Source organism: Hylobates moloch, unplaced genomic scaffold (assembly GCF_009828535.3).
Source record: "Hylobates moloch isolate HMO894 unplaced genomic scaffold, HMol_V3 SCAFFOLD_15, whole genome shotgun sequence".
NCBI lineage: Eukaryota > Metazoa > Chordata > Mammalia > Primates > Hylobatidae > Hylobates > Hylobates moloch.
Window position 1 is genome coordinate 11796508 of NW_026652290.1, and position 64077 is coordinate 11860584.

The 64077-nt window shown below is 43.7% G+C and overlaps 1 protein-coding gene across 1 annotated transcript; it reads right to left on the reverse strand.

Annotated features, from left to right (window-relative positions):
* Window positions 1–27320: 27320 nt before the first annotated feature.
* PSMD12 (proteasome 26S subunit, non-ATPase 12) lies at window positions 27321–58054 on the reverse strand. Its single transcript, XM_032177063.2, has 11 exons — window positions 57878–58054; window positions 48797–48856; window positions 48579–48707; window positions 40865–40972; window positions 38555–38659; window positions 37354–37503; window positions 37134–37268; window positions 35768–35880; window positions 34307–34481; window positions 31896–31973; window positions 27321–30470 (listed from the first exon to the last, which is right to left on the reverse strand). The coding sequence occupies exons 1-11, from the start codon at window positions 57983–57985 to the stop codon at window positions 30261–30263; spliced, it is 1371 nt and encodes a 456-aa protein (XP_032032954.1). The 5' UTR covers window positions 57986–58054; the 3' UTR covers window positions 27321–30260.
* Window positions 58055–64077: the final 6023 nt, after the last annotated feature.

Genomic DNA, 64077 nt, shown 5'->3' on the forward strand with positions numbered 1-64077 from the left:
AAAACAAAAAAAACAGGCTGGGCATGGTGGCTCATGCCTGTAATCCCAGCACTTTGAGAGGCCGTGGTGGGAGGATCATTTGAGTTCAGGAGTTCAAGACCAGCCTGGCCAACATGGTGAAACCTCGTTTCTACTAAAAATACAAAAATTAGCTGGGCGTGCTGGCATGTGCCTGTAATCCCAGCTATGCAAGAGGCTGAGGTTGGAGAATTGCTTGAACCTGGGAGGCGGAGGTTGCAGTGAGACAAGATCGTACCACTGCACTCAAGCTGGGCGACAAGAGCGTCTCAAATAAGTAAATAAATAAATAGTAAAATGACACTAAATCCAGTGTCTCACAGATGAACAGCTATGACTTCATGATATTCTAGCCCCAAGTCCTACTTTCTCTTCTTTGTTGCTGCCAAGTTGATAGTTTCCTAGATGAACAGTGTGGGGAGTTGGGCTGAACAGCTCATCAGAATTCACTCGATGTGAAGAGCCAATCTGAATTAATCAGATCTAAACTCATCACTCCCTGTGTTTGATTCCTCTCCAAGAGCAAAGTGAAGGAGAAAAAGTGAGAACTAAGTTATTCAGCTAATTCATTTTAAGAAGTGTGGGCAAACATATACATGATATATGTTGTCAGGAAACAAACGAGGCATATGACTGTCCTTTCCCTCAACAAGCAAACAGTCCAATGAGAGGAACTAGACTTAATGCTGGCCGGGCGCGGTGGCTCATGCCTGTAATCGCAACACTTTGGGAGGCCGAGGCAGGTGGATCACCTGAAGTCAGGAGTTCGAGACCAGCCTGGCCAACATAGTGAAATTCTGTCTCTACTAAAATACAAAAATTAGCCAGGCATGGTGGCACATGGCTGTAATGTCAGCTACTCGGGAGGCTGAGGCAAGAGACTTACTTGAGCCTGGGAGGCAGAGATTGCAGTGAGCTGAGATCACACCACTGCACTCCAGCCTTCCAGCCTGAGCAACAGAACTAGACTTAATGCCAACAGGCCAGGCACTGGTAGATGCTGACATGGGAGAAAAGGGAGGGAAGCAAGGAGGTGCTGTGGTTCACACCTGTAATCTTAGCACTTTGGGAGACCAAAGCAGGAAGATCGCTTGAGGCCAGGAGTTCAAGACCAGACTGGACCCCATAGGGAGACCTCATCTCTACAAAAAATTAAAAATAAAAAAATTAGCCAGGTGTGATGGCATGCACCTGTAGTCCCAGCTACTTACAAAGCTGTGGCAGAAGGGTTGCTTGAGCCAAGGAGTTTGAAGTTGCAGTGAGCCACGATGGCACCACTGCACTCCAGCCTGGGCAAGAGTGAGACCCTATCTCTAAAAAAGAAGAGGTGAGGACGGACAGAGCCTCCAAAGAGGCACAGGTAGGAAGGCCATGAGAAGACAGGCAGAGACTAGAGCAATGCAGCCACAAGCCAAGGAGTGTTGGGGCCACCAGAAACTGGAAGAGACAAGGAAGGATCCTCCCCTGGAGGCTTCAGAGAGAGCATGGCACTGCCGACACCTTGATTTTGGACTTTGACCTACAGAACTGTAAGAGGATAAATTTCTGTTGTTTTTATTTTTTAAAAAATTTTTTTTGAGAAGGAGGCTAGCTCTGCCACCCAGGCTGGAGAGCAGTGGCACGGTCTCAGCTCACTGCAACTCCTGCCTCCCAGGTTCAAACTATTCTCCTGCCTCGCCCTCCTGAGCAGCTGGGATTACAGGCACCTGCCACCACACCTGGCTAGTTTTTTTTGTTTTGTTTTTTTTTTTTTTTTTTGAGACGGAGTCTCGCTCTTTCACCCAGGCTGGAGTGCAGTGGCGGGATCTCGGCTCACTGCAGGCTTTGCCCCCTGGGGTTCATGCCATTCTCCTGCCTCAGCCTCCCGCATAGCTGGGACTACAGGCACCCGCCACTTCGCTCGGCTAATTTTTTGTATTTTTAGTAGAGACGGGGTTTCACCGTGTTAGCCAGGATGGTCTCGATCTCCTGACCTCGTGATACACCCGCCTCGGCCTCCCAAAGTGCTGGGATTACAGGCGTGAGCCACCGCGCCTGGCCAGTTTTTTTATTTTTAGTGGAGACGGGGTTTCACCATGTTGGCCAGGATGGTCTTGAACTCCTGACCTCAAATGATCCACCCGCCACAGCCTCCCAAAGTGCTAGGATTACAGGTGTGAGCCACCATGCCCAGCCTAATTTTTGTTGTTTTTAAGTCACCAAGTTTGTGGTAATTTTTTATGGCAGCCCTGGGAAATTAATTCAGTCTGCCTGTGCTGAAACCAGGATGCAGCCGTCTTTTCAGTTGAGCTCTCTGACCACAAGAACACAGTTTACTGGGGTTCGAAGGCCTGGTCAAAAGAGTCTAAATGTGAATTAAGGGGTCATATAGCAGGTTTTTAAGTTTGAAAAAAGCACTGCCCTGATGACCCAAAAACTCCAGTTTAAAAAAAAAAAATCAAAGCCAGGCGCGATGGCTCACTCCTGTAATCCCAGCACTTTGGGAGGCTGAGGCAGGCAGATCACCTGAGGTCAGGAGTTTGAGACCAGCCTGACCAACATGCAGAAACCCCGTCTCTACAAAATTAGCCAGGTGTGGTGCACGTGCCTGTAATCCCAGCTACTCGGGAGGCTGAGGCAGGAGAATCGCTTGAAACCAGGAGTCAGAGGTTGTGGTGAGCTGAAATCTTGCCATTGCACTCCAGCCTGGGCAACAAGAGTGAAACTCCATCTCAAAAAAGAAAAAAAAAAAAAAAATCAAGGGTCCCCAGTAATTTGGTAAGCTATTCAGAGAATTCTGAGTCTCAGAGCTAGGAAGGCAGAGATGACCTAGCACAGCCCTTGCTTAATACAGTAGATATAAATTCATTCTCCCATGCTTAGGTCAGAAATCACCCTACAATTTGATTTTTGTTCTAAATCAAATGACATCCCATTAGGCCTCCACTACTTTACAAAGTAAATGAGAAATTCCAAAACTGATTACTCCTGGAGATGCTTTCCCTCTTGTCTGGTTACTGTAAGAATTTAAGCTTGCTCAATTCAAAAACCAGGAAGGGTCATGCCTGTAATTCCAGCACTTTGGGAAGCCGAGGCAGGTGGATCACCTGAAGTCTGGAGCTTGAGACCAGCCTGACCCATGTGGCAAAACTCCCGTCGCTGCTAAAAATGCAAAAATTAGCCTGGCATGGTGGCACGTGCCTGTAATCCCAGTTACTTGGGAGGCTGAGGCAGGCGAATCGCCTGAACTCTGGCAGACAGAGGCTACAGTGAGCCGAGATCACACCACTGCACTCCAGCCTGGGCAACAGAGCAAGACTCAAAAAAACAAAAACCAGGAAGGGGCCTGGCTTCAGGCTGCATGGGCACAGGCCAGCCCTTGGGGGTCTGTTAGAAGTGGGTGGCCCCAGCCCCTCGATGCCAAACCTGGTCTGCTGCTTTGGAGGAACACGTTCATCCCACTGTATCTGAAGCTCTCTCACCCCCTTTCTGAACCTAGGGGCTGTGTGGGAGGGCAGCACACATCCCTGATGATACAGAGTGTACCGGCACTAACTCCTTCCCCAGGCTTGAGAGTAAGCAATTCCCTCCTTTGCAATGGAGCTCAGCCTCTTCCCTTTCCAGCCTCCCACAACATCTGCCTCCTTTAAAAAACTGCTCATTTCACACAAATTCAGGGGTAGAAGACAGAACATCCCCATAACTTCACCTCTCTGCCCATATCACGTACATAACTTCACCTGTCTGCCCATATCATGTACATAACTTCACCTGTCTGCCCATATCACGTACATAACTTCATCTCTCTGCCTATATCACGTAGCTCTTTAAGAAACGGCGATGGGGCACAGAAACATAAAGACTTATTGGAATGAAAGAGGGAAAAATATGTTTATTTTATTTATTTATTTATTTTGAGACGGAGTCTCGTTCTGTTGCCCAGGCTAGACTGCAGTGGTGCAATCTTGGCTCACTGCAAGCTCCGCCTCCCGGGTTCAAGTGATTCTCCTGCCTCAGACTTTTGAGTAGCTGGGATTACAGGTGCGCACACCCAGCTAATTTTTGTATGTTTAGTAGAGGCGGGGTTTCACTATGTTGGCCAGGCTGGTCTCAAACTCCTGATCTCGGGTGATCCGCCTGCCTCGGCCTCCCAAAGTGCTGGGATTACAGGCATGAGCCACCGCGCCTGGCCTAAAAAAGTACCTGTTTTGTTCCTTTGTTTTTGAGCCATGCATAATAGTAGGAACACCAAACAAACAGCTCAATAAATCATGTTCCATGTTATTCAGTGGAAGAGTCCTGAGGTCCTGGTTCTTTCTTGGATGCATTGATACACAATGGCCTCATCTCGGTTCCGTTTGCCTGCGAGGGCTTTAGATATTTTCCTTCTCAAAGTAACTGGAAATACTCTAGGACTTAACTTTTGAAAACGACAGAATGGCTGAGTGTTTTCAGGTGCATCTGGAAAAGGACGTGAAGACGGCTCCCAGCAGTTGTCTTCATTTAAATTCACTTTGAGTAGCAGAGCTGAATGATTCTGCTACAAACCCCAGGATTCCAAGGAAACAGCTTTGACAGTCAGTTCATCCGTTTACAGGCAAAACAGGTAGTTCATAAACGTACACATTTCAGCATGATACCATCTCAGAATATGCAGCGTCTAATGCACCTCCACCAAATGCTGGTGTAACTACTGCAACCGACAGAGGTTTTTGTGTTTTTATTTTGACACAGCGTCTCACTCTGTCGCCCAGGTTGGAGTGCAGTGGCGCAATCTCGGCTCACTGAAACCTCTCTGCTTCCTGAGTTCAAGCAATTCTCGTGCCTCAGCCTCCCGAGTAACTGGGATTATAGGTGCATGCCACCACATCCAGCTAATTTTTGTATTTTTAGTAGAGACGGGGTTTCACCATTTTGGCCAGGCTGGTCTGCAACTCCTGAGCTCAGGTGATCCGTCCACCTCAGCCTCCCAAGGTGCTGAGATTACAGGAGTGAGCCACCACGCCCGGCCCCGTTACAGCGTTTTAATCCAGATTGGAAATGCTTTCACAGAAGGACCATTTGACTGTAATACTGGCCAGTGTTTTCCTCCATATGAAACACTTGCCATAAACATTCACAAATAGCTGGGGAATTTAAAAACCAGGAAGGAAATGAGTGATAATTATCTCATGGGAAGGAACAGAACTTCCCTACAAAGACATAAATGTTCAATATTCATTTGTATCCCATCCACCCTCTGCCTGGCAACTGAGTTTGCTTAGAATGGTGGCAAGTAGTGAACAATTTGCATCAAAGTTTCAATAGTAACTGGAGTTTAGCAAACTTCTTTCAACAATACAGTGTATCTCAAAAACCAGAGACGTACATACACAATTAAACATTTCAGGTTCAAATTCTGAAAAAAAAAAAAGGTCCAGGCCAAAAATGAAGTTAAATTTAAAATAAGAAAAGGGGCCGGGTATGGTGGCTCACGCCTGTAATTCCAAGGTTTGGGAGGCCAAGGTGGGCAGATTACTTGAGACCAGGAGTTCAAAAACCAGCCTGGTAACATGGTGAAACCCTGTCTCTACAAAAAGTACAAAAATTAGCCGAGTGTGGTGGCATGCACCTGTGGTCCAGCTACCTGAGAAGTTGAGGTAGGAGGATCACCTGAGCCCAGGAGGTCAAGGGTGCAGTGAGCCATGATCATGCCACTGCAATCCATCCTGGGTAACAGAGAGAGACGCTGTCTCAAAAAATGGCTGGGCACGACGGCTCATGCGTGTAATCCCAGAACTTGGGGAGATCCCTGTTATGTCTTAAGGCTATCTGTTTTGCCACACAGGAATTATTTGCATCTCTAGTGGACAAATATCTACAAATGAATCTCTGATTCTACAGAATTTAAAAACAGCCCAGAGGCGGACAGATCACTTAAGGTCAGGAGTTCAAGACCAGCCTGGCCGACATGGCTGAAACCCCATCTCTACTAAAAATACAAAAATTAGCCGGGCGCAGTGGCATGTGCCTGTAGTCCCAGCTACTTGGAAGACTGAGGCAGGAGAATTGCTTGAACCCGGGAGGCAGAGGTTGCAGTGAGCCAAGATCGCACCACTGCACTCCAGCCTGGGTGACAAAGCGAGACTCTGTCTCAAAAAAAAAAAAGAAAAGAAAAAAGAAAAGGGCTCAAGGGCTCTCTTCTCTCATGAAAACATTTATAATGCAGAGGTTACAATGCAGAGGGAAAGTCTTTGATTCAGGGGAGGCAAAATAGCTGTCCATCAGGAAAGATTTTACCAGATCACGCTTGTTACCTTGCTGAATTTTCTAGAGAACAAGTCCGACCTCTGGCCTTATAGGCACAGAAACCCAGTGTTTCCAACTCATTAAGAGCAGACCATCTTTCACAAATGGATATACGTTATCCATCCATTGCAAAACTGATGTATAAAACTGTAATGATGGCTGGGCGCGGTGGCTCGCCCCAGTAATCCCAGCACTTGGGGAGGCTGAAGCAGGTGAATCACCTGAGGTCAGGAGTTCGAGACCAGCCTGGCCAACACGTTGAAACCCCGTCTCTACTGAAAATGCAAAAAAAGTTAGCTGGGCGTGGTGGCACGCCCATGTAATCCCAGCTACTCGGGAGGCTGAGGTGGATGAATTGCTTGAACCCAGGAGGCAGAGGTTACAGTAAGCCAAGCCACTGCACTCCAGCATGGGCAACAGAGTGAGACCCCATCTCAAAAAAAAAAAAAAAAAAAAACCACCTGTAATCCCAACATTTAGTGAGGCTGAGGCAGACAGATCACCTGAGGTCAGGAGTTCAAGACCAGCCTGGCCAACATGGAGAAACCCCGTCTCTACTAAAAATACAAAAATTAGCCAGGCGTGGTGGTGGGCATTTGTAATCCCAGCTACTCCAGAGGCTGAGGCTAGAGAATTGCTTGAACCCAGGAGGCTCAGGTTGTGGTGAGCCGAGATTGTGCCACTGCAGTCCAGCCTTGGTGACAGAGCGAGACTCCATCTCAATAAATAAGTAAGTAGATAAATAAAACCAGAATGACCATTTAGTGATCACTAATGAGAAATTTAACGGTCATCCAGGAAAACATATGACCAACCTATCCTCTCCTGACAGACGTATAAGATGGCGAAAAAGTATCCAAAACTTGAAAATAGATAAAAGAGATTACTGGGCAGGGGACGGTGGCTCATGCCGGTAATCCCAGCACTTTGGGAGGCCGAGGTGGGCGGATCACCAGAGGTCAGGAGTTCAAGACCAGCCTGACCAACATGGAGAAGCCCCATCTCTACTAAAAATACAAAATTAGCCAGGCGTGGTGGCGTGCGCCTGTACTCCCAGCTACATGGGAGGCTGAGGCAGGAGAATCACTTGAACCCAGGAGGCGGAGGTTGCCGTGAGCTGAGATGGCGCCATTGCACTCCAGCCTGGGCAACAAGAGTGAAACTCGGACTCAAAAAAAAAAAAAAAAAAAAAGGAGGTTACTGGAGTTATTTTCAGTGTAGTGCTGAGCTTGACTTTCTACTGTCTGGGCTATTTTAAAATTCTGTAGGATCGGCCAGGCGCCGTGGCTCATGCCTGTAATCCCAGCACTTTGGGAGGCCGAGGCAGGCAGATCACGAGGTCAGGAGATAGAGACCATCCCGGCTAACACGGTGAAACCCCGTCTCTACTAAAAATACAAAAAAATTAGCTGGGTGTGGTGGCGGGCACCTGTAGTCCCAGCTACTCAGGAGGCTGAGGAAGGAGACTGGCATGCACCCAGGAGGCAGAGCTTGCAGTGAGCTGAGATCACGCCACTACACTCCAGCCTGGGCGACAGAGCAAGAAAATTCTAGGATCAAATTTTTATGTTTTTGTATCTAGAATTCAATAATTTTAGTGGCAAAACAGATAATTTAAAGGGACTTTGATATTTTTGTCTAACTAGCAATCTATCCTCATATAAATATCCTAGCTTCTCAAATATTCTCTTTTTTTTTTTTTTTTTTTGAGACGGAGTCTCGCTCTGTCGCCCAGGCTGGAGTGCAGTGGCGCAATCTCGGCCCACTGCAAGCTCCGCCTCCCGGGTTCACGCCATTCTCCTGCCTCAGCCTCTCCGAGTAGCTAGGACTACAGGCGCCGGCCACCACGCCCGGCTAATTTTTTTTTTTTTTTGTATTTTTAGTAGAGACGGGGTTTCACCATGGTCTCGATCTCCTGACCTCGTGATCCGCCCGCCTCGGCCTCCCAAAGTGCTGGGATTACAAGCGTGAGCCACCGCGCCCGGCCTCAAATATTCTTTGAACTAATTTTAACATCTTACTGGTTAATTCATTAATTAATAAGTTGAATAAAATGTTTGATATGTATGTATTTTATATTTGCATCAGTCATGACATTATCTTTTTAAAAAATGAAGGTGAAGTTCATGTTACAGAAAATTAACCATTTTAAAGTGAACAACTCAGCAGAATTTAGCACATCTACAGCATTGTGCAACCACCATTTCTATCTAGTTCCAAAACACTTTCATTACCTCAAAAAAAAATCCTTTATCCATTAAGCAGAAGGAATTTCATTCCCTCCTCCCCCTAGCCCCTGGCAACTCCCAATCTGCTTTTTGACTCAGTGAATTTATCTATTCTGGATATTTTATACAAATGGAATCATACTATATGAGACCTCTTGTGTCTAACTTCTTTCACTTGCCATAATGTAGAAACTTACTTTCCCCTTCCCCTTCCCCTTCCCCTTTCCCTTCCCTTCCTTTCCTTTCTTTTCCTTTCCTTTCCTTTTGTTTCCTTTTTCTTACAGGGTCTTGTCAGTTGTCCAGGCTGGAGTTCAGTGGCATGATCTTGGCTCATTGCAGCTTCCACCTCCCAGGCTTCAGTGGTGATCCTCTGGCCTCAGCCTCCTGAGCAACTGGGATTACACAGATGCATGCCACCATGCTCAGCTAATTATTTCATATTTTTTGTAGAGACGGGGTTTCGTCATGTTGCCCAGGCTAGTTTTGAGCTCCTGGGCTCAAGCGATCCACCCACCTCAGCCTCCCAAAGTGTTGAGATTATGAGCATGAGCTACAGCGCCTGGCCCGGCATAATGTTTCAAGTTTCACCCTCCTTATAACATATATCAGTATTGCTGAGTAATATTCTATGACATGGATACACCAAATCTTTTTTTTTTTTTTTTTTTTGAGACAGAGTCTCCTCTGTCGCCGAGGTTGGAGTGCAGTGGCTCAATCTTGGCTCACTGCAACCTCCGCCTCCTGGGTTCAAGCGATTCTCCTGCCTCAGCCTCCCGAGTAGCTGGGACTACAGCCACGAGCCACCATGCCCAGCTAATTTTTGTATTTTTAGTAGAGGTGGGGTTTCACCACGCTGGCCAGGCTGGTCTCAAACTCCTGACCTCAAGTGATCTGCTCACCTCCATCCCGCAAAGTGCTGGGATTGCAGGCGTGAGCCACCGCACCTAGCCCCATAATCTAAATTTTAGAGGAAGAATTTATTTCCATACTCTTACTGTAATCCCTAGGTACTGACAGCAGAAGAAAATCACATTATTCTTGTCTTTCAAGATTTGCATTCCAAAAAGGGAGGGAGATGTGGTCTTCTGTAGCAGGTCCATTAAACAGGAATATTGAATGAAGCAGCTGCACTGCACTCTATATACAATGAAAAGCAATGGGGCAGCACCAGGAAACCAGCTGTTTAGTATTCTGTAGTGAGGAGCTGTATTGTGCGTTCGGTAGTAGCCGACATGATGTGCATTTTAAGAAGAATTTTATTCCTTGCCCGCCTCGGCCTCCCAAAGCGCTGGGATTACAGGCGTGAGCCACCGCGCCTGGCCAAGATAATAGATTTCTTAAAGACAAAGATGATTTTTACTATAGAGTTGGTACTTGCCACACATTAAATAAGGCTGTATATACGGCAATACAAAAAAATTAAGAAAAGGTGCTTCTGTGACAACTTTCTTCTTCCTAGTAGATAAAGCTGTCCTTATTGAGAACATTGTTTCTTTTTTGAAATGCAGTCTCACTCCATCACCCAGGCTGGAGTGCAGTGGCACAATCTCGGCTCACCTCAACCTCTGCCTTCCGGGTTCAAGTGATTCTCCAGCCTCAGCCTCCTGAGTAGCTGGGATTACAGGTGCATGCCACCACGCCTGCTAATTCTTTGTATTTTTTAGCAGAGATGGGGTTTCACCATGTTGGTCAGGCTGGTCTCAAACTCCTGATCTCAGGTGATCCACCTGTGTCGGTCTCCCAAAGTGCTGGGATTACAGCGTGAGCCACCGTGCTGGGCCGAGAACATTATTTCTACACCCTAGTTGCCGAAGAAAACTTGGCCCAGATGTGCTTTTCTGGATACATAAATAATATATGTTTATTTAGCTATTTTTATTATTCATACCGAATAATCCCTTTTTATTTGTACCCAGTGATGCCAAATGAGCTTTCAATTTTTTGGTTTTAAAATCCTAAAACGTCCTTAATGGGTTTTGGACCGAAGACCATCTATTGAGAAAATAGGTGGCCGGGCGCGGTGGCTCACGCTTGTAATCCCAGCACTTTGGGAGGCCGAGGTGGGCGGATCACGAGGTCAGGAGATCGAGACCACGGTGAAACCCCATCTCTACTAAAAATACAAAAAAATTAGCCGGGCGTGGTGGCGGGCGCCTGTAGTCCCAGCTACTCGGAGAGGCTGAGGCAGGAGAATGGCGTGAACCCGGGAGGCGGAGCTTGCAGTGAGCCGAGATTGCGCCACTGCACTCCAGCCTGGGCGACAGAGCTAGACTCCGTCTCAAAAAAAAAAAAAAAAGAAAATAGGAGCGCCAACTTTAATCATAATTGCTCAACTGGGACTCATGCACACGATACATACCCAATGAGGCTGAAATGACCCAATAGCGTTGGTCACCAGTAATGCCTCCTCTTGGCTCTTGCTCTCCTTGGCAATCAGTACAAAAAGATAGGAGTTTTTGAGGAATTGTCTTTACGTTTAGTGGGGTAAGATTTAAAACAGTAAGGCTGGGCACAGTGGCTCATGCCTGTAACCCCAGCTCTTTGGGAAGCCAAAACGGGAAAATTGCTTAAACCCAGGAGTTCGAGATCAGCCTGGGCAACATGACGAGACCCTGTCTCTACAAAAAGTTAAACAAACAAACAAAAAACACAGCCAGGCATGATGGCACATGGCTGTAGTCATAGCTACTCAGGAGGCTGAGGCAGGAGCATCACGTGAGCCCAGGAGTTCGAGGCTTCAGTGAGCAATGAGCTCTCCAGCCTGAGTGACAGAGCAAGAACCTGTCTCTAAAATAATAATAATCGGCTGGGCACGTTGGCTCATGCCTGTAATCCCAGCACTTTAGGAGGCCCAGAAGGGCAGGTTACTTGAGGTCAAGAGTTCGAGACCAGCCTGGCCAACATGGTGAAACCCAGTCCCTACTAAAAATACAAAAATTAGCCGGGCATGGTGGCGTGTGCCTGTAGTCCCAGCTACTCGGGAAGCTAAGGCAGGAGAATCGCTTGAACCCAGGAGGCGGAGGTTGCAGTGAGCCGAGATTGTGCCGCTGCACTCCAGCCTAGGCGACAAAGCAAGACTCCATCTCAAATAAAATAAAATAAAATAATAATTGTTATCATCATAATAAAATAGTGACAGATTTACCAGGAATTGTCCCTGTCTGGTCTACCACATCACTTCTTTGCACATATATATCCTTTTGGTTTTAAAATATGCAAGCTGAATAAAAGGTACATGAAAGATCTCTGCACTATCTGTGCAATTTCCTCTAACTATAATTATTTCCAAAAAAAGAAGCCAAAATGCAGATATACCCAAAATAATTGAAAACAGGACCTTAAGCAGATACCTATATGCCCATATTCATAGCGTCACTAGTCACAATAGCCCAAAGAAAATGGCTGGGCATGGTGGCTCATGCCTGTAATCCCAGCACTTTGGGAGGCTGAGGTGGGCGGATCACCTGAGGTCAGGAGTTCGAGACTGGACTGGTCAACATGGTGAGACCCTGTCTCTACTAAAAATACAAAAATTACCCAGGTGTGGTGGCATGCATCTTAGTCCCAGCTACTCAGGAGGTTGAGGCAAGAGAATTGCTTGAACCCAGGAGGTGAAGGTTGCAGTGAGTCAACATTGCACCATTGCACTCCAGCCTGGGCAACAAGAGTGAAACTGCATCTCAAAAAAAAAGAAAAAAGAAAAGAAAAAAAAAGAGTTAAATTGGCAAATTTTATATTTATTTCACCGCAAGTTTGTATTTTGAGACAGAGTCTTGCTCTGTCCCCCAGGCTGGAGTGCAGTGGCGTGATCACAGCTCACCACAGCCTCAACTTCCTGACGATATAGGAGTTAAGAAGCAATTACTGGCCTGGTGCGGTGGCTCATGCCTGCAATCCTAGCACTTTGGGAGGCAGGCAGATCACTTGAGGTCAGGAGTTTGAGACCAGTCTGGCCAATGTGGTGAAACCCTGTCTCTACTACAAATTCAAAAATTAGCCGGGCATGGTGGTGCACATCTATAATTCCAGCTACTTGGAAGGCTGAGGCAGGATAATCTCTTGAACCCGGGAGACGGAGGTTGCAGTGAGCCCAGATCGTGTCACTGCACTCCAGCCTGGCAGACAGAGCGAGACTCTGTCTCAAAAAAAGAAAAGAAAAGAAAAGAGAAGAAATTACTTAGGCAGATAGTTAGGGTACAGGGGTCCTCAGAAGGTTTTCCTTTTAATAAAAAGCACCCCCCAAATCATTTTCTTTTCTAACAAAGAGCAGCCTGTAAAATCAAGCTGCAGACATAGACAAGCAAGCTGGAAGCTTGCACGGGTGAATGCTGGCAGTTGTGCCAATAGGAAAAGGCTACCTGGGACCAAGCAGGTTCAAAATGGTGGCTTCATCTTCCCTTCTCTTTGCCAAACCCTGTGTACAGTAAGGAAAGGACAAAAGGGCTCCGGCCAGGCAAAGATCCTATTTGCATAATAAGATTAGGGTGGGGAAACCAGCCTTCCCGGCACACTATGTAAATGTCACACCTGATGGAACCAATCTGTGGGTCCTATGTAAATCAGACACCACTTCCTCAAGCCTGCCTATAAAATCTACTGCAGTCCCTGGAGGGCATGGTTTTCTTTTTGGAAGCCTCTTTCTCTGGCAAGGGAGAGAGCTGTTCTCTTTTCTCTTTTTTTTTTTTTTTTTTAAAGCTTCCCTCCTAAACTCATTTCTTATGTGTGTCCATGTCCTTAATCTTCTTGGTGTGAGATGACAACCCTGGGTATTTACCCCAGACAATGACTCTGCTTCACTGGGCTCAGGTGATCCTCCCCTCCCTAGTAGCTGAGATTACAGGTACATACCACCATGTCTGGCTAATTTTAAATTTTTCTGTAGAGATGTAGTCTCACCATGTTGTCCAGGCTAGTCTCAAACTCCTGGGCTCAAGCCATCTGCCAGCCTCAGCCTCCCAAGATCCTAAGGTTATAGGCACGTGCCACTGCAACCCAGCCCGTGTTTAATTTTCAAAAGGTGAGCAGCTCATAGGTGAATTTAAAACCTTAACTTAGTTGTTAACACAGGATGATGCTATCATCAAAGAAATGATGATGTGTCTTAAAAACATTTTATTGTAAAGTTTATTCATACATAATTAAAACAAAATTATCCACATAGCTATCTTAACCCTTCTTTTACTATATTAATGCTGGACTGACCAAAATTATTTTTTCCATATAATGAAGACAACTTCTATTTCCAATTTAATGGGTGGGTGTATGAGGAAAAGAAGCAATTTGCTATAGCTCAGATTACAGTGCTTTTTAGTTCTTTATTATTATTATTGTTATTTGAAACAGAGTCTTGCTCTGTCACCCAGGCGGGAGTACAGTGGTGCAGTCTCAGCTCACTGCAACCTCAATCTCCTGGGCTCAAGCGACTCTCATGCCTCAGCCTCCGGAGTTGCTGGGATTATAGGCATGTGTCACCATACCCAGCTAATTTTTTCTATTTTTAGTAGAGATGGGGTTTTGCCATGCTGCCCAGGTTGGTCTCAAACTCCTGGCCTCAAGTGATCTGCCTACCTCGGCCTCCCAAAGTGCTGGGATTACAGGTGTTGGCCACCGCGCCCAGCCTAAATTCTTTAATTCCAACTTCTTAGTATCTCTGGTGTGTATCCTTGTTTCTCCAAACAGCCACTGCCTTTGTCCAGCCTAATACAGCTAATTTTGTAAAATCAAGTTTATTGACATATAATTCACTTAGAATAACATTATTTTTAAGTGTACAGTTTCATGAGTTTTGACAAATGTAAAGAGTTGTAAAATCAAGGTTTAAAAAATCTGTATTTGGTATCAGGGTGACGTCACAGAGTCCTTTACTGGGGCAGCCTTCCATGGCTCTTGGTACATAGGTCAACACAGCATTCCCAGGTGTGAGATGTACTATCACCAGAACTGAAGGGGCGTTGTGTTTCCTTTCTCGTGGGGAAGTTGTGAGAAATAATATTTTGGGCCGGGCGCAGTGGCTCACACCTGTAACCCCAGCACTTTGGGAGACTGAGGAGGTCAGGAGTTCAAGACTAGCCTGGCCAATGTGGTGAAAGCCCGTCTCTACTAAAAGTACAAAAATTAGCTGGGCGTGGTCGTGGGCACCTGTAGTCCCAGCTACTCAGGAGGCTGAGGCAGGAGAATTGCTTGAACCTGGGAGGTGGAGGTTGCAGTCAGCTGAGATCGCACCATTACACTCCAGCTTGGACCACAGAGTGAGACTCCGTCTCGAAAAAAAAAAAAAAGAAAGAAAGAAAAAGAAAATAAACAGTATTTTGATCTTTACTTTGTAAGGAATGTCCCAGCATGCTTCAGGCCAGGCCCTCTAAAACCTTCACTGATCTGCCAGGCCCTAGATCTTCACAGAGTTTCTCTCTGGCTCTTTGGAGCATGAGTCTTACCAAGTCCTTCTATATACTTGTCACTTCTGGTTCATTTTGTCTGATTCACATCCTGTCATCAATATTGTGGCCTAGTGGGATGCTCTGCAGGATGTCCAGATGGTCCAGCTGCTTTTGGGATGTCTCCTGACAGAAGAGGAAGAGTTAACAGAGCCTTGAGAAAAGCTGTAATACTATTGTCCATCCCAAGTGGGTGTCAACTGATTCTGATAAGGAGAGTAAAGAATCCATTTGTTAGGCCAGTAGCACCTATCACAGGCATGGGACCATGTCAGTCTCTTTTAGCAGAGACACCTTAAGTGGCATCAGAGCTGCAATTGAGGCTGCCACTTGGTGTGTGTTCAGCAGTTCACTGTCACTCTCTAGACCTTGTCTGGTTTTGGCAGGGGTTAGACTGGAAAACTGAAAGGACACAGAATGGGGATTGCCACCTGTGCATTCATTCTGCCTTTAAGGGTGCCACTTATCTCTGCCTTTCCTCGCAGGATGTGATATTGTTTTCAATTTCCTGTTTGGCTAGTAAAGAGTAAGAAGAGGGTTAAAGTCTTCTCAATAGGCTTTCCCACTATGATATGTCACAGGTTAAGAGACTAATGTGGGGGTTCGCCAACTCCAAGTAAGTCCATCGAATGATATATTTGGGGGTTGAGAAATGACCACGGACCCCTGACACGCTGTGAGCTGGTTGTGACTCAAGACTTCATTTTGTTCTTTCTTTTTTTTTTGAGACCGTGTCTCACTCTGTCACCAGGCTGGAGTGCAGTGGCACAATCTCAGCTCACTGCAACCTCCGTCTCCCAGGTTCAAGTGATTCTCCTGCCTCAGCCTCCCGAGTAGCTGGGACTACAGGCACGCACCACCATGCCCAGCTAATTTTTGTATTTTTAGTAGAGACAGGGTTTCACCATGTTGGCCAGGATGGTCTCGATCTCTTGACCTTGTGATTCGCCCACCTCAGCCTCCCAAAGTTCTGGGATTACAGGCCTGAGCCACAGCACCCAGCCAACTTCATTTATTTCTTGGTCTCCACATATTAACATCCTGTAATGGGGAGTTGGGGGAGGGGTAGTGATGATAATTTGGGTCCTAGGATATATCAATGTCGACTGAGATGCTGTGTCCAACAGTCCTTGGAATGCTGGGGTGTAACCTTTTGCCTGGCGGATGCTCACCCAAGTGAATGGTCATAGTCCTTTAAGGAGAAGGAATGGGGGAATCGTTACTATGTACACTTGCTGAGGGCTGCAGTTTCCTTCCTCCTAGGACCCAGTTTCTCCTCCAATCTGGGTATAAAAACTGGCGCCAGTTCAGAAACTGGCCAAGGCATCATGACAATCTATTGGGGTGCTTTAATTTTTTCTGACTGTATTGATTAACACCTTACTGATTGTCCATTTATCTTGGCTCTAGAGAAGCCATGTTTTGTTAACCATCTCCATAGTTCTGTGCACATCAGGCCCCCTTTGCCACCATTCTCACCTTGTCACTCATGATTTTTGTGCCCATCTTGTTTTTCTTTACTTTTTTTTTTTTTTTTTTAGATGGAGTCTCACCCTGTCACCCAGGCTGGAATGCAGTGGCACGATCTTGGCTCACTGCAACCTCGGCCTCCCGGGTTCAAGCAATTCTACTGCCTCAGCCTCCTGAGTAGCTGGGATTATAGGCGCCTGCCACTACGCCTAGCTAATTTTTGTATTTTTAGTAGAGACCAGGTTTCACCATGTTGGTTAAGCTGGTCTTGAACTCCTGACCTCAGGCGATCCACCCATCTCAGCCTCCCAAAGTGCTGGGATTACAAGCATGAGCCACCATGCCCGGCCTCATCTTGTTTCTGATGATTAAGTGTCCTGGCCTCTATTATACTAGAATCCTATCATTTCCATTGCTACCAGGGAGCTGAGTTCTGTGATTGCATCTCCTGCTGGAAGCCCTGACCTTTAGAGCAGCCATCAGTGACCGCTGAATGATACAAGTGTATTTGTCACCAGAGCTTTCCTCATTGCTTTGATCAATGGCATGTCTTCTGGGCCCTCTTGCAGAACAGTCATATGGTGGGTTTTCTGGCCTTATGTGGCACATCCACTCAGTATGCCCATTTCCCTGAGTCTTTTAATCTTTCTTCCACCCTTTGCCATGGCAGCTGTAGCATTTCTTACTGAAGGGGGTGGGTTGCCCCTCCACACTTGTGGGTGTTTCTCATTAGGTGGAATGAGAGACTTGGAAAAGAAAGAGATACAAAGTATAGAGAAAGAAAAAAGGGGGCCCAGGGGACCGGTGTTCAGCATACGGAGGATCCACATCAGCCTCTGAGTTCCCTTAGTATTTATTGATCATTATTGGGTGTTTCTTGGAGAGGGGGATGTGGCAGGATCATAAGATAATAGTGGAGAGAAGGTCAGCAGGTAAACACGTGAACAAAGGTCTCTGCATCATAAACAAGGTAAAGAATTAGGTGCTGTGCTTTAGATATGTATACACATAAACGCATAAACGTCTCAATGCCTTAAACAGCAGTTTTGCTGCCCACATGTCCCACCTCCAGCCCTAAGGCGGTTTTCCCCTATCTCGGTAGATGGAATCTACAATAGGGTTTTACACGGAGACATTCCATTGCCCAGGGACGGGCAGGAGACAGATGCTGTCTGTCAGGCCCCTGAGCCCAAGCCGAGCAATCGCATCCCCTGTGACTTGCATGTATACATCCAGATGGCCTGAAGTAACTGAAGATCCACAAAAGAAGTCAAAATAGCCTTAAGTGATGACATTCCACCATTGTGATTTGTTCCTGCCCCACCCTAACTAATCAGTGTACTTTGTAATCTCCCCCACCCTTAAGAAGGTTCTTTGTAATCTCCCCCACCCTTAAGAAGGTTCTTTGTAATTCTCCCTACCCTTGAGAATGTACTTTGAGAGATCCACCCCCTGCCCCCCAAGCATTGCTCCTAACTCCACCGCCTATCCCAAAACCTATAGGAACTAATGATAATCCACCACCCTTTGCTGACTCTCTTTTTGGACTCAGCCCGCCTGCACCCAGGTGAAAGAAACAGCTATGTTGCTCACACAAAGCCTGTTTGGTGGTCTCTTCACACGGACGCGCATGAAATTTGGTGCTGTGACTCAGATCAGGGGACCTCCCTTGGGAGATCAATCCCCTGTCCTCCTGCTCTTTGCTCCGTGAGAAAGATCCACCTATGACCTCAGGTCCTCAGACCAACCAGCCCAAGAAACATCTCACTAATTTCAAATCCGGTAAGTGGCCTCTTCTTACTCTCTTGTCCAACCTCTCTCGCTATCCCTCAACCACTTTCTCCTTTCCACTCTTCAATCTCTCCCTTCTCTTAATTTCAATTCCTTTCATTTTCTGGTAGAGACAAAGGAGACACGTTTTATCCGTGGACCCAAAACTCCGGCGCTGGTCACAGACTAGGGAAAGCAGCCTTCCCTTGGTGTTTAATCATTGCAGGGACTCCTCCCTGATTATTCATCCAGGTTTCAGAGGTGTCAGACCACGCAGGGACACCTGCCTTGGTCCTTCACCCTTAGTGGCAAGTCCCACTTTCCTGGGGCAGGGGCAAGTACCCCTCAACCCCTTCTCCTTCACCCTTAGCGGCAAGTCCCGCTTTCCTGGAGCAGGGGCAAGTACCCCTCAACCCCTTCTCCTTCACCCTTAGCGGCAAGTCCCGCTTTCCTGGGGCAGGGGCAAGTACCCCTCAACCCCTTCTCCTTCACCCTTAGCAGTAAGTCCTGCTTTTCGGAGGGGCAAGTACCCCTCAACCCCTTCTCCTTCGCCCTTAGCAGCAACTCCTGCTTTTCGGAGGGGCAAGTACCCCTCAACCCCTTCTCCTTCACCATTAGCAGCAAGTCCTGCTTTTCTAGGGGAGGGGCAAGTACCCCTCAATCCCTTCTCTCCGTGTCTCTACCCCTTCTCTGGGGAAGGGGCAAGTACCCCAACCTCCTATGTCTGCGCTCTCTTCTCTCTGGGTTTGCCTTCTTCACTAAGGGCAACGTTCCACCCTCCATTCCTTCTTCTTCTCCTTTAGCCTGTGTTCTCAAGAACTTAAAACCTCTTCAACTCACACCTGACCTAAAACCTAAATGCCTTATTTCTTCTGCAATGCCGCTTGACCCCAATACAAACTCGACAGTAGTTCCAAATAGCCGGAAAATGGCACTTTGAATTTTTCCATCTTACAAGATCTAAATAATTCTTGTCGTAAAATGAGGAAATGGTCTGAGGTGCCTGACGTCCAGTCATTCTTTTACACATCAGTCCCTTCCTAGTCTCTGTGTCCAATGCAACTCACCCCAAATCTTCCTTCTTTCCCTCCCACCTGTCTCCTCAGTCCCAACCCCAAGCGTCGCTGAGTCTTTCTAATCTTCCTTTTCTACAGACCCGTCTGACCTCTCCCCTCCTCGCCAGGCCGAGCTAGGTCCCAATTCTTCCTCAGCCTCGCTCCCCCACCCTATAATCCTTTTATCACCTCCCCTCCTCACACCCAGTCCGGCTTACAGTTTCATTCCGTGACTAGCCCTCCCCACCTGCCCAGCAATTTATTCTTTAAAAATGTCTGGCAATTTTTTTTTCTTTTTTTGTAGAGGCAGGATCTCATTATGTTGCCCAGGCTGGTCTTGAACTCCTGGGCTCAAGTAATCCTCCTGCCTCAGCCTCCCAAAGTGCTCAGATCACGGGTATGAGCCTCCGTGCCTGGGCCAATTATCTCTCCTCTTAATGATTCAGAAAACAATCATGTATTGCTATATGGAGACAGAATGTGCAAATGATAAAGCAAATGGGGTAAAATTAACACCAACAAAACTCCTCATCCCAGCTAGAGGCATGGAGCCCCTGAATCACAGAGGAAGAGACAGTGGTATAAGAGGCTCCTTAAGTCCATTTTAAACCCTCAGGCTAGAAATCCTATCACTGTTAATTAGCCACATTATTTGGTCTAACAGTTTTTCTTTATCATTCTGAAGCTGGGTTTACCTAATACATTGATAAATTATTTCAAAGGTATTTTTATCGTTCAAATCACTTCGCTTTTACCCTGACACATATAAGTGACCAGGAATGACCTTCAGATAGCGTTTAGCATCTGTAACCAATCTGACAATAATGTATTCATCAGGTACCTATGGATTAAATCACATATGGGCATATTTAAGCTCAATGTCAGTCTGAAAAATAAATGTACTATATTAATTCAAATACCACTCTTTGTGTAGGTATTTTGTCATATGTTTAAGAAAAAGCTAAAAAGAATGGAAACCGTGTGACAATAACTTGTCTTTCTTCAAAGTGCATGCAGTCTTTTGCAATACCTCATTCAGCCAAGTATTTGTTTTCTTCCTCATTCAGTATAAGGCAGCTTTCAATTTGCTTAGAAGGCAACATTAGAAGGTTAGAGTTCATCAGAAACAGAATTTTAAAATGTGAGTTCAACTGAATAAATGTGAATTTCTGCAGGAAGTAAAGAATCAAAATACCTATCTAAAGACTGCAATATATGATGATTATTTTCAAAGTATTTGATTAAATCTGATAGGTTTTCTTGAAATGAAAAAAATCGGTTCTAAAACCAAAGCTAATTTTTTGAAAATGTGGAAATGTAAATCAGCCCTATCCATAATATAATTTCTCTAAAACTTTATCTTAGTCATCTTAAAATAACTATTCAAAAATGTAACTGCTATCTTAATGTTTTGAAATAAGTCAAAACATTTTAAATATGAATACTGTAGTTTAAAAGAAAGAAACCAAGGGAAGGAAAAGTAGAGAAAGAAATGCCAATTCCAGTCCAAAGCTTTTTTGATCAAATCTGGCTCTGTCCCCAGGCTGGAGCATGGCACCGCGCCTCCCGGGTTCACGCCATTCTGCTGCCTCAGCCTCCCGAGTAGCTGGGACTACAGGCGCCTGCCACCACGCCCTGCTAATTTTTTTGTATTTTTAGTAGAGACAGGGTTTCACTATGTTGGCCAGGATGGTCTCGAACTCCTGACCTCGTGATCCGCCCACCTCGGCCTCCCAAAGTGCTAGGATTACAGGCTTGAGCCACCGTGCCCGGCCAGTCCAAAGCTTTTTTTGCCAAGTTTTCTTAGAATGACTTTTACCTATTTATGAATTCTTACAAACAGAATGTATAATGGAAATACTGACTTTTGCCTAAAGTGGCATTGTTGACTGCTGTGATGTTACTGTAATGTAATAAATTATTAAATTGTTGCAAAGTGCTGTTTTTGCCTTAAAATTTTGTGTGTCTTGAAAACTATAGTATTAAATACTATAGCCTGCAAATAATGGGCACACTTGGCATGAGATAATCTGTTTTTATTTTTACAAAATTGCAACTATATAAGTCTGTTTATTAAAAGAACAAACAAAGTTATGGGATGAAAGAGTTATGGGATAAAAAATGTGGAAAAGTGTGTCAAAAATAGTAGAAAAAACTTGTATGAAAAGTTATTTAAAAAGTCATGAAAAAGAAGTTATGGGATTAAGAATAAAGTCACGGGATATAAATAAAAATAAAAGCAGGCCCCTGTCAGCATAAGCCTGGAGAAGTGGGTCTGGAGTCTCCGCCTCCACCATGTCCCTACCACCCCTTCCCAGTCACCCCTTTACCATTAAGGTAGCAAGACAAGACCCCTGTCTAATGGATGGAGGCAGACCCTTTGCCACCTTGACCAGGGCTGAGTCCTTAAATTTCTGGATGATGATGTTTGTTATTTAAGAGCCAGAGGTTGGTGGAGTTGGTTTGTTTGGAGGAGGTCTGATGGCCTCCTTACTCTCACCAAAGCAACTTTTCCCTCAGGGGTCTCCCATCTTCTTATTCAGAGAGGCAGCTGAGGCAGGACAGTGGGGCTAACAGTAGACCAGGCAAGGGCACGGGCTGCTGGGGTGACCCCCCCTTCCCCAGTGTATGTATTGTATCTGTGTAACATTTTGTATATTCTGGGGGGTGGGGCCGCCCCTGTATCGTACCTAGTGGAGGTTAGAGCTGGCATATGGGGAGGAGGTTCTAATAATTATTTGCATCTGGGAAATGTATTTATTGCTAGCATAGGACAGAGGAAGGAGGCGGGGATGGGGTCGTGGCTCCCTTGGTGATGCGACTCCTGTTTATTTTGCTTTTCATTTTGGAATAAATGGATTTAGCCATACTGCTCAGCCTGGTGTGTTCCCATTTCCTTCGCTGGGTCCTGGAGTTTGTCCCACTGAATGAGGAGCCCCAGAGTGTCTGAGCATGTCCAGCGGGGCTGTTGGGGATCTTCCAGGCCTGTTACCTGTATGCTGCCTGGTGACACCTGGTGGATTTCACGGGGACTGCCATGGCACCTATGGGGCACAGTCCGGCCCTGACAGCCAACAGGCTCAGAAGCCTGATCCAGCAGTGGCCGGGAAGACAGATACCAGCACCCAAGGGCACTGACTTCCATCCACCCCAGGCGTCTTCCCGTCCGTCCCCTCGCCTCCCTCTGCTGTCTGCACAGGGTGGCCTTTTCAACTTTTTTGTTTTTTTGGGAGACTCGGCCTCCCAAAGTGCTGGGATTACAAGTGTGAGCCACCATGCCCGGCCTCACCAGCAGTTTTAACAACTGCACCCCTACTGTATGCTGGGGGCTGTACATGCTCCACCTATTACCAGTGATGGGGTTCTCACTGCCAACTGGCCAACTGGTAAGCTGGCTATGAAATCCAATTTTTTCAGTCAGCTTTCTCAGATCACTTCCAGCACCAAATATCATAGGTCCTGTTCCCCCAGAAGCTGACTCTGAAATGGATATTTGCACAGAGAGCTTATTGAGGCTTGCTTGGGAGATCAACTCCCATAAGCAAGCGAAGGAAGAAGGATTGGGAAGAGGGAGGAGTTGAACCACAATATGGTTGTAACAAAGGCCTCAGTCAATCTTGGGGGAATTCTCCAGAGCTAAAATGGCCCTTCAGGGTTGTCCCAAATTGTAGCAAGAGGACCAGGACTTCATATTCTTATATCAATTCGTCATTGGAAGGGAGGTAGCTCTCTTCAGCTGAAGGTGATCACGGGGAGTGGAGGAAGCGGGTGAGGACACACTCAGCTATGGGTCATTAACACTCTCAGGACTAAGTTTTTCAGTCTTGAAGGAGACCAGCTGCGTGGTAGACCACATTGTTCACTAAATAAAATGAAAGAAATATGGGAAAGTGGTAGAATATCTCCTTCCAGTGAAGTTAGAAGTATCTGAGGGGCGGAGAGTGGAAGAACTACAAAGGGAAGCTGAGTCCTATTTCTTAAATAGGGCATTTCAGACTTGTTAAACTGTTCTTCATGTTGGAAAACTTGAAGAAACCAATGTAATCTTGGAAGCTACAATTTGGGAAATGTTTTAGAGACTTTGAGTGTTTACTTTTATTTAATTAAATTAATTTATTTTAAGAGACAGTCTTGCCCTGTTCTCCAGGCTGGAGTGCAGTTGTGCGATTGTGGCAGGCCAGGTCTCACTAATGCAGGCATCTGTAACAACTGTTTCAGCACTGACTGAGTGGTGAAGTTAAATATTAAAAGCTGAGAGAGCCAACGCCCCTCTACAAAGGCTGGAACATAACAAAAGCCCATCAAGAGTTTTGCCCAGGCCCTTCCTAGGCCTTAAGGCATGACAAGATAACGCAGGAATTCTTAACAGTACCCGTTTAGGATTAAACAAGCTTTATTGGGGGTGGGGCGGAGTGGGGGCTGAAGAAACTCCCCAGACCTCCACAAACAAGTTTATTGGGGGATCTGAAGAAATTCCCCAAACCTCCATGATTTAGCAGGAGACAAGATAAGGGTAATCACCCCAGCACGTGGACCCATTTAGATTAAGTAAATTTACTGAGGCTCCAGAAGGTCTTCAGGACTCAGATCTTAGTTAATGATTAGAAGTTAATCACTTATGGCCAGGTGCAGTGGCTCACGCCTGTAATCCCAGCACTTTGGGGGGCCGAGGTGGGCGGATCATGAGGTCAGGAAATCAAGATCATCCTGGCTAACACCGTGAAACCCTGTCTGTAGTAAAAAACAAAAACAAAAACAAGAAATTAGCAGGGCATGGTGGCAGGTGCCTGTAGTCCCAGGTACTCGGGAGGCTGAGGCAGGAGAATAGGAGAATGGCGTGAACCCGGAAGATGGAGTTTGCAGTGAGCCGAGATCGCGCCACTGCACTCCAGCCTAGAGTGAGACTCTGTCTCAAAAAAAAAAAAAAAAAAAAAGTTAATCACTTATGTCTTTAGATGAATGCACACTTACATGTAGACATAGCTTAGAAGGTATATATAAGCTCTGGAAAACTGTAATTTTGAGTTGGTCTGGCGATATTTTCCAGGCCTTTACCCTGTACCCGGTCACAGAAATAAACTCCCTTCTTTCCCAATTCATTTACATCTCATTACTGGGCCGTGAGAATAAGCAGCCCCACCTGTGGTTTGGTCTGGGCACACAATCACGGCTCACTCTAGCCTCCATCTTCCAGGCTCAAGGGATTCCGCCACCTCGGCCTTTTGTGTAGCTAGGATCACAGGTACGAACCATTATGCTAGGCTAATCTGAGCTATAGCAAATTGTTTTTTCCCTCTCAGCCATTTTAAATTTTTTTGTAGAGATGGGGATCTCACTATCTTGGCAAGGCTCGTCTTGAACTCGGCCTCAAGGGATCCTCCTGCTTTGGCCTCCCAAAGTGTTGAAATTACAGGTGTGAGCCACCATGCCCAGTCTATTTTTTACGGTGGATATACTCTTGGGAAAAAACTTTTCAGAATAATGTAAGGTTGGACATGAAGATAGAAACAAAATTCCAGCAGGGTGTGATAATGAAGGGTTAAAAAAGATTAAGAAGCAATTCAACAAGCACTTAAGTTTCTACTATGTAACAAATGATGGATTACAAAGATAAACATGGTCCCTAATTTAGTAAAAAGAAATAGCAAGATAATGAAACTTGGAACCTTCAAAGAAATGTCATTCAGTTCTTTCCATATACTAAATATTAAGCTCCAGGCTGTGTGCACTGGTTCATGCCTGTAATCCCAGCGCTTTGGGAGGCTGAGGTGGGAGGATCCCTTGAGGCCAGGAGTTCGAGACCAGCCTAGGTAATATAGTGAGACCATGTCTCTACACTCGCTCTGTCTCCCAGGCTGGAGTGCAGCGGCACAATCATGGCTCACTGCAGCCTCAACCTCCCAGGTTCAAGCAATCCTCCTGCCTCAGCTTCCCAAGTAGCTGGGATTACAGGTATGAACCACCACACTCAGCCTCTACAAAAAATTTAAAAAATTAGCCAGACATGGTGGCACACGCCTATACTCCCAGCTACTGGGGAAGCTGAGATGGGAGGATTACTTGAGCCCAGAAGTTCAAGGCTGCAGTAAGCACTCCAGCCTGGGTGAGAATGAGACCCTGTCTCAAAAAAAAAAAAAGAAAAAAGAAAACAGAAAAAAAGCCAGGCGTGGTGGCTCACACCTGTAATCCCAGTACTTTGGGAGGCCGAGGTGGGTAAATCACTTGACGTCAGGAGTTTGAGACCGGCTTGACCAACCTGGTGAAACCCCGTCTCTACTAAAAATACAAAATTAGCCGAGCATGGTGGCTCACGCCTGTAATCCCAGCTACTCAGGAGGCTGAGGCAGGAGAATCATTTGAACCCAGGAGGCAGAGGTTGCAGTGACCTGAGATCATGCCATTGCACCCCAGCCTGGGTGACAAGAGGGGAACTCTGTCTCAAAAAAAAAAAAAAAACAGGGCCGGGTGCTGTGGCTCACGCCTGTAATCCCAGCACTTTGGGAGGCCGAGACAGGTGGATCACGAGGTCAGGAGATGGAGACCATTGTGACTAACATATGGTTAAACCCCGTCTCTACTAAAAATACAAAAAAATTAGTCGGGCATGGTGGTGGGCACCTGTGGTCCCAACTACTCGGAAGGCTGAGGCAGGAGAATGGCGTGAACCCCAGGAGGAAGAGCTTGCAGTGAGCCAAGATTGCGCCACTGCACTCCAGCCTGGGCAACAGAGCAAGACTCTGTCTCAAAAAATAATAAAAATAAAAACAAAGCTCTAAGGAAAATTGCTTAATGTCCTCTCAAAAATGCCAACACCATTTCTCTGCATCACAGAAGGCAGTATGGAAGCAGACTTTCAAATCACTAAACTCCCAAAACAACGGGCTCCGGACGAGCATCACACGCTGTAGCTTTACCGTCACATGTACCTTTACTGTCACATGTACCTTAACTGATATCCATGTTTTTTTCCCCTAAAAATCTAAAACACCAACACATTTCAGTTCTTTTCTAGTGCTTACTACCCATGTTGTCAAGAAGAGTGGTTCTCAAAGTGTGGTCCATGGACCAGTAGTTCTGGTACTGAGAACTTGTTAGAAATTAAAATTCGTGGGCCCCACTCCATCCCAACTGAGTGTGAATCTGGGGGTGGAGCCCAGCATCTGTGTGTAACAAGCCCCGCACATATTCTGATGGGCCTTGAGATGAAGAACCACTTGTCAAGCGCCCAATAAAGCATGGCCTAAGCCACCAACCCCAAATCAGGAGTTTAGGAGGGGCAAAGTCGGTCAGTTGGCTGTTGAAACAAATGTGCAAGGTGTTTTGTCACTGCTTAAAAGACAGGTTCAGATTCATCCAAAGGATTTGAAAACTTAGTCCATACAAAAACCTGCACACAGATGCTTACAGTTTTATTTGTAATTGCCAAAATGTATAAGCAAGGTGTCCCTCAGGAGCTGAATGGATAAACTGTGCTACATCTAGACAACGGAATATCACTCAGCACTAAAGAGAAATAAGCTATCAAGCCATGAAAAGATGTGGAGGAAATGGAAATGCGTATTACTAAGTGAAAGAAGCCGATCTAAAAAAAAGGCTACCTACTGTGATTCCAACTATATGACATTCTGAAAAGGGGAAAAACTATGGAAACCGTAGACTCAATTGTCAGGGGATTTGCAGGAAGGTATGAACTGGCAGAGAACTGTGGGGCGGTGAAGTGTTATGGTGGTATAATGGTGGATACATGCCATTATACATTTGTCCAAACTCACAGAATGTACAAGAATGAACCGTAAACTACGGACTTTGGGTGATAATGATGTCAATACAGATTCATTAACTGTAAAAAATGTACCACTCTGGTGGGGGATGTTGACAATGAGGGAGGTGTGAGAGCAAGGAGAATATGGGAAATTTCTGTACCTTCCACTTAATTTTGCTGTGAATCTGAAATTGCTCTAAAAATATAATAAAGTCTTAAAAGACAAAACAAAAAAGTAGGTTTAGAGAGAGATGATTTGGGGTAAAAATGAAAATTATGGCCTTTTGTTTCAGACAATGAGAACTGAAAAGAGAAGTGATCTTTTAAAGTAAGAGTTTATTCTCCAGGTTTTCTTAAATACCCACAAATTAGTGTTTTTATTGCTGCTATATCCAAGAGCTGAAAACAATTTAAAATATGTACTTTTATCACATTTAACACAAGAGAGAGAATGGAACTGTTTGAATTTTAAAGATGAGTTTTTCAGATTCAGTAACATATGGAAATTGAGGATAATTATAGAAACAGCTATTGAACTCTAAAATAAAAAAATTATATGGAAATAAAAGGTATTTCATTTGAAAAATGGCTCATCACCTCTCCTGCTGGTTAATACACTAATGACAATGAAATGGAATCAAGTGTTATCTTCTCCACATTTAAAACAAAGTGCTTCTTTGCCTGATTGCCAGCTTTAGGTCTGAAATGTAAAACAGGATGAATTGAGGTTCTGAACAACTCAAATATTTTACTATTGTACTTTATGCTAATGAATTATTTTGTAATAAGAAAATAAGTTGGTAAATACCTCATAAATTTGCTGGATTAATGTTTGACAGGAAAAAACCAGAAATGGATCAACAGCTGATCGAGTCGAGTGCAATTTGGTCACTGGGACACAGTTACAAATAGCACTGAATCATAACACACAAAGAGCCTAGCGTGTGTTAAAGAAACACCGAAGAGGGGTTGGGCACAGTGGCTCATGCCTGTAATCCCAGCACTTTGGGCAGCCAAGGCGGGTGGATCACCTGAGGTCAGGAGTTTGAGACCAGCCCAGCCAACATGATGAAACCCTGTCTCTACTAAAAACACAAAAATTAGCTAGGTGTGGTTGCAGGCGCCTGTAATCCCAGCTACTTGGGAGGTTGAGGCAGGAGAACTGCTTGAATATGGGAGGCAGAGGTTGCAGTGAGCCAAGATCGTGCCACTGCAATCCAGCCTGGGCAACAAGAGTGAAACTCCGTCTCAAAAAATAAAAAAAAAAAAAAAGAGGAGGAACACTTGCAATCTCTATAGCAACATATTTGGCCAAATAGTCCAGGTTTGACAAGCCCACAGGTAATGAGTCTCTAGAAAGATGAAGTTATTGAGAAGCTAGTTTCGAATTAGCTCCAATTTTATTTACAAGTTAACAATACACAATTTTATCTTCTATCTTCTTCATTCAAAGGAAAATTAAAACCATACTCTGCTAATGTGAACTTCTGTTCCTGAACTTGCCAATTTTTTTTTTTTTTTTTTTGAAACGGAGTCTCACTCTGTCACCCAGGCTGGAGTGCAATGGCGTGATCTCGGCTCACTGCAACCTCCGCCTCCCGGCTTCAAGGAATTCTCCCACCTCAGCCTCCCAAGTAACTGTGACTACAGGGACACGCTACCACGCCCGGCTAATTTTTGTATTTTTTTAGTAGAGACAGGGTTTTGCCATGTTGGCCAGGCTAGTCTCGAAATCCTGACCTTAGGTGATCCACCCGCCTTGGCCTCCCAAAATGCTGGAATTATAGGTGTCAACCACTGCGCCCAGCCTTTTTTGGTTAGTTTTAAAAGATAAGTGATAGCAGATGTTGATGTTATTAATGTGACCAATGCATTGAATTTCCAAAGAATAAAATTAGATTACTTCAGTACTGTATGTCATTATTCACAATGACTCACAGGATAAATATGACAGATATCCCACAACTGTCTTCAGTCCTGGGATTATAAAATAGGACAATTGATAATTTTCCATTTAGTGGAAAATTAATTAGGAGAAAATGCCATTTCTAGAATGCTGTTTTTCTTTTTCTCTTCATTTGAATTTTTTTAAAGTAGACCTCACACTTTCATTTAAACATCATTTTACATAACCTTCTAACATTGTTTTTTCTATTTTCTCTGAAATAAATCAAATTTAAAAAACTTGCAAAATTCGTTCATACCAATTCATCTCAGATGTTTCTTTGACAGCAAGCTATTTTTAATTCCGTGAAAATATTTTAATACTACACCACTTACTATGAGGGTGGCCTGACGTCTTTCTTTTTGCCATTTTTTTAAAGCATTAAAAAAAATTACGTTATCCAGTGTTCATATAATGGAACTAGAAGTTCCTACAGAGATAATGAATTTGGAACAATAATGATGTAATTAGACTTACAAGTTAAAGCCACAAATAAGCCTTATAAAAACAACTTTATGTTAAATTTAAACCCATATAAAGAAAAGGGGAGAGGAAGAAGAGCCAAAAAAAAAAAAAAAAAAAAAGTAGTCACTATCCCTACAGAGCAGACTTAACACCTGTGTCAATTATGTCAGCTGATTCTGCTGAACAACTGATCAAGTCAGAGGATGAGGGCTGAAAGCAATCAAGCTACTGTGACTGGAACCAGCCTGACTCAAAAAAAAAAAAAGTCTACAGTTGACCAGATTGTTGCATACACACTCAGTCTAGACTTTCTGCCACAATATCAAGTACAAATTCTTCACAAATCACAACTCTATCCCAAATGTTCTTGTATGCTCTATGTTGCTTTTCTATTCTACTAAATGACTGATAGCTTTATAATGAAATTTGCTTTATTTAAAAAACACTTGCCAAATCACTACCCCACAAAATGTTTAGAATCAGAGGTAACTGTAGAAAGGAAATATGTATATACTGCTTTTATTATTGGAATATGTGTTAGTTGAATGAAAACAAACAGTAGCTAAAAAGGTTTCAAATGATAGAAAAACATATCTGGGTAAGTTATGACACAACTTTTTGTGTATTCAGATGACAGAAATGTGTGTTTTTGCACCAATTGCAAATGCAAAGTTAACAATGAACTTGGAGAACTGAAAGGTCAAAGGGAGTCTCAAACATATTCACTATTTTAAAATTTAAGACAAAGAAGCTTAGAAAAAAAACCCCAACATATACACCATTATAACAGTCTTTTTTTTTTTAATGACTTCCAATTTTAACTTTTTTCTAAAAGCATTAAGACCCTTATTGTAGATTATGTATCATCTCCTCTTTGGCTATGAGATGTGTAGTTTTGTTAACCAGAGACATTAATGAGTTCAGTTTCTGAGACCAGTCATTTAATAAATTATTTGGATCCTTGGGTCTCTGGAAGTTGATAATTCCTGCTAATCTGTCTACTTTAGCAAAGATGGTCTTGTTAACTACTAGATTTGAGAGAAAGGCTTCAGACTCCTGCAAGAGAGAAAGATGAATTGGATTAAGACAGGATAAATTGCAGACGATAAACAAAACTTCAGAAAAGCATTTTCTAAACTCTTCATTCAACAATATGCAGGGAAATTCATTTTTTTTTTTTTTTCTTTTTGAGACGGAGTCTCGCTGTGTCGCCCAGGCTGGAGTGCAGTGGTGCAATCTCGGCTCACTGCAAGCTCCACCTCCCAGGTTCACGCCATTCTCCTGCCTCAGCCTCTCCGAGTAGCTGGGACTACAGGCGCCCGCCACCACGCCCCGCTATTTTTTTTTTTTTTGTATTTTTTAGTAGAGACAGGGTTTCACCGTGGTCTCGATCTCCTGACCTCGTGATCCGCCCGCCTCGGCCTCCCAAAGTGCTGGGATTACAAGCGTGAGCCACCGTGCCCGGAAATTCATTTTTAAGAGTTAGTAACACTCAGCTGGGTGTGGTGGCTCACACCTGTAATCCCAGCACTTTGGGAGGCCGAGGTGGGTGAATCACTTGAGGTCAGGAGTTCAAGACCAGCCTGAGAAACATGGTGAAACCCCATCTCTACTAAAAATACCAAAATTAGCTGGGCATGGTGGCACACGCCTGTAGTCCCAGCTACTCGGGAGGCTGAGGCAGGAGAATCGCCTGAACCCTGGGAGGTAGAGGTTGCAGTGAGTTGAGATCACACCAATGCATTCCCGCCTGGGCAAAATGGTGAGACTCTGCCTCAAAAGAAAAAAAAAAAGTTAGCAACTGCTGACTTCCTATAATAAGTACTTATTTTACTGATAGTCTAGGGAATGAATAGAATCTGAGTAGATTCAGTCAGGGGTGAGTTTGAATCCGCCTTCTTGCAAGCTCAATACTGCTGGTATCCATGCCAACAGCAAGCTGGTCTACTCCCTTTTCTACAAAGTTTCCCCTTAAAAGGCAGTATGGTACAGTTAATTTGTTTCCAGAAATGCTGGGTTAGAATATATGCTCTGCTACTTGGCAACTATGAACCATGGACAAGACACTTGACTTCTAAGGACTCTGATACTCTCATTCATAAGTGACAAGAGCTGACAAGTTGATCAAGGAACAAACCTTCCAACTCTAATGTTCCATGAGTCTTATCACCTAAACCGTCACAAGTCCTTCTGGGGACAGAAATGGCTTTCAGGCCATTACTACACACTTGGGTTAACTCCTCTTTGTGTGCTATGCATTCTGTCAACACGAAACATGGACCTAAAGACAACACTGTTCCGACAAGACCTAGGATCACTTGATACTTAAGTTAGTTTTCGGTACTCAAGATTGCTTGGGAAACTATTACCCTATTACCCAAACGTAAAATTAAATCATAAAATTGATTTTCTTACTCAATTTTTACAAGTCAATATTCAAAAGGAATGCCTACAAATAACTCAAAGGTGATTACTACTTACATCAACAGATAGATCCAGAAGCTGTGCCATCCTTTTCATTGTTATCCGAGTATAATACTTGGCCATTATTCTAATATTCTGGGGAGAGGATAGAGAGCAGGGAGAATACATAACATTTGTCAGTAAGTCTAAAAGTCCATTTATTTTCATTTCCAAGTAAGTTTACTTAAAATGTTAGACTCAGAGCTTTTATTTTTCTACAGTCCATCACTGGAGCAAAGCTAGTTCTATTTTTCAATAACAAAACTAAATACTTAAGATATTTTGGTTTTTGTAGTTATTCTGAACTACTATGAATATTCTACACAGCTCTTTAAATATATAGTCAAAATATATGCCTGTCTTAACTAGTGGTTAAAAATTAAATTGTACTGAAATATTTTTGCTGAGTGCAAGAATCTAAAGTTAAGATTTTCTAATTATAACACAAATGTTTTAAAGGCTAAAATCTAAAAAATGGTTGGAGATCGATCGGGTGCAGGGACTCACACCTGTAATCCCAGCACTTTGGGAGGCTGAGGCAGGAAGACTGCTTGAGGCTAGGAGACCAAGACCAGCCTGGGAACACAGCAAGACCCCATCCCCACAAAAAATTTAAAAATTAGCTGAATATGGTCCTATATAGCATGCCTAGCTACCTAGGAATTAGCTGAGGTGGGAGGATTCTTTGAACCCAAGAATTCAAGGTTACAGTGTGCTATGACTGTGCCACTGTAACTCCAGTCCGGATGACAGAGCTACACTGACTCTCTCTCAAAAAAAAAAAAAAAAAAAAAAAAGATTAGACATCATTTCAAATACTCATCACTTTACCATTATTCCAATGACTTAAAGATAGCTTCAAATTAAATTTCCTAATTTTCACTGGCGATGGTGCTGAAGACACAGAGACTCCCCTTTACTGTTCTTATTGGTAGTATTATTAACAATAGCACTCAAAACAAGGTGGGGGAACAGTGGGGAGAAAAATGAACTCAATCTTTTAAGAAGCTACATCTTCTCCCGTCTCTATCAGGGCTGATGGCAACACCAACACACCAGAAAGCATGAGAAGCATTCTTCTCTGTGCTTTTATCCTTTAAACCTAACCTTTTCCTTCATGCTTTAAGTCTAATCAATGGCTTCATTCTATTGATTTCCTTCCTTAAAACAATCCCATTCCATGAAGTCTTTAATCCCTTGGCTACTTCCTTATTTAAAGTCTATGTATCTCTCACCTTACTAGTCTCCTATCTCTCCAAATGCATTCTCCACACTCACTCTGAGGGACTTGGTGTGCAGGCTGCCCTCCCTTGTTCCTGTCTGCCCGGTAACCTCACACTCCTCTTACAAACCTCACCTCAATCATCGATTCATCCAACCCGATCATTCCTCCATGCAGAACTACCAAGTTTCCCATAAGCCTCACTCTGCTCTCTAGATACTTGTACTACAATATCTCTGATACTCTTTTTATTTATAAGTACGTCTTTCCCTGTAATTTTTAATCTTCTTATTAAAGGTAGGGTAATGGGTAATGTCTTTTTTTTTGAGACAGAGTCTTGCTTTGTCGCCCAGGCTGGAGTGCATTGGTGTGATCTCCGCTCACTGAAACCTCTGCCTCCCGGGTTCAAACAATTCTCCTGCCTCAGCTTCCCGAGTAGCTGGGATTACAGGTGTGCACCACCATGCCTGGCTAATTTTTGTATTTTTAGTGGAGATGGGGTTTCACCATGTTGGCCAGGCTTGTCTCGAACTCCTGACCTCAGGTGATCTGCCCACCTCAGCCTCCCAAAGTGCTGGGATTACAGGCGTGAGCCACCACGCCCGGCCTAGGTAGGGTACTGTCTTACTCTCCTGTGTGCCCGGGTGCTTTGTAAAGTGTCTGGCACACAGAAGGCTCACAACAGTTTGTTATGTGAAGGAGTGAACGGCAACATAATACAACATAACGGCAGTGATACTAAAAAGATCAAAGTTCAGGTTTAAGACATGTTACCTGCTTCCAAGGCTAGTGAATATTAAGAGAGAAACAGCCCCCTGCCCCCAATCTTAGGAAATTCTGTCTGGTTTATATGCTATCAGTTTTGGATTCTTGAGAGGTTCTCTCACAATGAAGCAAGCTAAAATATAGCTATCTTTTCTGAAAAGCCAAAAATAGGGAAAAAACCCAAGACGAGTGAGATACATTCCAATATGCTTTGGGAAATGCAGAGTAAACATGTGAACACCAAATGTGCATCACTACTACAGTGGGCATAGAAAAAAAAATTCTAAGTGAAGAATTAAACACATAACATCCTAAATGAACATTTGGTTATCAAATGTGAAAAATAAAATAGTTTATGCTCAAAATTGCCAAAATTTAATTCTAAAAAGTAAATTCACTAAAGGTTAAAACAAAAATTGTCACCTCTATGACAGATTCTTACATGTTCAACAACTCTGTTCTTCAAGTCTTTCCACCTTTTTTCACCTTCCTCTGTAGAACCAAAAACATCCGTTGCAGGACTCTCAAGGGAACCTTTTCTTAATTCCATTCCATAGTCCTCAACAAGTGTGGACCAACGCATCAACTCCATTGTGGTAAAAAGCTTTAAAAGATCCCTGAAAATTGTATACATCTTAATATTCCAAATCTGTAAAAATTAAGTATTAACTAATATAATAGCAAAGTTCAAAAAATTCAACAAAGACTGTTCTCGTTAAATTTTATTTAGAATGATACACCATATGATTATTGTGTATTTTACCAACTTTATTACCATTTTTCCCACAGTAGTTCAGAATACAGCATTCTCCCACTTAACACTCTGCTCTCTTCTGCACTGTCAATTTCTGAAATAACTGACTGTAAATGTACTCATGAAACAAACAGAAATAAGAGCCTGTTGTGTTTATGATGAAGCAAGTCTATTTTATATAATAGATTTTCACAAGTATGTATTTCTGAAAATCACAAAGCTCTAAACTACTAAAGATGAAACTCTATCAAATAGTTAATCAAAAGCTACAAATGTAGACCTGATATAAAACTTCCACTTGATAAGCAATTTAGAATAAAGTATGTTATAATCTCATTTATTGCTAATACAATGCTAAAAAAAAATTCTACCACTTTATCATCTCTAGTTTTATTCTCTAGTGTAATCTGTCAGTAACCAATTAAGAAGTACACACTTAGGCCAGGCACAGTGGCTCAAGCCTATAATCCCAGCACTTTGGGTGGCCGAGGTGGGCGGATCACCTGAGGTCAGGAATTCGAGACCAGCCTGGCCCTGGCCAACATGGTGAAACCCCATCTCTACTAAAAATACAAAAATTAGCTCGGCATGGTAGCGGGTGCCTGTAATCCCAGCTACTCGGCAGGTTGAGGCAGGAGAATCACTTGAACCCAGGAGGCAGAAGTTGCAATGAGCTGAGATTACACCATTACACTCTAGCGTGGGCAACAACAGTAAAACTCCATCTCAGAAAAAGAAGTATAGAGCCAGGTGCAGTGGCTCACGCCTGTAATCCCAGCACTTTGGGAGGCCGAGGCAGGCGGATCACGAGGTCAGGAGATCAAGAGCCTCCTGGCTAACACGGTGAAACCCCGTCTCTACTAAAAATACAAAAAATTAGCCGGGCGTGGCGGCGTGCGCCTGTAGTCCCAGCTACTCGGGAGGCTGAGGCAGCAGAATAGCGTGAACCCGGGAGGTGGAGCTTGCAGTGAGCCGAGATCGCACCACTGCACTCCAGCCTGGGCGACAGAGCGAGACTCTGTCTAAAAAAAATTAATAAATAAAATTTAAAAAAAAAGTATACACAGAAGTATACGCTTAGGTTAGCCAATTTTCTTTCAAAATGGTGTTTCGACTGAGACATATCATGCTAATTTCAAAAGTACTTACTTGTATTTGGGAATTTCTTCTAACTTCTTGTCACCACTTATTCGGTGAACCAAATCTGACTGTTCGTTGTCAAAAGGAGCCAGGATAACATAGAGTACAACACTCTTCAGAGCCTAAAAGAGTTGTACAACAAAAGTTATATGCAAGACTGGACATAATGGAAACTTTGACAAAAACTGAACAATCATGGAATAACTATATATCCATTTTAAATTTTAAAGTCTTGGCCAGGCGCAGTGGCTCACATCTGTAAACCCAGCACTTTGGGAGGCCGAGGCAGGCGGATCACCTGAGGTCAGATCAAGACTATCCTGGCTAACACAGTGAAACCCCACCTCTACTAAAAATACAAAAATAAAAAAAATTAGGCTGGGCGCGGTGGCTCACGCCTATAATCCCAGCACTTTGGGAGGCCGAGGCGGGGGGATCACCTGAGGTCAGGAGATCGAGACCATCCTGGCTAATACAGTGAAACCCTGTCTCTACTAAAAAATACACAAAATTAGCCGGGCATGGTGGCGGGTGCCTGTAGTCCCAGATCCTCGGGAGGCTGAGATAGGAGAATGGTGTGAACCTGGGAGGAGGAGCTTGCAGTGAGCCGAGATTGTGCCACTGCACTCCAGCCTGGGTGAGAGTGAGACTCTGTCTTAAAAAAAAAAAAAAAAAAAAAATTAGCTGGGCATGGTGGCACATGCCTGTAGTCCCAGCTACTCAGGAGACTGAGGCAGGAGAGTCACTTGAATCCGGGAGGTGGAGGTTGCAGTGGGCCAAGACTGCGCCACTGCACTCCAGCCTGGGCGACAGAGCGAGACTCTGTCTCAAAAACAAACAAAAAACAAATAAACAAACAAACAAAAGTCTTAAGGGGAAAAATATTGCCAGGCTGCCTTTTCATAGTGTCTTTCTATAGTATTTAGTTTTCACAAAACTATTATAATAAATCATTGCTAATCTGACTTACTCCCCTCAGCTGACATTTTTCTTGACATTCATTTTTGACAAATGCATAAAGAAAAAGTTCTTATAACAAGTTAGCAGTATAAATGTGGAATATATATATAAGCCCTTTAAACAGCTTTTGTAAAATAATTTTCCAAAGTAATGCCGGGTCTTTATCTGCAACCTTTATTAGGATATGACCCACTGTACATATTTTAAACAGGAAGTCTGTATTTCTCCAAAAGTGAGACATAATCTAAACTATGGCCGCAATTGGACTGAATCAGTAACATACTGAACAACACTGAATAGAAAGCAGCACCATACAATTGCATCTAATTATTGCAGTTAAAAAGATTTGAAAATAAAAAATGCAAATTACTCTTCTGAATAAGAAGCCATGTCAATTACACGAATATATTCTTACCTGCTGCCATTTTTCACTTTCTGCCTGTATACAGGGAGTATCATATATTGCTCTGTAGTGCTTACAAATAGACAAATAGGATCCCTCATGTTGATCCAGCTGAATCATTAAATTATAGTACTTCAACTTTAATTTCTGCAAAAAAGTTGACAAAACAAATTGGGGTTTATGGGGTTTATTCATACTTTTAAAGTAAACATGTGGTCAGAGATATGCTCACCTCTGTATTTTCTTCCTGGAAAAATTTGGTGTTAATTTTCTTGCTGATGATTTGTGTTCGAATGTAATCCTTCACAGCTAGGCAGAGCCTCATTTGCTCCAAAATAAATTCCACTCTCTCTTTCTTTTCCATTGACCCGTAGGTTTCCACCTAGCACAATAATTCCCCAAATAAGTTTATAATACTTTGCAATTTTGTGAACTGCAATAAAATGAAATGGGTATTAAAATATTCATCCTTGTTAAATAATAAGAACCTTCATGTATATAGGGAGAGTGTTGACAATTATATTAAAAGCTAGTTACCGCTAGAAAATTACAATTTATAATGGATTTTCCCCCTTTTGGTATAAAATTCTATGAATTTTAACTCATGTAGTGATTTGTGTAACCACCATCACAATGAAGACACAGAACCCCAAAAATCTTCCTCATATTGCCCCCTTATAATAACACACTTCCCCCACTCATAAGCTCTCCTAAGACATCCAATGATCTATACTTCATCACTACAAATTTGTCTTTTCAAGAATGTCAAATATAGTGTGTAATTCTTTGAGGCTGTCTTTAATGGCCTAAATTGTAAGATTCACTCAAGTTATACATCCATAGTTCATTTATTTTTATTGCTTAGTAGTATTCCATTGTACGGACATATCACAGTTTATTCACCTGTTGAAGGATATCTGAGCTGATTTTATCTTTTTACTATCACAAATAAAGCTATTCTGAACAGGTTTTGTAGACTGGGTTTATGTAAACGTAAGTTTTCATTTCCCATGGGTAAATACTCAAGAGTGGGATTGCTGGGTCATATGGTAAGCACACGTGTAACTTTATAAGAAACTGCCAAACTGTTTTCCAGACTGGCTGCACCACCTTGCATTCTCACCAGTAAGGTACAGGAGTTCCAGCTGCTTTACATCCCCACCAGCAGTGAGTGTTTTATTGTTTAAACTGTAGGCATTTTAATAGGTATATAGTGGTACCCCATTGTGGTTTTAATTTGCATCTTCTTAATGGCTAATGAGGAAATGACAATTTTCAGTATGAAAAAAGATGCCATTCACAGGCTTTCAATCAAAATCCAAAACAATTATTGGTCCCAAACATTTTGGATAAGGGATACTCAACCTATATTTCCATTAGAAAATGCTGCTGACTAAACAAAGTTTTACCAACTCTAAAATGCAGTACCTTACCTGTAACTCCTGTAAAATGGAGGCTGCCTCTTTCACATCACCATTTTGTTCTTTTATAGTTGCTAATGTTTTAGTCAGTCGCGCACGCTCAATTTCAACATAAATCTACAAATGAGAAATTTACACAATCAAAATTCCGTGGAAACGTTAAAATTTAAAAACTAGGCTGGGTGTGGTGGCTCACACCTGTAATCCCGACATTTTGGAAGGCTGAGGCAGGAGGATCGCTTGAGTCCAGGAGTTTGAGACCAGCCTGGGAAACATGTTGAGCCTGTCTCTACTAAAAATCAAAACATTAGCTGAGTGTGGCGGCATGCACCTTTAGTCTCAGCTACTTGGGGGGGTGCCACAGGAGGATCACTTGAGCCCCAGAGTTTAAGGCTGCAGTGAGCCATGATCAGGCCACTGCACTCTAGCCTCAGCAACAGAGTGAGACTGTCTCAAAAAAATAAAATAAAGGGTAGAACTGAACTACTTTTTTTTTTGTTTTTTGAGATGGAGTTTCGCTCTTGTTGCCCAGGCCAGAGTGCAGTGGCGTGATCTCGGCTCACCACAACCTCTACCTCCCGGGTTCAAGCGATTTTCCTGCTTCAGCCTCCAGAGTAGCTGGGATTACAGGCATGCGCCACCATGCCCAGCTAATTTTGTATTTTTAGTAGAGACGGTGTTTCTCCATGTTGGTCAGGCTGGTCTTGAACTCCCGACCTCAGGTGATCCACCCACCTCGGCCTCCCAAAGTGCTGGGATTACAGGTGTGAGCCACTGTGCCTGGCCAGAACTGAACTATTCTTTAACCCAGCTATAAGAATATTTTACAGCTATTGTGCACTTTATCCACCATGTACAAATACAGCTGTGAGACATTTTATATTCACAAATATAGCCATAATTCTTAAGAAAATGTCTCTATAAAACCTTACCCATATTTTGTAACTCTGCTTTAAGAACCTAAATATGAAATTACTATGTTTAACAAATAATAGGACCACAAGTTACATAAACGGCACAGAAGATGCAAAATGCCTTGTGATTATTTGAAAAGTGTGTTATATGTAGGCCAATGTCTACAATTAATACTCTAATTCTGATTTATCTTTAAATACAAGACTACCTTCTTTAAGAATATCTAATTTTGCTAGGTATTAAAGTTGTTAACATTTTTGTAGCTATAAGTAATGTTAGTAGATTTATAATTTCCAACAAATTAAACACCAAAAATATGACTACAGTATAACCTAAAGCACCTAGGGAATGAATTTTCATGCTTAGGCTTGCTTACCTTATTTTCAATAATATCAAACTAACTACAGCTTCCTACATCTATCATACATTTCTTTTTTTTTTTTTTTTTTTTTTTTTTGAGACGGAGTCTCGCTCTGTCACCCAGGCTGGAGTGCAGTGGCGCGATCTTGGCTCACTGCTAGCTCCGCCTCCCAGATTCACACCATTCTCCTGCCTCAGCCTCTCCGAGTAGCTGGGACTACAGGCGCCCGCCACCACGCCAGGCTAATTTTTTTTTTTTTTTTTTGTATTTTTAGTAGAGACAGGGTTTCACCGTGGTCTCGATCTCCTGACCTCATGATCCGCCTGCCTCGGCCTCCCAAAGTGCTGGGATTACAAGCGTGAGCCACCACGCCCGGCCTCTATCATACATTTTTTTTTTTTGAGATGGAGTCTAGCTCTGTCACCCAGGCTGGAGTACAGTGGCGCGATCTCGGCTCACTGCAAGCTCCGCCTCCTGGGGTCACGCCATTCTCCTGCCTCAGCCTCCCCAGTAGCTGGGACTACAGGCGCCCGCCACCACGCCTGGCTAATTTTTTGTATTTTTTTTTAGTAGAGGCGGGGTTTCACCTTGTTAGCCATGATGGTCTCGATCTCCTGACCTCGTGATCCGCCCACCTCGGCCTCCCAAAGTGCTGGGATTACAGGCGTGAGCCACCACACCTGGCCTGTATCATACATTTCTTACTTTGTTATCTTTGAATATTATTTCCTCTATGTCTAAAATGCTCTTCTCCCACACCCTGACCCTGCAGAATTTTTATTCATTTTTTTTTAAAGTCACATATAAATCTGTGATAAGATACCCAATTCCCAGAAAAATCTAGATATACCATGGCTGTCAGTATTTAAATAGATTCATTTGCAGAAAGGGATGTACAAAGACATTGGTTGAATTAGTGATGACATTTTGTTTATTTCTTTAAAAAATAAACATAAAAATATACAAAATATCTACATACGTTAAGTATCTCTGAATACAGAAAAAACAGTTCATATCATTGTGAGTTATGTCAACAGAAAATTTACCTTTCCTTCGGTAACCATTCGTAGAGTATCAATTAATCGAAGTTTGATAGGAAGGTCTGTGATTTCCTCAACATAAGTACAGCACTGTTGAACCATTTTGGCAACAGCCTAAAATATTAAAAACCATTTCATAAGTAAAATACATTCCTCACAGACTGAAAAAAACGTATTTTATTGATCAAAGAGCAATGATCGAACTTGGTCTTCCCAAGTAACTCTAGACACTGAAATGTCACAAAGAACATCACATCGAAATCTCACTGATACCTAAAAAGTACCGAGTATCTCGTAACAAGTCGGTAAAAGTCAGGAAAACCTCAGATGCAGAAATGCAGCCAAGCAGGAAAGCATGGAAGAAATGGCATCTGACTAGGGGAAGAGAAAGCAGAGGTCCACAGCAGCTTGAAGCCATGACCTGCAGAAACTGTGACCGAGGAGGAAAAAGGCAGTGGCAGAGGCAAAAGGTGAAACGGTTCTACCACCTGGGTGGGAGGAAGAGCCACAGTCACCCAAATTCACCTCAATACCATGTGACACTGAGAGCCAGAGACCCTCATGCCTTCAGTTTCCTCACAGGTTATATCAAGGGGCTAGAATACATTCCCTTCAGCACTAACATTCTATGATCCAGGTCACAAATCAGCAAACATTTTCTGTAAATTTTTGCAAATGTTCATAAAGTAGTTATTTTGGACTTTGTGGGCCACACAGTCTCTGTAGCAACTATTCAACTCTGCCTCCTTAAAAACAAATGAGCGTGGCTGTGTTCCAATGACTTTATTTATAAAAATAGGAGGCGGGTGGGATTTGGTTTGTGTCCCATCATTTGCCAATGCTTGATCTAGATTTTAAGCAATATATGATAATCATTAACAATTAGGACCATGGGTCAGGCGCGGTGACTCACACCTGTAATCCCAGCACTCTGGGAGGCTGAGGCAGGTGGATCACGAGGTCAGGAGATCGAGACCAACCTGGCTAACATGGTGAAACCCCGTCTCTACTAAAAATACAAAAAAATTAACCAGGCGTGGTGGCGGGTGCCTATAGTCCCAGCTACTTGGGAGGCTGAGGCAGCAGAATGGTGTGAACCCAGGAGGCGGAGCTTGCAGTAAGCCAAGATCACGCCACTGCACTTGAGCCTGGGCGATAGAGACTTGTCTCAAAATAATAATAATAATAATAATAATAATTAGGACCATAAGTCATCAAGAAAATGTTAAATTACATTAAGTATATTTTGGTTAAGGCAGCAGAAAAGTGAATAGAATATCTTAGAAAGATTTCCATGAAAAACATTTTATGTTTAAGCAGCTCAGGCTAAATGTTTTTGTTGTGGAGGTGGTTTTATTTTATTTTAGATTCAGGGGGTACATGTGGAGGCTTGTTTCATGAATATATTGTATAGTGGTGAGGTATGGGCCTCTAGCGAACCTATCACCCAAACAGTGAACATTGCATCCAATAGGTAATTCTGGATACACAGGTAACCCTCACCTCCTTTTTTTTTTTTTTTTTTTTTTTTGAGACAGTCTTGTTCTGTCCCCCAGGCTGGAGTGCAGTGGCGCGATCTCGGCTCACTGCAAGCTCCGCCTCCCGGGGTTCACGCCATTCTCCTGCCTCAGCCTCCCGAGTAGCTGGGACTATAGGCGCCCGCCAACACGCCCGGCTAATTTTTTGTATTTTTAGTAGAGACGGGGTTTCACCGTGTTAGCCAGGATGGTCTCGATCTCCTGACCTCGTGATCCGCCCGCCTCGGCCTCCCAAAGTGCTGGGATTACAGGCTTGAGCCACCGCGCCCGGCCCCCTCACCTCCTTTCATCCTCCCTGCTTTTGGAGTCCTCAGTGTCTGTTATTTCCACCTTTTTTTTTTTTTTTAATTGAAAACATTTTTTTGGCTGGGTGCGGTGGCTCACGCCTGTAATCCCAGACTTTGGGATGCTGAGGCCGGCAGATCACGAAGTCAAGTGATCGAGACCATTCTGGCCAACATGGCAAAACCCAGTCTCTACTAAAAATACAAAAATTAGCCAGGTCTGGTGGTGCATGCCTGTAGTCCCAGCTACTCAGGAGTCTGAGACAGGAGAATTGCTTGAACCCAGTGAGCCAAGATCGCGCCACTGCACTCCAGCCTGGCGACAGAGCGAGACTCTGTCTCAAAAAAAAAAAAATTTTTTTTTTTTAAAGAGATGGGGCCTCACTTTGTCACCCAGGCTGGAGTGCAGTGGCATGACCACAGCTCACTGCTACCTCAAATTCCTGGGCTCATGTGATCTTCCCACCTCAGCCTCTTGGGTAGCTGGGACTACAGGCATGTGCCACCACACTCAGCTAATTTTTGAAAGTTTTTTTGTAAAGACAGGGGTCTTACCATCTTCATGCCCATGTGCATCTACTGTTTAACTTCCATTTATCGATGAGAACAAGCAGTATTAAACTTTTAACTATCTGAAACACTGGCTATGTAGAGACCTAGGCATTCTGGAAAGCTATGGTTTTATTGTAAACTATAACTCTTTCAATAAGTTCAAGGCCCTAGGACATGTAGTGTCTCACAAAACATAGGATGCCTGTAAAGTTAATTATAATAATAATTTCTAGAAGAGCACACAACTTGATAATTCTAAAAGCTGTGCAAAAAATACATTAACAGAAATCAGATGGGGTTAAAAACAACAACTACAGTAGTCCCTACTTACGAAGGTTTTGCTTTCCAGTTTCAGTTAGCCATGGTCAACTGGTGTGAAAACATTAAATGGAAAACTCCATGTATAAACAATCTACAAGCTTTAAGCTGTACACCATTCTGAGTAGTGATGAAATCAAATGCAGTCCCTCAAATCACCCTTTGGTCCAGGTCTCCACACCACCCACCCTAGTCACTCAGTAGCCATCTCAGTCTCATGTGATCCACTGGACACCAGATCCACTGTATCCCGTGCAGCGCTTGTGCTCAAGCAACCCTTATTATACTTCATAATGGCTTCAAAGCCCAAGAGTGGTGATGCTGGCCATTTGTATACGCCAAAGCGAAGCCATAAAGTGCCTCCTTTAAATGAAAAGGTGAAAGTTCTCAACAAGGAAAAACCATAGTGGATATATGGTTTCATACTATCTGTGGTTTCTGGTCTCCAGAGAGGGTTTTTGGAGATATTCCTTACGGACAAAGGGGGACTACTATACATCAATACGCTAACAATGCAATGGGGAAGCTATTAAAAAAATTCTAATAATAAGTGAACATCCTGCTCCTCTCTGCAAAAAATGCAAGACATTCAGGAAGTTAGAGTTGGAGTGACCCCTTGGGCTCAAGTGACAGACAATGAATAGAAACCACTCATATTAAGCAATCTAGAAAAGGTTATTTCCTTCCTTCCTTTCCTTCCCTTCCTCCTTTCCCCCCTCTCCCTCTCTCTCTTTTGAGACAGTCTCGCTCTGTCGCCCAGGCTAGAGTGCAGTGGGGCGATCTTGGCTTACTGCAACCTCCGCCTCCCGGGGTTCAAGCGATTCTCCTGCCTCACACTTCTGAGTAGCTGGGACTATGTGCGCCACCACGCCTGGCTAATTGTTTTTGTATTTTTAGCAGGGACAGGGTTTCGCCATGTTGCCCAGGTTGGTCTTAAACTCCTGAGCTCAGGAAATCCGCCTGCCTTGACCTCCCAAAGTGCTAGGATTACAGGTGTGAGCCACCATGCCCAGCCAAAAAGTTTATTTTCTTAAAGTTACTTTCTAAGTCTGCTTAAGCAAAAAATAAATTTTGTAAGTAAAAAATAATTATGAGAAAAGTGGACTTCGTGGGCCAAAGAGACATTTATGTTTCCTAAGAACTTTCCATAGCTATGAAGACATAATGTTACATGGAAAGGAGCATGCCTGGCTCCAGTTCTGGTTGTCACTAGCCAGCTGTGAGAGAGACTCAAATTCCTCTCTCTCCAAGAAGCCTTCCCCAATAAATCTAACTCAACATATTTTCTTCCTTCTTTCACATTTCTTTGTACATCCTATTACTCTTGTGTCACTTATACATTGCCTAATGTATGTGTAGCAATTTAAAAAAAATCGTAAGACTACTTGTTAAAGATGTGCTATGATTACTTGTGACTTACATACGTTACTAACCAATAGGGTGCCAAGGGCAAGAGCTATAGGCTGCATGTCTCTTCACATTCCAAGCACTTTACATAAAAATATGTTTCTCCATTTGGAAATTAACAGGGCCAGGGGCCAGGCACGGTGGCTCATGCCTGTAATCCCAGAACTTTGGCAGACAAGGCAAAGGCAGGAGGACTGCTTAAGCCCACGAATTAGAGGCCTGGTCAACATAGCAAGACTCCATCTCTACAAAAAGCACAAAAATTAGCTGGGTGTGATGGCTTGTGCCTGTAGCCCCAGCTACTCGGGAGGCTGAGGGGGAGGACGGCTTGAGCCCATGAGATTGAGGCTGTAGTGAGCTATGATTGCACCACTGTACTCTAGCCTGGGCGACAGAGTGAGACTGTTTCAAAAAAAAAAAAAAAGGGAAGAAAAAAGTAAGCGTTGGCTGGGCGCGGTGGCTCACGCTTGTAATCCCACCACTTTGGGAGGCCGAGGCGGGCGGATCACGAGGTCAGGAGATCCAGACCACTGTGAAACCCCGTCTCTACTAAAAATACAAAAAATTAGCCGGGCGTGGTGGCGGGCGCCTGTAGTCCCAGCTACTCGGAGAGGCTGAGGCAGGAGAATGGCGTGAACCCGGGAGGCGGAGCTTGCAGTGAGCCGAGATTGCGTCACTGCACTCCAGCCTGGGCGACAGAGCAAGACTCCGTCTCAAAAAAAAAAAAAAAAGAAAAAAGTAAGCGTTAAGGAACACCCCCTACTAGCTCTGAGTTTTTATGGCATGAGAAATTAAAGTTTAAGATGTGTGCTTTGAATTGTCCTAATACTACATAAAACATAAATTTTTGATTTCAACCTGGGTTGCCCCAAGACTTCTAATTAAGGAGCCTTTTCAAAATTGTCCCATAGAGAGTAAGTTTCTTAGAAAATAGAGTAAGATGATGGTTTGTCTAATAATTGTCTCTCAAACCAGTGAACTGGGCACCAAAAGGCACATTTAAATAAATTTCATGGCCGGGTGCGGTGGCTCATGGCTGTAATCCCAGCACTTTGAGAAGCTGAGGTGGGTGGATCACTTGAGGTCAGGAGTTCAAGACCAACCTGGGCAACATGGTGAAACCCTGGCTCTACCAAAAATACAAAAATTAGCTGGGTGTGGTGGCACATGCCTGTAATCTCAGCTACTTGGGAGGCTCAGGCAGAAGCAGTACATAAACCCGGGCGGCGGAGGTTGCAGTGAGCAGAGATGGTGCCACTGCACTCCAGCCTGGGCGACAGAGCAAGACTCTGTCTCAAATAAATAAATACATAAATTTCACATTCACATATTTTAGGTTGTCTCAATTAAATCTATACTAATTCTTAATATCGGCTTGTATATTTTTGTTTTTGTTTTTGTTTTTTTTTTTGAGACAAGCATCTCATCCTGTTGCCCAGGCTGCAATGCAATGGCACAATCTCGGCTCACTGCAACCTCTGCCTCCCCAGTCAAGTGATTCTCCTGCCACAGCCTCCCAAGTAGCTGGGATTACAGGCGCCTGCCACCACACTCAGCTAATTTTTGTATTTTTTGTAGAGACAGGGTTTCACAGGATTGCCCAGACTGGTCTCGAACTCCTGGGCTCAAGCAATCCGCCAACCTTGGCCTCCCAAAGTGCTGGTATTACAGGTTTGATTCACCGCACTGAGCCAACACTGTATTTTATATGCATGTAAACTTACCTAAAGAAAAATAAACCAAAATCAATTACAGTAACTCTGGCTTTTGCAAAAAAACTTTAATCCACTTTAACACTATCCTTACCCTAGAAGCAGTCTAATTAATAAAATCAGGAATTTGGCCAGTAACACTATATATATATCTATTTTTGGTTCCATTACATCCTCTTTCACAATGTCATTGTCTTTATTATTTAAAGCAAGAAATTAAAACCCAGAAACTACTCAGGAAACAGTATTTAAAAGATGAGATAAAAATGTAAAAAATGAGATCTACTTGTACAAGGGAACATTTAAATATATCTCAAGAAGAATAAGGAAACAGTAAAGAAAATCCAACTTCACCAAAACACTAAAAGAGAACTTACATAATCTCTAAACAAAATGAGCAAAATAGTCTCTCTAAAAACGGCCTCAAAAATAAGTTGGAAGCCGGGAGCAGTGGCTCATGCCTATAATCCCAGCACTTTGGGAGGCCGAGGTGGGAAAATCACTTAAGCCCAGGAGTTCAAGACCAGCCTGGGCAATGTAGCGAGACCCAAGACCCCATTTCTACACACACACACACACACACACACACACACACACACACACACACACACGATTAAATGTTTAACAGTACATTCTTTTGGCAGACTTCAGTTTTCTCAGGCAGGCACTCTAAGTGGGGGTTGGGTCATCCTGGAAATGCAGCCTTGAGCTGTTAGAAACAATCTTAGTATTTGTTTAAGTCTACACAGGACAAGGTTAAGGACTTGTCAAGAAGAGGGCTCAGAGAGTTTAGTCAAGGAGAGAAATCGTTTTTAACATGCATAGTTTTTGAATGTCAGTAATACCTCAAAAAGCTGTTTTGCAAAAAAATCATGTATTGGCATAATATAAGAAAATTTGAAATATTTAGTTACTACTAAAAAATATTTTAAAACAGCATAGAGGGCCAGGCGCGGTGGCTCACGCTTGTAATCCCAGCACTTTGGGAGGCCGAGGCGGGCGGATCACGAGGTCAGGAGATCGAGACCACAGTGAAACCCCGTCTCTACTAAAAATACAAAAAATTAGCCGGGCGTGGTGGCGGGCGCCTGTAGTCCCAGCTACTCGGAGAGGCTGAGGCAGGAGAATGGCGTGAACCTGGGAGGCGGAGCTTGCAGTGAGCCGAGACTGCGCCACTGCACTCCAGCCTGGGCGACAGAGCGAGACTCCGTCTCAAAAAAAAAAAAAAAAAAAAAAAGCATAGAAAGATGTGTTTAATAAAAGAGATATGACTAAATAAAATCAGAATATCAGCTTGATAAATTATAACACAACCATTTAAAATAATAAAAGTGGGGCCAGGCACAGTGACTCATGCCTGTAATTCCAGCATTTTGGGAGGCCAAGACAGAGGGATCACTTGAGCCCAGGAGTTTGAGACCAGCCTGGGTAATATAGTGAGATCTCATCTCTACAAAAAATAAAAAAATTGGCCAGGTGTGGTGGCATGTGCTTACAGTCCCAGCTGCTTGGGGGTTGAGGTGGGAAGACTGCTTGAGCCCGGGAGGTTGAGGCTGCAGTCAGTTGTAATCACACCACTGCACTCCAGCCTGGATGACAGAGTGAGACCCTGTCTCAAAATAAGTAAATAAATAAGGAAAAAATAAAAGTAGCAATACCAAAATAGAACAAAGCTGTATCAACACTCTAAGTATAACACAATTTTAAAAAATACGCAAACATATAAAGACCAGAAGAAAAAACAGAAAACAGTCATATCACTGTGAGAACGTGGACCGAATTTTAAAACACACTCTAGGATGTTACAATGTTGACTTAACACATTTTAAACAGACTTATAGAAGAGCTTGTGAAAAGTTCTGAAATACAAATGCTTTTGTGTTTGGAGCAGACATGATCATGAACTCACTTGTTTTAACTGACTCCGCCTTTTGGACAAAAGCATAATATTTTCATTAAGTAAATCCCATTCTTTAGCCTCATAGCACATCTTCACTACTGCAACTAAGATACGGGATGTAGATACCATATCGGAAGCCTGTAAGGGTAAAAATATATTGAAAGTTAATGGAACAATGTTCAATGAAATTAATGGTAACTGAGCTTTTTTCCCTGTAAACTACTCACAGTACGAGTCTGCTTTTCCAGAGAGAGAAGGGTTTCAATGACTTCTTGAAGTCTTCCTTCCTAAAACAAAAGATGAAAATGAACAATAAAAAAACACACAAAATGCAAATAACTAGTCTAAAATGAAATGGTTTTGACACAGAAAAGGAAAAATCAACAGCCTCTTCTAGAGGAAAAGGACCACCCATAACTAGTTTTGTTTCTCTCCTTTTCATGATAGTGCTTCCTTCTCTAGTGGGTTCCATCAGTCAGTGGTTCCCTACTTGAAGCCCATAAGCTATTTTTAATATTTTTAAATGCCTAAGAGAAACGGAACATATAACAATCATGTAACCTGAGAAAACATCAAGTCTTTGTTCTGGATTCTAATTTATCAACTCAGTATGGTAACACCTGTTTATCTTGTTCTTTTTTTTTTTTTTTCTGAGACAGTCTCACTCTTTCACCCAGGCTGAACTGCAGTGGCACCATCTCGGCTCACTGCAACCTCCACCTCCCGGGTTCTAGCGATTCTCATACCTCAGCCTCTGGAGCAGGTGGGACTACAGGAGTGCACCACCACGTCCGGCTAATTTTTGTATTTTTTTGTAGAGACGGCGTTTCACCATGTTGGCCAGGCTGGTCTTGAACTCCTGACCTCAAGTGATCGTCCCACCTCAGCCTCCCAAAGTGCTTGGATTACAGGCCTGAGCCACTGCATCTGGTGGATCCTGTTCTGATCACAGACTCTAAGTGGTAGTCACATGTGTCTTTAAAGAATAAAAACAGAGGCCAGGTGCAGTGGCTCATGCCTGTAACGACAGCATTTTAGGAGGCCGAAGGGGGCAGATATCTTGAGCTCAGGAGTTCGAGACCAGGCTGGGCTACATGGCGAAACCTGTCTCTACAAAAAAATACAAAAATTAGCTGGGCATTGTGGTGCACACCTGTAGTCCCAGCTACTCTGGAGGCTGAAGTGGGAGGCTGGCTTGAGCCATGGAGGTGAAGGCTGCAGTAAGCCAAGATCGCACCACTGCACTCTAGCATGGGTGACAGAGTGAGAACCTGTCTCAAAAAAAAAAAAAAAAAAAGTAGGAAAATAAATGATTCCTTTATGAAGTTACCGTCACCCTAACAGATATTTTAAAATACAGAGTTCCAAGGAGAAATAAAAAGAGTGCTTGGTACTAAAAGATAGGAAACTATGGCTTAAATTTTCAATGACTTTAAAAATAAATTAGTAATCATGCTTACAGGAAATGAAGGCATCTGAGAACACCCACACATGCTATCCTTAAAGTCATGCTCTTGAGCAGATACTGACCCAACTGAAATAGTTTCTGACAACTTACACTAACCTCTCCACACCTCTATCTCAGATGTAAAAATAAAACATTCTCCTTGGGCTATATATTTAGAGATTGGAACAATAAAACTCAAATAATATAAACATAAATGATAATACACCAGGACTAAAACAAATTATCCTATTAGGAACCACACATTTTGGTAAAACCAAAACCAACATACAGCACAAAAACTGCACTCACTGGCCAGGCACGGTGTCTCACATACTGTAATCCCAGCACTTTGGGAGGCTGAGGTGGGAGGACACTTGAGCCCAGGAATTCGAGACCAGCACAGAAAACGGGGAGATCCTGTCTCTACAAAAACTTTAAAAATTAGCTGGGCACAGTAGCCTGTGCCTGTGGTCCTAGCTAACTGGGAGGCTGAGGCAGGAGAATCACTTGAGCGCAAGAGTTTGAGGCTGCAGTGAGCTAGGAATGTACCACTGCACTCCAGCCTGGGTGACAGAGTGAGACCTGGTCTCTAGATAAAAAATTTTAAAAATGCATTTATTTAACATGCTAATATCAATAACTATCATGCAAACACCTCTGACAATAAATTGAAATGAGAAGAGTGTTGTTTAAAAATTGTTTTTCTAACCAAAAGTGAATTTTTTTATCTTAATAACATTCATGGATGATACATGAGTACTATCCTTTTCTACTGATGAAAGAAACTTATTAAATAGCTTCTGAATTATGGACATAAATAACGTTTCGACTTTTTAAAATACTGCTGCCATATTTTTCCAAGATAACTTTTAAACATGCATGAATCTTCCATGCAGCACAGCATATATACTGCCTGGCCCCTGTCTGAACTTATTTTAATTAAAACTGAAATATGTGATTTTTAACATATTTTAACAACGTTTCCTGTTTGGAGAGCCCTAGTTCTCCTTTCTCGGAAAGTTCTATAGATTTATGTATATAATAAATACTGGCTAAATGTTCATCAGAGGAAAAAAACAATGAACAAATCTATAAATTCTCCGAAGTTGAAGGCTAATAAATCCTAAAAGATGAAAGAATCTTAGAACTAGAAAGACTGCTAGGGATTATTTAATTCGATCACTTCATTTTAGAGATTAAAAAGACTGAGGACTAAACAGCTTAAAATGACTTGCTTAGCCACAAAAGGAATGAGCAGCACTAGATCCGGGGCTCCTGCCTCAAGCTCCAAAGCTCTCTCCACTGGAGTGCAGCGCTTCCCCTACCGTACTAGTTTAAATCTCACCTTTTGCTTTGATCAAAGTCATCTCTATGGTTACTATGTGGCAACAAAATGAAGGGCAAAAATAGTTAAAATGCAAAATACTGTTTAATGACAGTCACCCGTCACATTTGCAATTACTATTAGTCACGTGACTGTGATCAATAGAGTGTGGTTTAATATATGGTATTCTAATTCAGAAGCATGGGTATTAAATTGCATCATACATGTGAGAGAATCACATACTGGCCTAAAGCCACAGTCTGGAGTATCAACAAAACATTAAACGTCATTTTCTCACAAAGGCATTTTTGGATAACGCTCTCTAAAAATCAGTAGTCACTTAGTACCTCTTCCTTTCATACTCAACCATACTGACTCTACTCTGCAATTACCCCAAACCATATTCTATTTTGGTGTTTACTGTCTTTCCAATCTCAGTAGAATGCGAACTCTGCAAGAGCAGGGAGGCCATGTCTATACTGTTCGTCACTGCAGTTCAGTGAGCTGCATCACACCAAGCACATGCCACTTCTTCTGCAGACACTATGGTCCATCCTTCCATCTTTGTATCAGTTACTGATGCACATAGCTTACCTCCTAAGTGTTCTACAAGTTCCTTTAGGGCTGAATCCTGGTTTATTTGTCACTTCTCTTTGCACCAACCTCCATATAATACGTGTTGAATGGATTGGCACTCCCCTGATCTGTATTCAGTTCATCTTAATGGCTTACAATTCCTGATTCTTACTGTCACAATAAGCAGGATGTGACAAACTATATGGTTGACAATTTAGTGCTATTTGAAGGACACTACCATCAATTCACTTAATACAATTTCCAATTTTCAAATCATCCCCCTTTTTTCTCCCAATCTTCCACATTCTACCCTATGGCTAAACATCCTCCTCCTTTTCCTGTCTATTCACTCAGGTGACGAAATTCCAACTCCTTGATGCTGCCTTTCAACTCAGAGGAACAAACGGTTAGAAAGCTATCCAAAACCAACCTGTTAGAACATGTGACTTCTGTGACTCATTTTTCTCATTAAAATAATCCTTGTAAATGATGTAAGCAACTAATGAGTTTGTTCAACATCAATGTTGAGTGTAAGTTCTGTTTGCACCTCCTTTAATTCCTGAATGAATCCAACCTTTTAATGATTTGTTACACAACCTAAATAAGAAAGAAAAAGGCTAATAAAAAGTCACCACAGCCAGGCACGGTGGCTCACGCCTGTAATCCCAACACTTTGGGAGGCCAAGATGGGTGGATCACTTGAGGTCAGGAGTTCGAGACCAGCCTGGTCAATATGGTGAAACCCCATCTCTACTAAAAATACAAAATTTAGCCGGGTGTGGTGGTGAGCACCTATAATCCCAACTACTTGGGAGGCTGAGGCACAAGAATCGCTTGAACCCAGGAGCGGGAGGTTGCAGTGAGCTGAGATCATGCCACTGCACTCCAGCCTGGGTGAAAGAGCGAAACTCAGTCTAAAAAAAAGGTCACCACAAATAGTTGAAATTTAAAGCCAGTCCAATACTCCCCCTACATAGTCCAACTTTTAAAGTGACCTATTCCTTAAAGGGGTCTCTTTTGTTTAAGCTGCTAACAATGTAAACTGTTTTGCATTTCACTTGCTCTTTATTTTTGACATTAACCATAAGAGGCTGCAGGTGACCAAAAGAAATGAAAAGACGTTAAGCCAGGTACAGTGGTGGGCACTACTAGCTACTCAGGAAGCTGAAGCAGGAGGATCTCTTAAGCCCAATAGTTTGAGATCCCCGTATCAAAAAAAGAAAAAAAAAAAAGGAAGGGAGGGAGGGAGGGAGGGAGGGAGGAAAAGACATTAACATTTAGGCCTAGTGTTCCATTACCAGAACGCTAAGCTGTGGGAGTTATTTATATCCTGCTGCTCAAGGTCATGGCCAAGATCTGATTTTTCACAAAAAAGATTTTGCAACCTCCGGCACAAATGGGTTAAGAGGAAGGAGAATCAAAGGATACATTCAATTTAAGAATGTAAGTAGTCCCCAAATAACCATGTGCCAAATACAACATAATCAAAAAGAGAGGATGAGAAACCCTCAGTATATTAAGAACTGCTAAATACCCATATCTTTACAGTTCAGAAAAGGCCCTCCATTATTTTTAACTCCTGAATACAAGGCGAAGAGATAACCATCATCAAGAACTAGTATCACTTTTACTAACACCCCATCAACCCGACGCAGGGTGCTTATACACCAATCACAGAGGCGGCAGAATGGTTAAAAATACAGGCTCTGGCTGGGTGCGGCGGCTCACGCCTGTAATCCCAGCACTCTGGGAGGCTGAGGCGGGTGGATCACAATGTCAGGAGTTTGAGACCAGCCTAGCTAGTATGGTGAAACTCTGTCTGTACTAAAAATATAGGCATGGTGGTGCACAGGCCTGTAGTCCCAGCTACTGGGGACGCTGAGGCAGGAGAATTCCTTGAACCCGGGAGACGGAGGTTGCAGTGAGCCGAGATCACGCCACTGCACTCCAGCCTGGGTGACAGAGCAAGAGTCTGTCTCAAAAAAAAAAAAAAAAAAAAAAAAAACCCACTACAGGCTCTGCAGCCAGACTGCTCGGGTCTAAATCCCAGCTGTACTACCATATTACCTTGGGTAAAACACAAGCTGTCTGACTCTCAATTTTCTCTTCAGTGAAGTGGGCACAATAATTGTACCAATCCATAGGGTTGGTGTAAGAATTAAATCAATACCTATAAAGGCATGCCTGGAACATAGTATGTGTACATATCATTATCATCATAGCAGCTGACACTTTAATAAAATGTATACAGCAATAAATATTAGCTATTATCATTTGCAACATGGGTGTTAGGACAGACATAAAACTGTACTAGGTGACAACTACAAGTGATTTAAATGATCTACATTTGGCAATTTTACAACCCAACTCTAGAATCTGTCTGCCTTTCTAAGGCTTCTGCTACATACGGTTTCCCATCTAATACATTATGAAGTCTCTATACACAACTTTTTTAAGAGATAAGGTCTCACTCTGTTGCCCAGGGATCAGTGCAGTGATGCAATCATAGCTCACTGCAACCTCGAACTACTGGGCTCAAGTGATCCTCCTGCCTCAGCCTCCAGTGTAGCTGGGGCAACAGGTGCGTACCACCACACCTGGCTAATTTTTAAAATTTTTTTGTAGAGACAGCATCTTGTTAGGCTGGCCTCAAACTCCTGGCCTCAAGTGATCTTTCCACCTTGGCCTCCCAAAGTGCTATATACACAATTTTCATCTTCAAATCTCTTTCACATTTAAAATAAAAAATTTCTTAAGGAAATTAAGGACAGAATTGATAATCTCTTAAAGAGGTAGTAGCAAAAAGAACACTATTCTTTTTACCAGGAGATGTGAGTTTGATCTGCCTTGAATAAAGCACTTAAGCTGCCTGAAGCTTAAATTTTCTCACAAGTGAAAATAACAAGACATTCTTCATAGTTTTATTGATAGGCTCAAAATAAAATCAAAAGAATGTACACTAACTGTTCCATACATTCCAATGTGGAAATGCAACGTTAATTTTTTTTTATGTTTGGCAGAATGGTTAGAAAATACTATGAAATGGAAAATAAAAAGCAGCAGGGCACGATGGCTCAGGCCTGTAATCCCAGCACTTTGGGAGGCAGAGGCAGGTGGATCACCTGAGGCCAGGAGTTTGAGACCATCCTGACCAACATGGTGAAACCCCGCCTCTACTAAAAATACAAAATAAGCCGGACATAGTGGTGCATGCCGGTAATCCCAGATACTCGGGAGGCTGAGGCACGAGAATCGCTTGAAACCGGGAGGCGGAGGTTTCAGTGAGCCAAGATCGCGCCACTGCACTCTAGCCTGGGCAACAAGAACGAAACTCTGTCTCGAAACAAAAAATTAAAAAAATAAAAAGGAAAACAGAAAAATATGTTAAAATTAACTAGGAGTGTAGGGTAACCATCTAATTTAAAGTTGAAACTGGCTCGGTATCAAAAAACAACAACAAAAAAAGTATACCCTCCCACAACATATACCTTGTTTTATTCAGCTGGCACACTAGCTTAAAAAAAAAAAATCAAAATTCAAATGTATCTATCCTAACAGGCCTCAACATTCTTTTTTTTTTTTAAAACACTTCAGTTACCCACTGGACACCTAAAAAAGCATATGGTATTGGAGTTTGCAAGTTTTCCAACAGCCTGGAACATAACAACAATTATTTAGGAATAAATGCTACGTAAGATCACCAGAACAACTGTAGCAGCGAAGTCTTTTTTCTTACTGATCTGTAAGCTGTTTGAGGGCAAGAGCTTTGTCTAATAATCTCTGTACTTCTCATAGTGTCTAACACTGACTAGGTCTTGCACACAGTAGACTAGTATTAACAGAAATTCATAAAAGGAAGATTTGGTTGTGCTTCTCTAGAGAAAATTACTTGTTTCTTCCTTATGGACACTAGCATTCTATTGATTCCAAAGTGGAGGTTCAGGGGCTGACTTTCGCCTCTATGTTTTGTTCTAGCTACATTGTATTGGCTCAAATAGTATTTTAATATGACAGATTAGTATCCAACTTCTAAATATTAAGGTATTTCATGGAAAAATTCATCTTCCTGGTTTCTCCCTCAAATTAGCAGCATCGACAAGGCTAGGCCTTCATCCCCAATTGGCAAAGATTATCTGAAGGTGAAGATCTGTTGCCTCCTTTTCCTGGGCAGGTGCTGGGAAGTTCAGGTTTTTGGCCAGCCGCGGTGGCTCATGCCTGTAATCCCAGCACTTTGGAAGGCAGAGGTGGGTGGATCACTTTAGGTCAGGAGGTCGCAACCAGCCTGGTCAACATAGTGAAACCCTGTCTCTACTAAAAGTACAAAAATTGCTGGGCGCGGTGGCTCACGCTTGTAATCCCACCACTTTGGGAGGCCGAAGCGGGCGGATCACGAGGTCAGGAGATCGAGACCACGGTGAAACCCCGTCTCTACTAAAAAATACAAAAAATTAGCCAGGCGTGGTGGCGGGCGCCTGTAGTCCCAGCTACTCGGAGAGGCTGAGGCAGGAGAATGGCGTGAACCCGGGAGGCGGAGCTTGCAGTGAGCCGAGATCGCGCCACTACACTCCAGCCTGGGCAACAGAGCAAGACTCCGTCTCAAAAAAAAAAAAAAAAAAAAGTACAAAAATTAGCCAGGCGTGGTGGCACCTGTAGTCCTAGCTACTCGGGAGGCTGAGGCAGGAGAATCGCTTGAACCCGGGAGGCGGGGGTTGCAGTCAGCTGAGATTGCGCCACTGCACTCCATCCTGGGTGTTCAGGTTTTCACTACAATAGGCTTCCAGGCAGGGCAGCATGGTGTGTGAGGGCACCAGCTCCAGAATCGAGAATCGGTCTGCCTGGGTTTGCTTCTTGGCTTCACCACTTTACTAGCTCTATGATCTTGGGGCATGTGATTCAACTTTTTCTAGCCCAAGTTTTCTTACCTGTAAAATAAGGATAATAGTAATAGCCATCGCATAGGGCTGAGGTAAGGATCAAATGGCTTAGTGCATGTAAGCACGGTGCCTGACACTGCAGAAACTACTCAACAAATATCAGTTACTGTTATCTGTCTGGCATTGGAGGCAGTTGAGTTTTCCCACCCTTATGTAACTGATGTCTGTTGATGCTAGCTCCTAGAAAGCTCTTAATGAATTTATGGCTCCCCCTCAGCAAGCATACTGAACCTAAGATATACATACGTACCAACTTTATCACCTTTCTCCATCCTTATTTTTTGGAAAGCCTGTTAAACTCCTATAGTGTCTACTTGTCTTCACTTTTGTAGTTCCGTCTCCAGGAATGACTCCACCCCACCCCAATCTTACTAATTCTTCAAGACCCAATACAAACGTCAGCCTTCCTGTAAAACCTTCCCTTATGGCACCATTAAGAATGCATAGCTTCCTTCTCCGTGTTCCAGTAACACTTTCCCCTTGTATGGCCCTCACCGCCATGCATGACTTGACTAATTCATTACGTACATCAACTCCTAAAGGACAGGGTCCTGGTGTTAGTCATCTTCGTACTATCACTTTCCTGCCCCTTCTCCTGGCCAAAGACCAGGCACATAGCCATGATCCATAAACGATTTAACGACATAAATTGATTGAGCAACAGCAACAGAACGAAACTCTCTGATCTAGCCTGAATACTGAAGAGGCCTTAACCCCTGGGAAACTACTAAGGTAAACATCACTTAAACAGCATCCAAGAAACGGCAAAAAGTAAAACGGAGCCCTAAGTCCCATGGAGGGAAGTGACCATCTGTTCTGGGGAGGGTCTGGGAAGCTATAGGCGCTGGCTTACTCCGCAGCCCTGGCAGGGCCGACCTGGGGTCTCCCACTCGTGCAGGCCCAACTAGGGCTGGGCAGGCAATGGGGGGATGCACGCTACAGCCCGCAGGCCCCCTGAGGCCTAAGCAGGCTCCGCGCCGTGACTCAGCCCCTGGCGCCCGCCAACAGCCAGCTGGCCTCTCCTCACCTTGGCTAGCTTCGCACACTCGGGTAGGCGCTGATCCACCGTAGCGCTGTAGTCCACCTCCATCTTGACTATGCGCCCGTCAGCCCGCTCCGAGCCGCCGTCCGCCATGGTCCCCGCCTGAGCGTCCCTTGCTGTCCCCCTGCTTCGGCCACCACTCGTCACCCACACCGGAAGCCGCCCGCGCACCCGCTCAGGCAGTCCGTCGGGAGCCCACGCGAAGGACCCCTCGAGGTCCCCGACGCTGGTTGCCACTCAGGCACTGCCGCGGACAGCCCTGGGGGGGTGGGCCTTGAGGCACGCGGGGCGGGACTGGCCACTCCAGCCTGCAGCGTCAGGTTTTGTCTCTGGGAACATGAGACTTTTTATCTAAAATTTGCGATGAGAAAAGCGAGTGTAATAGAACAGACCATCTCATACATCCCTGCACCCCTGCTTCGAAATATAATTTCTCAGGACCGTGGCCAGTCGCTTAACTTTTCTTGGATCTCGGTTTTCTCATCTCTACATTAGGAGGCTAAAATAAACCTTAAAGTAGAAAATTCTAAGGTTTTATCTAGTTGAGAATCTTGGTGGCTTACTCTGTGGGATCTCTGAAAGCTCCTAAGAGAAGGTATGGCAGCAGCGCAGTCATTTAATAAGCAAAGTGGTTTTTTTCTTTGTTTGTTTTCGTTTTCACTAGAATCCACTAAGTTGGTGAAAAGTTAGAAAGACTTGTTATCCCTATAGGACTTTCGTGAGCATCAAACTAGATGACATGTGAGACAATTTCAATTCTTAAGGGCCTTACACGTTTTATGTGTATCATTCATGCCATGCTGGTCCCTAGAAAATAGCTTAAGATCTTAAAAAAGCTTAGGATCCTTGAAAATGGGAATGAGGCCGGGCGCAGTGGCTCACGCCTGTAATACCAGCACTTTGGGAGGCTGAGGCGGGCAGATCACGAGGTCGGGAGATCGAGACCATCGTGGCTAACACGGTGAAACCCCGTTTCTACTAAAAATTCAAAAAATTAGCCGGGTGTGGTGGCGGGTGCCTGTAGTCCCAGCTACTTGGGAGGCTGAGGCAGGAGACTGGCGTGAACCCGGGAGGCGGAGCTTGCAGTGAGCCGAGATTGCGCCACTGCACTCCAGCCTGGGCGACAGAGCAAGACTCCGTCTCAAAAAAAAAAAAAAAAAAATGGGAATGAGGTTGTGTTTGGTGTGGGCATATGGTCAACAACAGCCTGGAAAGCAAACAGGAAAACGGGAAATCTTGGAGTGGTTTATCTATTATGTTAGTGGTTCTCAATTTAATTAGTGCCAACATCGCTTTATAGATGCTGAATAGATCTCTTTGTTTGTTTTAACTGCAATGAAAATCAGGGAAAATATAAACCATCTACAAGCTAAATAAGACAACATCTCAGCTATAATCTGTAATGTAGAGGAGAAACAAATTTTACCTTTTTTTATTTTTGTAGAGATAGCGGCTATACTACGTAGCCCAGGCTGGTCTCAAACACCTGGCCTCAAGCAGTCCTCTCACCTTGGCCTCCTAAAATGCTGAGATTACAGGTGTGAGCCACTGTGCCCAACCAAGAAACAAATTTTAAAATAGCAAAATAATATATATTTCAAAAGATAAAGGCTAAAACATGTCTACAGTGGAAAATACAAGGAAGTAGTTATTTGCTTGCACCCATACACAATAACCATAAATGTAAAAGCTGCAACTGCAACAGGTGTGTTCTCTTGGTTCCTGAAGCATGGTAAGGGCCTATTGTTGGTGACATTTTCCAAAATGGTGAGCAACAAGCCACTTCTTGGTAAAACTTTTTTTTTTTTTATTTTATGGTCCATCAGCTGGGTGTTATGGCTCATGCCTATAATCCCAGCACTTCGGGATGCTGAGGTGAGTGGATTACTTGAGGCCAGTAGTTCAAGACCAGCCTGACCAACATGGCGAAACCACGTCTGTAATAAAAATGCAAAAATTAGGCAGTCGTCGTGGCACGCACCTGTAATCCCAGCTACTCAGGAGGCTGAGGCAAGAGAATCACTTGAACCTAGGAGGTGGAGGTTGCAATAAGCCAAGATTGTGCCACTGCACTCCAGCCTGGGCGACAGACGAGACCCTGTCTCAAAATAAATAAATAAATAAACAAACAAACTTTATAATCCATGACATGCTGAAATAAAGTTCTGACTATATCAACATATAATCTTCCATTGTTTTTCTCATGAAAGAATTCTTAGAAATTTTAGTTGATGTTAAAAGTGAAAGAAAAGTAGCTTGTCATATGTAAAACTGACTTAGAGTCTAGGCCTCAGATACAGAAGAAAGTGTCTGGTAGGACATTCAAAAGTCTGATGGAATGTGGCACAATATTTTATTATGTGGGCTTGTTGCCTGACAGGCTGTTCAGCATCGCAATTACATGCTGGCATCTCCCTCTTCCCTCTGTGATTGTCACAACCCAAATTCCCCTACAGGCTTCTGAAACACACTCTAGAGTCTGGTACTGTTGAGACACACTAGGCCAAGATGCCTTTTCACTACATATTCTGTGTGACATTGGTTTGATGAGAGTAGACAATAGGATCTGGAAGTGTAAATTTATTTTTTGTTAACAAAATCTTTTTTGAGACATAGTTTTGTTCTGTTGCCCAAGCTGGAGTGCAATGGTGAGACCAGGGCTCACTGCAGCCCTGACCACCTAAGCTCAAGTGATTCTTCTGCCTCAGCCTCCCAAGTAGCTGAGACTACTCAGCTATTGGTTTTTGTTTGTTTGTTTTTTGAGACGGCGTCACGCTCTGTCACCCAGGCTGGAGTACAGTGGTGCGATCTCGGCTCACTGCAACCTCTGCCTCCTGGGTTCAAGTGATTCCCCTGCCTCAGCCTCCTAAGTAGCTGGGGACTACAGGCGTGCACCACCACACCTGATCAATTTTTGTATTTTTAGTAGAGACGGGTTTTCACCATGTTGGCCAGGCTGTTCTCAAATTCCTGACCTCAAGTGATCTGTCTGCCTTGGCCTTCCAAAGTGCTGGGATTACAGGCGTGAGCCACTGCGCCCAGCCCTCACCTATTGTTTTATTATTTATTTATTTATTTATTTATTTTTGGCAGAGATGGGAGAGGTCTTACTATGTTGCCCAGGCGAGTCTTGAACTCCTGGCCTCAAGCGAGCCTCCTGCCTCTTCGAAAGTGCTGGGATTACAGGCATGAGCCACAGCGCCCAGCTGAAGGTCTAAATTTAGAGTGAAGAGTTTGAGAAGACAAAAAGTAACAAAGGTAGCCAGGCGTGGTGGTGCACGCCTGTAGTCCCAGCTACTCGGGAGGCTGAGGTAGGAGGATTGCTTAAGCCTGGGTAGAGGCTGCTGTGAGCTGAAATGGCGCCACTGCACTCCAGCCTGGGTAACAGAGCAAGACCCTGACTCAATAAATAAGTATGGATAAATTAAAAAAAAAAAAGTAACAAAGGTGTGATGGAGTAGACAGATTTATGATTTCCTGAACTCAAAAATTAAGGAAAGGGTCTAAGAAGGGGCAAATAGGAGGAGGAGAAAAGTAGTTGACTCCCACACCAAACTGAAGCCCTTCTTTGCTGAACTTAGAGGTAAAAGAAAATGAAAGCAAGTTGAGATCCTAAGAAAACAAGAGATTAAAGTTAAATAAATAAAGAAGGAACTCAGAAGTCTGAGCAATAGTCGGAAAAAAATAGGTGAGAGTACTGTATTACAGACAGATACTTTATATGAATTCTTTATTTGGGTGAGTCTGAGATTAAATCTGTGGCTTTGCAAGAAAGAACTTGGTTTCAGAAGATAAAAATTGGCAGTGTAGGAATATCTAAAAGGCAAGGGAGAAAGGTTGATTGTGAAGAGGAGTTTATTCAGAAAGAACAGTAATATTATGATACTCATTATTAGAAATAATGTGCACCTATATTAATTACTATGTTGGGTACTTTTTAAAATTTTTTTATTTTTTTGAGACAGAGTCTCGCTCTGTCGCCCAGGCTGGAGTTTAGTGGCTTACTCGGCTCACTGCAAGCTCCGCCTCCTGGGTTCACACCATTCTCCTGCCTCAGCCTCCCGAGTAGCTTGGACTACAGGTGCCTGCCACCACGCCCGGCTAATTTTTTTTTGTATTTTTAGTAAAGACGGGGTTTCACCGTGTTAGCCAGGATGGTCTCGATCTCCTGACCTCATGATCTGCCCGCCTCAGTCTCCCAAAGTGCTGGGATTACAGGCGTGAGCCACCGTGCCCTGCCTGGTTTTTTTTTTATAGTTGGCATTCCTGGTACATCCATCTTATTGGCTGTGCACATAACTGTCCCAAAGATCCTGCCTTTCGGAAGTGAACATTCTTTTTCTTTTTTGAAAGAGTCTTGCTCTGTTGCCCAGACTGGAGTGCAGTGGCATGACCTTGGCTCACTGCAGCCACCGCCTCCCAGGTTCAAGTGATTCTCCAGCCTCAGCCTCCCAAGTAGCTGGGACTATAGGTGTGCACCATCATGCTGGCTAATTTTTGTATTTTTTCAGTAGAGATGGGTTTCACCATATTGGCCAGTCTGGTCTCAAACTCTTGACCTTAGGTGATCTGCCCACCTCGGCCTCCCAAAGTGCTGGGATTACAGGCCTGTGCCACCACGCCCAGCTATGGAAAGTGAATGTTCCATAATGGGGAGAAGACAGAAAATAAATATGTAAATATGCGTGTGGGTGGGGCAGGGGATGTGATAAGCATTTGGGAAGTAGTCAAGGAAGGCATCACTAGTGAGCCAAGAACAGAAGTAAGGGAGCCAGGCTTGCAGGTATCTGGGGGATGAAGATTCAGGCGGAGGCTGCCGCAGGTGAGAGAACCCTGAGATGAGAGCAATCAGATCACATCTGGCCTGTTTGAAGAACAAGGAGGTCAGAGTGACAAGAGCAAAATGAGTGAGGGCGAAAGTCCTAGGAGATGAGGTTTAGGGCAACTTGGCCATTACAGGGGTTGGTGTTTTCAGTTTCTACTTTTTTAGAGAAGGAGGCCTCGCTATGTTGCCCAGGCTGGTGTTGAACTCCTGGGCTCAAGCGATCCTTCTGCCTTCATCTCCCAAGTAGCTGGCCTCTTAAGTAGCTGAGATTACAGGCACGAGCTATAGGACTTGGGTTTTTGTTTTTCTTTTTTTTTTTTTTTTTGAGACGGAGTCTTGCTCTGTCACCCAGGCTGGAGTGCAGTGGCGCAGTCTCGGCTCACTGCAAGCTCCACCTCCCAGGTTCACGCCATTCTCCTGCCTCAGCTTCCCGAGTAGCTGGGACTACAGGTGTCTGCCACCACGCCTGGCTGATTTTTTGTATTTTTAGTAGAGACGGGGTTTCACCATGTTAACCAGGATGGTCTTGATCTCCTGACCTCGTGATCTGCCCACCTTGGCCTCCCAAAGTGCTGGCATTACAGGTGTGAGCCACTGCGCCCAGCCAGGGTTTTTGTTTTTCTGTTTTTGTTTTGAGATGGGGTCTCGCTCTGTCACACAGGCTGGATTGCAGTGGCATAATCACAGCTCATTGCAGCCTGGACCTCCCAGGCTCAAGCGATCCTCCCACCTCAGCCTCCAGAGTAGCTGGGACTATAGGCGCATCCACGACACCCGGCTATTTTTTTTTGTTTTTTTGTAGAGACAGGGTCTCGCTGTGTTGCCCAGGCTGGTCTTGAACTTCTGGACTCATGATCCTCCCACCTAAGCCTCCCAAAGTGTTGGGATTACAAGCGTGAGCCACCTCAACTGGCCAGGACTTGGTTTTTAATCATAGTGAGATGAGAAGCTATTGGGGGTATTGGGCAAGGGAGTGGCATGAGCCGACTTACATATTAAAAGAATCATTCTTGCTGCTGTGTGGTGACTAGATTGGGCAGAAGTTAGGAGACTAGTTGAGAGGTTTTTGCAATAATCCAGAAGGAAGGCCGGGCACGGTGGCTCACGCTTGTAATCCCAGCACTTTGGGAGGCCAAGGCGGGCGGATCACGAGGTCAGGAGATCGAGACCACGGTGAAACCCCGTCTCTACTAAAAATACAAAAAGTTAGCTGGGCCTGGTGGCGGGCGCCTGTAGTCCCAGCTACTCGAAGAGGCTGAGGCAGGAGAATGGCGTGAACCCGGGAGGCGGAGCTTGCAGTGAGCCGAGATTGTGCCACTGCACTCCAGCCTGGGTGACAGAGCGAGACTCCGTCTCAAAA

What these genes read in the sequence shown, in the direction of transcription:
- PSMD12 (XM_032177063.2), bottom strand. Translation starts at nt 57,985, where the DNA reads ATGGCGGACGGCGGCTCGGAGCGGGCTGACGGGCGCATAGTCAAGATG. An exon ending in CCATTTTACAGGAGTTACAG is followed by an intron (nt 37,504 to 38,554) that starts GTAAGGTACTGC and finishes TTATTGTGCTAG; the next exon opens with GTGGAAACCTACGGGTCAAT. An exon ending in AAAGTGAAAAATGGCAGCAG is followed by an intron (nt 35,881 to 37,133) that starts GTAAGAATATAT and finishes CAACTCTTTTAG; the next exon opens with GCTCTGAAGAGTGTTGTACT.